Source organism: Telopea speciosissima, chromosome 5 (assembly GCF_018873765.1).
Source record: "Telopea speciosissima isolate NSW1024214 ecotype Mountain lineage chromosome 5, Tspe_v1, whole genome shotgun sequence".
Lineage (NCBI taxonomy): Eukaryota > Viridiplantae > Streptophyta > Magnoliopsida > Proteales > Proteaceae > Telopea > Telopea speciosissima.
In genome coordinates, this window is record NC_057920.1 from 17,453,154 (window position 1) to 17,523,534 (window position 70,381).

Genomic DNA, 70,381 nt, shown 5'->3' on the forward strand with positions numbered 1-70,381 from the left:
CTTCATTTGAAGACTTTCTTTATCTAAATCTTCTTCTGCTTTATCTTTATTAGAAGCATTTGACGACTTTGTAAGAGTTAACAAGAACAAGACAATGACAGAAAACACTCTTCGCTGCAAACTTCAAGGTTTGAGCTGAATTGAAGACGATGATGAGAATGGTGCTTGTATTTGGGATTTTAACCTTAAGGGTATTATGGGAACTTCATCCTATGGCAAGGGTAATTTTGCATTATAAAAGAGTAACAACGACTTAACTGCACAGACCTACGGAGTGGACTAACTAATTAAAGTCATAAAATAAGGGGTGTCTGTGATTTTTTGACAAGGTTTGGAGTGTCCGTGATATATTATATACTTATAGGGGGTGTCCATGAAATCTTCCGTATTATTTTTTAATTTGATTATTGGAAGATGGTTCCCTCCAACGCAAGGGTGTCGCTTCAGGCGAAGGAGGGGGTATCTTGGGAAAACTCATCACATAGGGAGTATGTTGGGGATTTCCATGGAGAGGGGGAATAGTAATATTATGGAGATGTGCAATTTCAATTTTATGATAAAGTCGTGGGAATCTTTTCCCTTGGTTTTAATTTTGGGTAAATTATAAAATACCCCTTAAAACCGGATTGAATCTCAAGTCACCCCCTCCTATTGAAAAATACTCATCCGTCCCCCTTATAGTGACAGTGTTATCTTAAGTCAAACCAAAAGATGAAATGTCACATTTACCCCTTTAAATTACTCTAAATTAAAATATGGATAAAGGGGGAAAGAACTGCAAAATCACAACAATTGGTGATCCGCTAAAACTGAGCTCCACAGGTCAAAAAGAGTGTCCGTCGAAGATGATGATGATGACCGGAGATGAATTGAACATCATAAAAATCTCTACCAACATCATAGCACTGCCATGAGAGATGGAAACTTAAAGAAAAATTCACAAAATTTAATTCCTGAGATTTAAAATGGAAAACCCAAAATGGGAAGGTTCTAGGGTTTTGGTTCTGCTGGATTCGATTTCTGCAATTCTTGGATTGGGAGTTTCTTCTATTGGTTTTGGAAAGGGCTATGGGTTTTCTGATTTCTTATCTGATCGTCTTCATCATTTTAAGGGCTTCTAAAATTCTGGTTTGTGCGATCAGGGAGACGAAAGAAGAAAGGAGAGTTTTTGCAGGGCTTTGGCTTTTCTTGGTTTTCTCTGGTTGGAGTTGGTAGAAGAAAAGAGACAACAGAGAGAAATCGAACGAGAGAAAAAAAGATAGGAAGAGAAAAAGGGAGAGAAAGAGAGATTGGGAGAGGGCTGTTACCCTTTAAGCTCTGTAATCCTCCTCATTAAATCGTTTTAGTATTTGATATCTGCATTTTGTATTCCCAGAAAATAGAACTTACAAAGGATTTGAAATCCATTTCAATTTTTTCTGTTCATTGTCCTTCATGGGTTTTGAGAGGGTACAAAATAAACTTGATCAATTTAGGGTTGCAGCTCCGGTAGCGGTGGGTTGCAGGTGATGTGAGGAAAATGGTTGATCAATTTTGAGTTTTTTAGATTCAAGGGTAAAATTGTAACTATACACTGATCAAGGGTAGCTAAGGGTTTTAAATAAATTTAACTAGTTGGATCAATTAACAGTTTAAAATTAACGATAGGGACTAACCTGTAATATAGGGCACATAGGGTATTCTGAGTATTTTCAAATAAGAGGGAATGACTTGAGATTCGTTCCATTTTCAGGGAGTGTTTCATAATTTATCCCTTAGGCTTTGTTTGGTTGCAAGGAGAATTAAAATTTAAAGGGAAAGAAAGTGAAATTTTCATACTTAAAAAAGAATATTTTGTAATCATTATCCCATGTAACAATATCACTAAATCCAAATCATTCCATAGTTGGATATTAAATTTCACTTTACTTTGCATCCAATTCTCTTTGATTTAAAATGTAAAATAAATATTACATGTAAAATGTATCATTATTATATATGATAAGGAATTTAAATAATTTATATAATCACATGGGGTAATGAGGACAAAAGTTTTTTTTTTAAATTTGAAAATTTTCTTTTCCCTTCTCTTTGATTCCCCTCCCAATCAAACGAAGCCTTAATTTTTAATAGTCTCGAGCCGGAGGTGAGAATTTAGATTAAGATCTTCTCCGGTGCCAATGCGCCCAGCGCCCCTCGAAGTTTGGCGTTGTCTTTGGAGTGCGTGCTATCTGCCCAGCCGTCTTTCAATGGTTGGACAGTTGGACTATTTGATCCGATAATCCAGTGAAAATCTTCGTAGTATATTCCGATACAAGGCCGATCTGGAAAAAGGGTCAACAACCCGAATGGTCCGACCGTACTTGGGTCGTCCGGTCAGACGATCCTTCTAAAACGCTGCTCCGGCTCCCACTATCAAACCCAAAGGACATTGGCGTTTTGGCGGGAGAGGTTTAAGAATTTAGTGAGTGACGACGTTCTGGCGGGAAAAAAGTAAGAAGAAAGGGGGAAAGACGAGAGAGACGACAGAAGAGAGAGAGAGAGATGGGGGAAGAGGAAGAGATGGGAGAGGAGCAGCTGGCGGAGGAGTTCTCAGTGTGGAAGAAGAACACACCATTCTTATACGATCTTGTGATCTCCCACGCCCTCGAGTGGCCTTCCCTCACCGTCCAATGGCTCCCTACGCCGTCCACCGCCCAGACCACCTCATCCTCCAACAATACAGCATCATCTTTCGCAGGCCACAAACTCATCCTCGGGACCCATACCTCCGACGACGCCCCTAACTTCCTCATGATCGCCGACGTACACCTCCCTCTTTCTCTTACTTCCACCAGCATCAATTCCCAACACAACAGTATCGTCGAACCCTCTCCCTCGGATCCCTCCACCATTCCTAGGGTTAGTTTCTCCATCTCTTCTCTTTCGTGTCTTTTTAACTGTTACAGAAATTGAACACAACCTGTTCGAAGAAATTATCAGCTGACCGGTAAAAGAGAAATACATGGATACACTTCTTATTTGTTTCTTTATTGGTTTTTATACAGGTGGAAATAGCACAAGAGATACATGTTGATGGAGAAGTTAATCGTGTTCGTTACATGCCCCAAAATCCTTCTGTCATTGCCGCCAAGACTAATGGTCCTGAGGTCTATGTCTTTGATTCCTCCAAGCACCCTCTGAAACTTCAAGGCGGTTCTTGCTGTCCGGATTTGCGATTGAGGGGCCATGATAAAGAAGGGTACGGTCTATCATGGAGCCCTTTCAAGCAGGGTTACCTTCTCAGTGGTTCCAATGATTCCAAAATATGCTTGTGGGATACATCTGCGTTGCCCCAAGATAAAATGCTCGAGCCCATGCTTGTATTCGAGGTGATTTAGTGCTGTTCGGATTCTACCGCTTCTCTATGTTGTATTTAATACAAGTCATTGACAGATTTTGCTGCATTACATTGCATTTGTGAATGTTTTGTTCAGGCTCATGAGGATGTTGTGGAACATGTGTCGTGGCATTCTAAGAGTGAAAATTTATTTGGATCAGTTGGGGATGACAGGCGATTGATGATTTGGGACATGCGCTCGTCAGTGTCAAATAAGCCACACCACTCAATTATCGCTCATGAGAAAGAGGTGAATTAATCATGAATTGATTTGATTAATTTGCATAGTGTCACTTCATTAGATTAACCATTATTAGAAAACATAATATAGGGATATTAGCTTTCACTGGGGAATGGGGTAAGTTATGTGCTAAAGTGATGTTGATAGGAAGGTTTGAGGGTAGTGTGGAAGATGAAGCACAGAGTAGGTGCCATACAGAAGAATGCTAACAATTTAATGAAACCAGTCCAATGTGAGACCACCACCTATTCCATTCTTCATATTGAAATAACTGTAATTGTTTCCACTAAGGTTTGACCTAAAATTGTACCTTTGGTTGCCAAGGTACTAAAACTTAGAACTCGGTATCAACTTGGTCCCTTAAAAAATCGAGTCGAGTCGAGATCTCGCCGAGTTGGTGCATTTTTTTTTTCCAACTCGAAGCCTCAACTCGGTGGGTTTTAGACCTAGTTTGGGTTTGAAACTTGGTATTGAGTCTATTTTAGGCCATTTAAACACAATGACACTATCAGATTTTGCAAAAACAAAGTTCAAATAGGAGTTATGTACCAGTCAAACTTAATTTGGTGTGTACGAATGCTGTCAAAATCACTCTGAATGAAAATATTTAAATAAATGAATATTTTACCGTACTTTTGGTTTTTAGCAATGTTTTACCATATTAAGATTTATGGAATTTTTAGATTTGAGAAAAACCCCAGCATTAGAAAGTTGAAAATTGCACCTACCGCCAAAAATCCAATTTTTGTTCTTGAATTAGGGGGTTGACTTTTTTTTCTTTTGAAATTTGATTTTTTAACTATTTTTATTGAATTCAAATAGGGGGTATTTGCTTATTTATGAATAATATTTTAAGTAAATAAAATACAAATACAAAAACATTTACTTAAATGATATTAGGCATAAATAAGTGTCTGTCTTAGTTCCTGGCCTAAATAAGTGTTTGTATACCAAGGTTTGCATAGATAGGTGTCTGTATACCAAGATTTTCCACCAAGATCTCGAGATCTGGCACTCATATAAAGGAGTTTGGGTCGAGATTCTCGAGAACTCGGCGAGATCTCGAGATCTCGGTCGAGTTGTTGCACTTTTGCAACTCGTATGCCAACTCGTCTCGGTTTCTCAAAAAACCGAGAAACTCGCCGAGATCCGAACTATGTTGGTTGCCAGAGATGATCCTGTTGAACCTTTTCTAGTTATTGCATATGCAATACACTTAATTTTGTTCTATATTTATTTGAGTTACTCTAATTTTCCTACTTTAAGACAGAATTTTCTGCGCTTTTTATTCTTTAGCTCCTCTTCTACTGATCATCCTTTTCGATAAATGATTCCTTTATTTGTGTCGACTGGCTGTACCTTAAAAGCTACAAATATAAAATATATGATAAAGTTCTTGTATGGGGCAGTTTGATAATGGATGGATTGTGTGTTACAATTATCTAAATAATAGTCTTAATACCTTCTAAGAAAAGATAAAATTGTGGCATTACTTTATATATTTTGAACTGTCTTTTGCTTAATGTAATTTCTTCACTTAACACTTTGTTCTAAATGGGTTGTGTTCTTAGCGCCCCCCCCCCCCCGGCTTAAAAATGATCCTATATTTCTTTGTTTGCTTACAAAAGCACCTCATCTAAGAGGTTCTTCTCTTGTCCCAGGTGAATTATCTATCGTTCAATCCATTTAATGAGTGGATTCTGGCTACTGCATCTTCAGATACAACTGTTAATCTGTTCGATCTACGGAAGCTAACAACTGCATTGCATAGTTTTTCCAGCCACACGTATGCCTTTTATCTGTTATGTCTTTTTTAATATCATCTTCAACACATATGATCAGCTAATCACTATTTCTGAATGGAACCTACTATCTTAGTGAAAGTCTTTGCTACTTTAGGGTTTTCTTCAATATCTTATTTTCTTTGGGGTGCCTTAAACTGCTTGAGATCATTATCTTTGCATGCTTTGTAAGATATCATGTTTCAAGTTTTCCTGCGAGTGTGCTGCAGCGTGCGCACACTCATGTGTGATTTAACAGGTGATCATGAAGAGACCTCGTGTGTGTGTGTGTGTTTGTTTGTTCTACAAAAGGCTGTGTTCTGTGAGCAAAGCTTATAATCAGTTGCAGAGCTGTCTTGAATGATAGAAACAGGGAATCCATTTCAACTTTGGAGCGATTGAAAATCCAGAATCGTTGAATGGATTGAACTTTATAAGGAGAACAAAGGATGGGATTGAGCATGGGATTTTGAATGCTTTGAGGAAGGCTTTGATACAATCAACTTCAGCCCCACATTGGTTGCTTAGCTTATGGCAACGGTGGACTCTTTATAAGCCTCAATATCATTTAACCAAGTAAAAGATAGTCAAGAAATGAGGTATATGCCACTGTATGACATGGATTTGGTGTTTGGAGGTGTCAATTTCTTGGGCATGTAGGTAGTTCGTCACTTCATCCTACTTGTGTGGTAGTCAGATCTGTTGTTTGGCGAGTCTAACATGAGTTTACTTGTGGACACATCGACTCTATACTTCATGATAACATAATGGTCTACACTACACTTAGTGTTTAAGTGACAAACCAAATTGGACTGGAGCTCTTCCATCTATTGCTACAAAGAATAGTTTGCATGTTTAGAAGTGATTCATGAATTCGTGATAGTTGTCTTTGTCAATTCACATATTTTGATTTGTTTGGTGGGTTTCTTAATGTTTATGAGGTCTTTCTTACAAGAGGTGAACAGGTTCCCCATGGTTTGCGTACACCTACGTTTTATTGATTTGATTTTTTGCATTTGTTTTATTGATGTGACTTTTTTGCCTTTCTAGATTTGAGATTTCAGATGCCTTTGAGCTCATTTTTATTTTTATTTTTCCTGGTTTTGCAGTCACTGATTAGAATATTATGGCTTATAATTTACTTCTAATTTTCATGGCCTTACTTTTAATATATAAAAGTTAAGAAGTTTTTTCCCTTAAATGTTGCAATCGTCGTCAGTTTTTAGGTATTGATATAGAAGAAATCTTTTCAGGGGAAGAGCCAACTCTTACCTCTTTTTGATCTCCTTCACTAGGATTTTTTTGCCTAATCATACTGAATCACTTAAATATGAGAGTAAGTATATCCAAAAGCATGAGAAGCTACAGATGTCCATGTTTCATTGAATAAATGGTGTGGGGATCAGATTCCTGGAGATGGAGTTTGTCCAATACTGATTTTTTCCGAAGTATAGTGTCCTTTCTAAATTTGTTATCTTCAATGCTTCGTTAAGTCAGTTGTTTTTTTCTGGTGTTCTAGTAATGATGCTAATCTTAACTATTTTTGTTTGTACTTATGCACTCACTGTGCTGTGTTTCTTAAACAGAGAGGAGGTATTCCAGGTAGAATGGAGCCCTAATCATGAAACGGTATTGGCATCTTCTGCTAGTGATAGAAGGATAATGATTTGGGACCTTAGTAGGTATGTCTCACTAACAAATATCTATTGGGAATGCAGCCAACCTTTATTATCTTTGAGGTGCCCACCCCACTTATTCATTAAAAAAAAAAAAAAAAACAACAAAAGTTTCCATCTTGTTAATGCAAAAGTCGACCTCAAACCAGTGAGAGATCGATTGCAGCCAGTATCAACACGATAAGGATCTATTAATCATAGTTGTCACGGCGTTTAGGCGATCCAAGATGGTGGAGAAGGGCAAAATTCAAGGCGACATCAAGTAGGTGACCAAGGAGCCCAAGTCGACCAAAGGGCCTGGACGCCTAGGCGTCGCGTAAGTGCCTCTTAGGTGACGCCTTGACAACTATGCTATTAATGGTGTGCAACAGCAGCAATCCTTGAAGATGATAGGGAATTGAATTTGGTCTTCAAAAGAGTATCTTCACAATAGTTTATTGCAGTCACAGAAACAGCACAGCAGCATATATCGAACAGGAAAAGGAGAAGACAAGGATGAGAAGATAGAAGAGAAAAAGAGGGGGGGGGGGGGGTAGGGGAATGGCTATCTCAGCCTGGGTCTCTCACCCACAACTATCCCAACTGTTGAAACATGGAATTCTCCTATAATCGATGGCAACAAGGCTTGGAAATTCTTTTCTCCAAATTTGATGCTTCCTTACAATAGGGGGCCTATTAATAGCTTAGGCAAGCTTACAAAATAGAAGGTAAGAAATAGAAACTTCTTAAAACCAAAATAGAAGGTAGGAAAATAGCTACTAATGGAAAATAGAAACTAGATGAAAATAGAAACTACGAAGGCTTTATAGATCCAGCCTTCTAAACAAGCAAGGAAACAACAATAGAAACAAACTGAAATTAGAAGCTACCTAATATACTTTCTAAAACTGAAAATAGAAACTAAACTATGGCAGCATTAGGAGAGAATCTTTCTCCATTTGATGGGCCCACAAGAACTTCTAAAAAGCATCCCACACAAGGCAAACAAGGGGCTGTGACAGTTCATGTGAACAGTGCCGTGAACAGTGTTTTTGGTCTTTTATCTTCTTAATGCTTCACTCTGGGCTTGGGCTGAGGCTGCCTTAGGTGATGCTCCATCGAACCAACAAAAACTCGCCACATCATCAGACCAGGCTGCCTCTCACAGCAGTCGAATCGACAACCTTGTTGGGCTGGTTTTGGGGCTTGTTTCTTGTGGGTACATATGGACTTGTGATCTACATCACTTATGCTACAAGATGCATTTATAACACTAGAAATTTGATTGAGAAACACAATTAATGCAGACAGTGACATGATCACCACTGCCAACCTAGGCAACAGCTTCACTGAATTGAAACCCTAACACCTGTACCGGGATCTGGTTGAGTGGTGGTTAAAAAGTGACTACATGAGTTCTGTTAGCATTATCTGAAAATGTCCTGAGCTTCTCCAGTTCTCAAATTCTTATTTTTCTTTTTTAATATAGTATAGTATGTCTCATTCAATGGTGATACCTTCAGGATTGGTGATGAGCAGTCAGAAGAAGATGCCGAGGATGGGCCTCCAGAGCTTCTCTTTTCTCATGGGGGACACACTGCCAAGATATCAGATTTTTCATGGAATGAAAATGAACCATGGGTCATTGCAAGTGTGGCTGAGGACAATATCCTTCAGGTCTGGCAGATGGCACAGAGCATTTATCGTGATGACATACAAACTGATGAATAGGTTGCAATTCATTGTGGGATTATATACATCATGAAATTAGGGGCTATTCTTCCCCATTAGAGGGGTAAGTATGAAGTGGGGTCTTGACAAAAATATTCCTGATACTCCACTGCAGCAGTCATTTGACCTTTAACAGAAATGGATGCCCTAATATGTTCAAGTTTTAGATATCTTTTTCTTTGTGGTATGATCACAGGGTTCCAGATTCATAATTTGTCCTGTTTTGTTACCTTAAGCTTATCAGGATTTTGAAAGTGACGAGTAGGTGTGGTTGGTTGAAGCTGTGATATAGTTATTTTGTCTCATTTTTACTGTTACAGCCACCTAAAGAGGAGGATTAAAATCACAAATAGTTTATTGCATGTCAGAACCAATGGGTTATTCTCACATGTTTGGGGATACCATTCCCTTTAATCAAGGACAAACACTCATTATTTATGAACAAACCCTGTAATCCCCCTCTGTATACATCTCATTGCTGCCTGGGTACCTAAGAACTGTGGTTCTCTCTAGTCTGGTTTTGTCGGTCCTGATTGTGTGCACAGTTGAGTGCAGAACTACTTAACCATGAGAAATTTTACAACCTAAAGACTGCTCTATACACGTAACTATGCTTTCAAATACAATCAATAAAGAAATCACTCTCTCAGACTGGTAAAGACTAAAGAGTACTCTCCCTTGAAAGATTAACATTTAGGCCTTTGCATGACATGGGACCCTGAAAAATATATCCTATAACTGCATTTTGAAGTCTAATATAAACATGGGGAAGGTTTCTCTGAGCCTACACCATTTCTTAGACTTTCACAATGTAATTTTATATTCATTTGTTATTTGTTATTTGTTATGGGGAAAAAATAATAAAAAACTCTTGTAAGAGCACATAGGAAACGCCTTAGGCTCAAACACTTTATTCTCAAACTTGCTAACTTCAATCATTGCTTAATTGCTTAGGCTTTTGATGCTGTTGCTTCACCAAAGCATCTATAGTGTGAACATGCCAAGATAAAAGCACCATTGTAATCACGAATGACCCGAGCCATGTACCGTTTAGGATATTTGCTATGATTGGATAAGTCAACTTATCATAGTGTTTGCCAATATATTAAAAAAAACAGAAAAAAAAGGCTGCGTTTTGCGCTGGGGGTCTGAGTTTAGCCCGACTTCGGGTGTGTTGAGTGTGTGGGTTTAGTCCCACATCGAGGGTATGAGTGTGGTGTATATTGTGTATATCTACCATTCCGTGGCCATAAAAATCAAATAACCTTTTGAGTATTGACGTGTGGTTTGTGTGTTTACCGATATTAAAACAAAAACAGCTTATCATAGATATTATACCTGGCTGGGCTTCCTCTACTAGGACAGAACAAGATACGCTAGGGATGTCAAACAGCTGGTTGAGTCCATTTTTAGTTGGTCCGAATCGATATTATACATGTATTGGCCCAAACTGGAAATATAATCCTCTCCAATTCCCTAAAAGTGTGCAGTGTGGCAGTGAAGATGTCAACACCTCATTGACTTTTGTTGTGCTCGGACTGTTGGATGTCCGAGCTGCTAGGTTTCGACATCTCCACCTAGCACTGCCGCACTGCACACTTTTAGGGAATTGGAGAGGATTATTTTCCCAGTTGAAACTGAACCGTTAAGGTGAGATTCAACATCAGTTTTGGTCCGGTCAATTTCGGGTTTTTATTGGATTGTCTTAACGAACTTATCAGTTTGTTATTGTTCCGTTTTTGTTTTTCATATATAAAAGAAACTAATGCAAAATAGAAAGACGAATTATTATTGTCACAAGGATCTATTATTTTTCTAAATGTCGCAAAGCATTTGTTCCACCACGAGAACAGATGATGTGTCGATTCCGACCATTGGATAGAGAAGACATGATCTAGATTAGCCACGTGTCAAATTTCTGAATCTAATCGATCAAATACCCTTTTGAATTGGCATGCATCCTGTATGGCAATGCATGTATATCAGTACCTTAGACACTTCTATGCACTCTTCCAACTCTGAGTGGGAACAGATGGTTTAAATTAAGAAACCATACAAATAGATGGTTCAGATTTGTATTGTGCTTACCAGGCACATCACATTCTTACATAGATAACTAACCCCCAAAAAAGTATAAATTTTTCTCTTCGGTTTTTTCTAGGTCAGGGGTTCGATCAAAGGTGTCTCTGATCTGATTGTGGATCTAAAGCCCAAACGCCCATCTTCTTGTTTGTTCCATTCCATTTCATTGCCCATTTGCAGGGAGAACAATACGGCTCCATGGAGAAAACCTGTGGGCGTGTTATAATCTCCCTTGCATAACATTCATGGCCAAATCATGTAGACTATCTGTCAAGGTATAGGCAAAATAGTAGCCAAATCATGTGAACTCTCTGTCAAGCTATAGCCAATAGGCAAATAGCACACTTTATGGGCTTTCAGTGCCCATGCCAAGCTTAGTCAGACTCTCTTTAAGAAGTCCCAAAATTGTGTACAGTAAAAGCATAGCCCCTCTGTTTTACTTGCAGGTTACAAGCATCATTGTACGATTGAACTGAAACGTGTTGGAAGTTAAAAGTGGGTTCGACCAATGACCGCATCAGGGTTGGGGGTTTGGTGAAGCTTTTGCAGTTTTGCATGGCATGAGAAAACATCAATTAAAGAAACAAATTACTGCTGAACCTGATTGCAATGTGTACAGAAAGGCTGTATTCCATCCCACATTGAAACACAAATGGATTGAGAGTTATTTCAGGAATCATACCTGAACTTCCTCTCTTTGATAAAGTTTTAGTTGAACATGCATGCAAAAGGTGATATGGAAATTTCAACACGTAACTTAGGTTTAATGGAACTCTACAACCACATCACGATCATCTTTTATTAACATCCAAAACTCAAGTTTAATAGAACATCCAAACCTCAAGTTGACACCAAATAGTGATTAACATTCTATGAGAGAAAATTTCAAGTATAAACAGTTGAGTCGATAAAAAATGAGACCATATATGCTTCTAAAATTGTTTCCCTTTTTGTCCTTGGCTTACTTGATGCAGAAAGAAAACCTGTTACCTCAAGGTTAAAGTAGAGGGCACCACCATGGACTTGACCAAAAAAAAAAAGCTCCATCCTAGGCCTTGATCCTAGAAGACTCACCTATAGCTCTTTCCATTCTTGTGTACCAATCACCAATTTGTGTGTTCTCCACCATGTCTCCACCCGATTTCAGGTATCTGATGGGTCTTAAAACACCAAAGACTGCAAGATCAGCCAAATTAGGCTTGGATCCTCCTGTCAAAATGAGCAATGCACAACAAAAATAAGTCAGCAGTAGCACAAGGAGGTATCTCATCATCCTTCGTTTAACAAAAAGATGAGATGTACATACCTAGATAATCCCGACCATTTAGAGCATCCACCCAAGTCTCTGCAGCTTTGTACAGTGCTGCACGTTCATCAGTAATGTTATGTTTCTTCTTCAGATTCTTAGAGACAAAATACATAGCTGCAGCTCCTGCATATTTCACTGTTATTTTCTCTGTGAAGCTGAAATTACCTGCAGTATGGGAGACAATTAGATGAGTTTGATATTAAGCTTTTCCTCTTTCCTCTTTTTTTTTTTTGGGGGGGGGGGGTGTTTAGGATTGAAGACTCTGGAGCATGGATAATGACCCCAATGCAATGTCAGTTAAAATGCATTTAGTATATCATTTAACAATGTTCAAAGTCCCATTTCTTTTAAATTTGATGACAATAGTTTAATGACGGATACAAAATAAATTTCCTTTGAAAAATAGCTTATAGATGGACGAGACAGAAATAAATAAAATAAGAATGCAATACTGGACTGGTTTGTTATTGAAGTCACAAAGCACGAATCAATAGTACATAGTACCAAATTGAAACATATCTTCAAGAATGTAACTGCGCGCTAGAGCTAAGAAGTTATTCATATATATACCCCCACCAAGGCCTATTGGAGGAGGTCAGAATCATATCTTTCTTTACATAGACCAAAAGAATCCCCAACCTTCAACATTATTCTTAGAAATGTTTGCAATGAATTAACAAAAGGTTCCATAGACATCAAATCATGCAACCCCCCCCCCCCCCCCCCTAAACTCAATCTGCAACATATCTCTCCCTCATCTCTTGTTCTCTCTTAACCCCATTTCTCTAATTATCAGTATCTTAGTGAACTGATCTCCCAAAGGATCTCTGCTTCCAATACAAATGTTATAATTTAGCAGCTAGAAAATAATTATCAGGGATCACTATGCAATAAGAGGTGGCAGGTAACAGTATTAAAAGAATCATACTATTTCTATTTGAAACTCGAAACATAAATAAAAAATTGGCTAATAAAGATAAAGAAATATGGCGACCAGATAGTTTGGCAACTCCCTCTAACAACAAACATGGCTGCATTGAATAGAGAAACAGAATTCAAGTTGCCAATCCTATTTAATTAAGGTAAGGCTTAGTTGAGTCGAAGTTGTAAATCTAGCAACTCCCTTGTTGTTCATCCATAGATGATAAGGTTTAATCGAAGACACAAGTGTGAGGAGGATACATTGAAAGAGATAAGATTTTTTCCCGAAATTTTCAATACGGAACACCTATAGCTACAAAACTTTATATGGAATTCTCTGAACAGTTTCTCACAAACTCTTCCCTGAGGAAACAGGACTTTAAAATCGCACATATCCATATGTTAGATTTATCTCACACTCTTCATCAACTGTATCTGGCGCACTCCCTTAGACAAGTCAAATGAAATTGACACTTCTATCGTACATGTCAACTTCTGGAAGTGCATTAGTTTTTATGAGGATCACAATTTATAATAATAAAGAAAGCACACATCATATTTCTGGCCATTTAGAATTTTAAAAACAATTTGAGAAATAATCACTTTATTGTAAAATGGATCAAAGAAAAGAGGGCAGAGAAGAAGGGAAAGAAGTGAAAGGAAGATGAGAAAGATACAACCCCAGTGTAGGATCACAATTTATAATAATAAAGAAAGCACACATCATATTTCTGGCCATTTAAAATTTTTAAAACAATTTGAGAAATAAGGACTTTATTGTAAAATGGATCAAAGAAAAGAGGGCAAAGAAGAAGGGAAAGAAGTGAAAGGAAGATGAGAAAGATACAATCCCAACAAAACTGTGGGTCTCCTACAGAATGGTCATCCCTGATCATACTCCTCCAACCCAAGAACAATGCAGTCCCACTTTCCATAATATAAACCAAGTACCAAAAGCAGTATCAAAGGAAGAAGAGGTTGAAATAAGCCTGCAGTTCAAGATTCCTAGTCTTACTAGGAATCTTAGTCCTGCCCTACATGCGGTGTTGTTATCAAGGTTTAAAGTATTGGTACCGGGTATCATATCAGAAAGGTGATTTTAAGAGACAGCGTCTCATATCGTATCGTATCGGAGAGACGCAAGATACACTAAAGATATACATGGAAATGTTCAGGATACATGCGAAATACAATTTTGAAGCATAAAACACTATTAATAAGTAATATGTAAATATATCATGTATAAAGAGGAGAACAAAGTACAACAAGACAAGTGCATTCAATTGATTCTGTATAAAGGATGAAGTTTCTTACTTGTACTAACACAAAAAAAAAAAAGTCATTTTCAGTTTGGGGAAGATTTAGGGTTTAGATACACACACCATTGGAAAGAAAAAAAAAACACAAAAAACCAGTTTGATGCAATCATTCAGGTTGTTTTTCACTAACCTAGTGATCCATTGCAAAAATACGACACTGAAAATCAATATTAGAGCAAAAAATTCAAAGTTTTGACAGAAAACTGTACTTGCGCAAAGCTGGTTTTGATCCTTGATTGCAGGCTGTTTAATTATCAAATAATGATGAAATCAACACTACTAGAGTCACTTTTGCCAGTAGAAACAAGGAATCAAGTTGATTTTGCCAAAACAAAATTGGTTACAATGCCTTACAAGAGCTCTGGCTAAGTATTTTGAGTCATTGATCGAGGACCGAGGTATATAGTTTATAAGAGATTGTATCAAGTGTAACGATAAGAGTATCATTTATATCGGGCCACATGGCCCATGTATCAACCCTTACAATTGATACTTTTTTTAGGTATCGTATAGGTACCCTCAAATAAGATATGTATCGGTTAGTAACAGCGGATAAGTTAAGATACTTAAAAGCTTGGTTGTTATCAGTCCTACTTTGATTTTTTTGCTTGTTAGTTGTTAGTATTATTCAGACAGGATTAGGTTCTAATAATTCCAGTTCTGTTTTGTTTGTTATTTCAGAGTCCTGTTAGTTTAGGACACTCCAATTAGTTGGTCAATTGGAGTAATTTAAATCAGTTCTGTTTATGTTTTATAGGCTTTCAGATCAGGTTTGATTCCAGCAAGTCCTTGTTCATTCCTGATTGGGTTTGTTTAATAATATAAATAGACGTACTGGCCTTCAGGCCCCCACAAGGTTTGAAACAATATTCAGTTCAGTTATCTCAGTAACTTTGACTGCTGTGGATGCTGTAGTGTGCTTGGTGGATTCCAATTCTATTGAGATTGTTGAAGTATATCGGGTCCAGGGGGGAGAAGAGGATATCTCGATTCTCGAGATTCCTCTTCTCCTCCTGTGACTCCTATTTTGAGTATGAGTCAGTCCTAGTTCTACTTTGAGTTGTTAGTCTTAGTTTCAGTTTGAGTTGTTAGTCCTAGTTCTAGTTTTTATTTCATTGCTCTTTTCCTATTGTAACTTGGAATCCTATCATGATTAGGAATTCCTAACATGATTAGGAGTTTCCCTCTCTATTGTAATTTGAGATTATAAATACAAGCAGTATGAGGGAGACTGTCATATTCGATAGTTCTCTCCTCTTCCTCTCTTCTTCTCATCTTCTCGGTTCTGGTTTTTCTTCAGTTATACTCAGTTACATGGTATCAGAGCATCACCTTTAGACTGGAAGTGACTTGTGATTCTGGTTTGAGGGTCTTCTAAAGCCTTTTCTCTTGAAGGGGTGCAGCACCCACTGATGCATATTGCTATGGATTAAACCCTAGATGAAGTTTTCAATTGAAAACTATGGTTTTTACTACTACTATCTACCTGAGTTTTTAGATCGATTGGAGATCCTTATGTTGAAGCTGCTGATTGTTATTTGAAGATTCCTTCTCATATAATCCTGATCCAATCTGTGGATCCACTCTACTATTGAAGACTGCAGATTCAACTTTTCAAAGTTTCTCTCCACTACTTCCTGCGGTAACCTATTGAAGGTTTCATATCAGGTGCTATCTTATCTCCAATTGATCCATTAATCTGGGAAATCTGATGTCTCTTCCAGGTTCACCCTGCGGTTCATCTTCTCTATCATTGCTGCTATTTTTGGGTTTACAAACCCTATTTCTGCTGATTGGTTCCTGCTACTGATGCAGATTCATCATCAAATAGGGCTTGTTTCATTGGGAATAAGTGTAGGGTTGGGATATATATATGTTGAGCCTTTGTTCTCAAGGGTTTTCTATGTATTAGGCCACTTTAGTGGGCCTGAAATAGAGGTATATAGGTTGCATACGGGATTAGCCCAATACTTAGTTTTTATTTTGTGTTTTTAATTGAACCGGTTTAAATTGGTTGCATCCAATTGGTTCAATTGGTCTAATTAAAGTGAAGTGATCCTATTGGCTACTAGGGAATCTTCTTTATTTTAAGTAGTTTAAGTTGTTTTAAGTCATTAGGACTCTATTTTGAGTCTATTTGAGTTTCCTAGCCAGTTTAAGTTGCCTAATAGGTTAGGGATAAGGTTAGGCCATTCCTTTTTAGTGTCTAAGTCTATTTTTGAATCTTCTATATAAGTTTGTAAGGGAGGCCAGCATTGGATACGAATTTAATTAATGAAAACACTTTTGTTTGCTGCCATAGTTGCTGCTCTACTCTGTTGAGTGAACCTTGTGAGTAATATCAAGGCTACCTTGTGGGTAATATCAAGGTGAAGGGATTGGTGGACTCCGATCGACTCCTTGCATCTTGTAGATCGTGAGGTCCTTCTTCCAGTTCTTTAAAGCTGCTACCATTGAAGATTTAATCTTTCAAGTAAGTAGTTTATTAATTCAGCATTTAACTAATTCAGCATTTAACCTTCTTCTTCTAATCCTCTAACCTAAGCTCCATCTACTCCTATTATCACCCCTTCCATTAATCCATAGATCCATTAGAACCCTAAAGCCCTAAATCCAATTCTGCCCTAAATTGCAGAATTTTGTAACTCATCCAAACCCTAACTTCTTTATACCAAAATAACCCCCTAGACCTGCCCATTAATACCCTATAAACCTCTTTCCTAAAATCTGCCCCTAAACCCTAGATCTTGCAAACAGTCCATTTTCATAAGGCATCCTACCCAAAACCCTAGAATTCCAACCTCAACCAAATTTGATCCAACTTATACCATTAGACTCATAAAATTCCGCACATCATTACCAAAAAAAACCCTAAGTCGAAACCCTAATTCTGCCCTAATTAGCCTAAGCTGTCCCAATCGGCCAGCCTTGTTAAGAGATCCTATTACCCTGGTTCCTAGTGGGATTACTCCTACCTAGGACTACATTAAATTCTTCTCAGATTTTCAAACATTAATCAGGTTCTGAGTAAGAGCTATTTGTGATTACTGCTACTGCTAGTGTCGATTGGATTATTACTACTGTTTTTGGGTTTCTCTGTTAGACCTAACCAGGTTCTGTTCAAAGAGCCGACTGCTTTGCTGCTGCTATTATTTTTAAGACTTGATAAGTTACTCGTATGGCTGATCCTAAACCACTATCAGACAATGTCCTAGTACAGATTACCACTATTAAACTATCTGGAGTTTCAAATTATTTATTATAGGCCCAGACAGTATAAGCTTACATACATGCCAAGGGCAAACTGAAATACATTACAGATGATCCTCCTGATCGTGATCCTAAGGATCCTACCGCATTCATAGCTCATGAGGAGTGGATGTGTGAAAATTCAATTATAAAAATATGGCTATGGAATAATGTTGAACCTGCTATTGGTTCTAATGTGATGTTTCACACTCTTGCTAAGGATGCTTGGAATGACTTATGTGAAAGCTTCTCTCAAGAAAGGAATATCTCCCATATGTATGATCTTAATGAAAAACTTTTTACCTTCCAACAAGGACATAAAACCTTAAATGAGTATTTTGCCAGTTATAAGGGCATGGTTGAAGAACTGTAGATATGCCAGCCCTTGACTACTAATCTGGATTAGTTAAAGCAACAAAGAGTTGAGTTTCATGTTGCAAAATGTCTTGTTGGACTACATCCTGACTACCAATCTGTGAAGAGTCAACTACTTACAGGAGAGAAGGAATGAAGTTTTTTCTACTATTAACCGTCTGGCTAATCAGTCCAAGCTTGACAATACTCCCAAAGACAACTTAGCATTTGTTGCCAATCATGGACGGGGACGTGGTCGTGGCTAATTTAGAGGTCGTGGCCGTGGATTTGGTGGACGAGGTACAAGACATCAATATGTTGACATTTGACAAATCTGCCCGCCAGTGCACTTATGTGGCAAACCAAATCATACAGTAGACATTTGTTGGGCCAAGCATGGAAAACTTGAGTGGGCGAATGAACTAGCCAATGCTGCCACCACTGACACTGCTACTGAGAAAACTACCAGTGACATGAACCAGAGTTCAACTACTTCATCTTCTGTGTTTCATGATGTTTACAACCAGCTAGTCAAACGCCTCCAACAACTTGAAGCTACATCTACCTCCTCCTCTACCGCCACTCTAGCCTATAAAGGTAATGTTGCATTTTTTTCCTTCTTCTACTTCATGGCTTATCGATTCAGGTGCTTCATGTCACATGACTGTTAAGTCAAGTTTATTTTCTTCCATAAATTCCGTTCAAACCTCTTCCAATGTTATCCTTGCTGATGGATCCTTTACTAAGATAACTGGTCATGGAACTGTTTCTCCAACATCCTCCATGACTTTCTCTCATGTTTTTTATGTTCCTAAATTTGCTTTAAACCTTGTATCTGTTAGTCAACTTACTAAGTCCCTTAAATGTTCTGTAACTTTTTATCCTTCTCATAGTGTTTTTCAGGACCTTCAAACAAGGAAGAAGATTGGTGGAGGGCTTGAGCACGATGGACTATATTACCTGGATAACACCGGACCTTCCACTGCTGCTACATCTACTACCATACCATCTCCCATGCAATGACATCTACGCCTTGATCATCCATCCTTACCTAAACTTCAATGAAGGATCTCTAGTTGCAAGTCCGCATCTCATCTTGAATGTGAGGCTTATGAACTAGGCAAACATCATCGTTCGTCCTTTCCTGCCCGCACTTCACCTAGAAGTTCTTCATTGTTTTCTTTAGTTCATTCTGACATTTGGGGTTCGTGTTGAGTTTGCAATAGGTTAGGATTTTTTTTGTTAGTTTTGCGGACGATTATTTTCGCTCCACCTGGGTTTATTTATTAAAGGACCGGACTAAATTTCTTACTGTATTTAAAATTTTTTATCAAAAAATAAAGACTCAATTTGTTACATCCATTCAAATTTTTTGTTCAAATAATGCTTTGGAGTACACTCAAACTACGATTTCTGATTTTTTCCTAACCCATGGTATTATTCACCAAACTAGCTGCACGTACACTCCACAACAAAATGGGGTGACCGAACGCAAAAATTGGCACTTACTCGAAGTTGTCCGCTCTATTATGTTCCACATGAATGTCCCCAAACGTTTTTTGTGTGATGTCATTCTTACTGCCTGTTATCTTATTAATCGTATGCCTTTTTCCATTTTACAAAATAAAATTCCTTTTTCTATTCTTCATCCTGATAGGCCTTTATTTTCCTCTCCACCACGTGTTTTTTGTTGTGTATGTTTCGTTCACATTCTTCATCCTGCCGTTAATAAACTATCTTCACGGTCTATTAAATGTCTTTTTCTTGGTTATTCTCGTACTCATAAAGGGTATAAATGTGTTTATCCCATTTCCAACAAGCGATTTATTAGTGTAGATGTCACATTTTTTTTAAATACTCCTTATTTTTCTTCTACTGTACCATCCATAGTGAACAATGAACACCTTCTAGGTCCATCCATACCTGTCACTATTCTTATTCCTTCACCAATTCAAGTCTGTCACCATCGTCGACGTCAACCACCGACCTTACCTTCCACCACTATTCCTATACCAGAAGCCACGGTTCTACCACCTGTACCCGCTCCTGATGCATTACCCACAGCTCCTGCTACATTAACCACAACTCCTATTGTTCCAGTCTAACCTAGTGATACAGCGGACACTGCTTAGCCCAACACTCAATCTGACTCTGATGCTGAAGGCTCCATCGACATACGCATTGCTATTCGTAAAGGTACTCGCTCTTGTACTCCCAAGCCCCACAAATCCTTAACTGTTTATCATATTGAGCACTATGTATCCATTTCTATCTTCCTTCCCACTATCACCCACTTGCTTCTGCATTATCTACTAACTTTATACCCCACACCCACCATGAGGCATTCTCTCACCCTGGTTGGAAGTTTGCCATGGACACCGAGATGGATGCATTGTTATCTTGCAATATCTGGACTCTGGTTTCGTTACCTGCTGGGAAGGATCTTGTTAAGAGTCAGTGGGTTTATACTATCAGATACCCTACTGGGAAGGATCTTAATTGCTAAAGGCTATACTCAAACATATGGTGTGGATTACTTTTGAGACTTTTTCTCCAGTTGCTCGTCTGAACTCCGTTCGGTTCCTTATTTCTTTGGCTGTTAATTTTGATTGGCCCTTATATCAAATAGATATCAAAAATACTTTTCTCTATGGTGATCTTCAAGAGGAGGTTTATATAGAACAACCTCCAAGGTATGTTGCTCAGGGGAAGTCTTCTACCAAAGTTTGCAAGCTTCGTAAGGTAATTTATGGGTTGAAACAATCTCCAAGATCATGGTTTGATCAGTTCAACTCCACTGTTACTCAGGTAGGATTCTCACAGTGTTATTTTGACCATTCTGCTTTTATTCGCCGTCAAAATTTAAAAGTAGTGGTGATGGTAGTCTATGTGGATGACATTATTATATCTGGTAATGATGCTTTTGGCATTGCCCAGGTTAAAACATATCTTCATCAGCATTTTGAGATGAAGGACTTGGGTGTTCTCAAGTATTTTCTTGGTATTGAGGTTTTGCAAAGCAAGAAAGGTATTTTTTTATTAGCTTGTCTCAAAGGAAATATGTTCTTAACCTTCTGACTGACACTGGAATGCTTGCTTCCAAACTAGCAGAAACTCCCATGGATCCCCATCAGAAACTTGGGTCCGTTGAGGATAAGGATTTTTCAGATGTTCATTGATATAGAAGATTAGTTGGCAAACTTATTTATCTTACAGTCACTCACCCGGATATATCCTTTGTTGTTTGGGTTATTAGTCAATTTATCCAAAGAAAATTCATTGGGATGCTATTTGTCGTGTGCTGCGCTATCTGAAGAGTGCTCCTGATAAAGGTTTTATTTATAAATAATCGGAATGCTAATCTGGTTGGGTTCTCTAATGTTGATTGGGCTGGTGCTGATGGTGATAGACGTTCTACTTCTAGTTATTGTACCTTTGTGGGTGGAAACTAGGTCACCTAGAAAAGCAAGAAACAAACCACTGTACCTGAAGCCGAATATCGAGCGATGGCACATACTACAACTGAGTGGATGTGGGTAAAATCCTTACTCTAGGAATTAGGGTTTCCCATCAACCAGCCTATGCAAATGTTTTGTGATAATCAAGCCACTATCTATATTGCAAGTAACCCTGTTTTTCATGAGAGGACAAAGCACATTGAGGTTGATTGTCCCTTTGTTCGGGATGCTGTTATGAAGAAATTGGTTGTTACTCCATTTGTCTCTACTACCAATCAACTTAGTGATATGTGTACAAAGGCACTGTTTGGACCTACTTTTTGTCAAAATTGTTCCAAGCTGGGTCTAGGTCATTTATACGCTCCAGCTTGAGGGGGAGTGTTGAAGTATATCGGGTCCAGGGGAGAAGAGGATATCTTGATTCTCGAGATTCCTCTCCTCCTCCTATGACTCCTATTTTGAGCATGAGTCAGTCCTAGTTCTATCAATTTCTATACCATGTGCTTGGTGGATCCATTTCTATGGAGATCATAGGTCATATCCTCTCAATTTCTATACCCTGAGGCATCTCTGTTTGTTCAATCGATTCTGTTTTGTTGCTGTTGCAAATTCAAGATATTACTTGGCTTGTGCTCAGATTTCATACAGTGGTCTCTGATATTCAACCCTCTGAGATTCTGTTATTGATTTCTGAATTTTCTGATCGCACTAGGAGTTCTAGATCTGCTATCTGAAAACCCAGCAGCACTATTCTGAATCTGCTGATAGATTGGAATTTGGGACCATTAAGAGATTATTGTGTTCTGTTATAAAGCTTCTCCTAATTCTGGTTTACTCTTCTGCATTGTGTTCCTGCAGTAATAACCTAGGGAAGACTTTCTCTATTTTCTGAGATACTCTGCAGAATTGTTCCACAGGTTCTAATCAGTACTCGACCAGAATTTTGAGCAGTTCTGACAATCCTAGCCTGTTATTTAATATTTTTCTTTTTGGCTACTTTGTTCTACCCTATTATGTGATCTCAGTTATATCCTATTCTCTGATCCTGTTCAAGATAATTTCCTACTGGATTTTTTTCAGGTTCACTACGATATCCACAGATACGACGTGTCTTGTCTGGAAGTTCTTCGAGGAGAACAGCACCCCACTGGGTGTCACTAGCATCAGTCTGGAGGATGCGAAGACCTGTAGAAGGGATCCGCAGAGTAGGAAGAGTCTGAGCCAGGGCCTTGAGATCCTTGATTGCCTTGGTATGAATAGCGGACCATGGAGGTGCATCTTTCTTCAAGAGACGATGAAGATGACTAGTCATACGGATCTGATGAGGGAGAAATTCTGCCATATAATTGATGATGCCAAGGAACTGCTGTAACTCTTGACGGGTAAGAGGGCCGTCTGAGAAATCTAGAAGAGATCTTCCAATGTGAGGTTGTAGCTGGAATTGTCCATTGGAGATGGTCACGCCAAGGAAGTCAATAGCGTCGACTGCAACTACCATCTTGGTAGGAGAGAGCATGATGCCATGGGCTACAGTGATGTCCAAGAATGTTTGAAGAAGAAGAGCATGATTGTCCTCTGTGTCAGAGAATAAGAGGATGTCGTCAATATAGATGAGAGCATGTTCCTGGATGGGGGCATAAATCTGCAACATAGCTTGCTGGAACAAGGACGGAGCCACCTTGAGTCCAAAAGGGAGGACCTTCCATTGGTAATGGCCTCCAGGGATACAGAAACCTGTTTTGGGGCGATCATCAGGGTGAATACCCAACTGCCAAAATCCTGCTTTGAGATCGAACTTGCTGAAAACCTTGGCCTTAGATAGCTGGAGAAGAAGAGCTGGCCTGGTTGGCAAAGGGAACTTGTCATCAAGCAAGAACGTGTTCAGGGGCTGATAATTGATCACAAGACGAAGCTTGCCACGTTTCTGTTCTGCTCGTTTGTTAACATAAAATGCCTCACAGGCCCAAGGGGAAGATGTTTTCTCGATGAGTCCTTGGGCTTCCAAGAGGGCAATTTCTTCACGGGCATTGATGAGATGATCAGGGTGCATGCCTGAATGGCTGGCCTTGGTAGGATTGATATCCTCATTCTTCTTGAAAGGAAGTTTGATGAAGAACCTGTCATTGTGCCAGAGAGGATTGGAACACTTGCTGAGGAAATCAGCATGGTTATCAGCACTGCACCTGAGGATCAACTGTGTCTTGATCTCCGCAATAGGAGTCATTAGAAATAACTTGGGCAGAGTGGTCCAGGGGGTAAAATGCTTCTTGTAGCTAAGACCATGAATACTCCATCGGAGATGGGGTAACTTGCATAGAACATCGAAGCCTATAAGAGCATCTCGACCAGGGAGAGAGGATCCTAACACTGTGTGGGAGATGGTTAGATTGGGGAACAACCTAAGCTTAATAGGATGTTTGGAAATGAGGTCAATGGAGAATGTTTGACCATCTCTCGATAAGAAAGAACGGCCGTGGGGTTTCCAAAATTCCGAGGGAAGGACCTTGGGGGCTAGGATTGTGGAAGCACATCCGGTGTCAAAGTATCCAATGATCTTAATCGGACGATCCCAAGATGTAGGAAGGATGGAAAGAGGAGCTTGTGGTAGAGGGGTTTTGGTGATAGCCAAAGCTGGTGACTTAGGCGGGTCAAGAGAGTTGATCGGGTAGACGGGGTTAAAACCATCGGATTCGGGTTCGGGTGAAGAAGAGTCTGGATCATCGTTCCAGTTTTCAAGAACAAACAGGAGATCCGGCGTGAAATCATCATCCACCGAGTAGAGGGATTCAACGTCTGCCTCAAGATCATCCGAAATGGAAAAGGGGGCAAGCATGTGCATGAGTTTGGCTTGCTTAGCTTTGTCAGGACAATTCTTTGCAAAGTGACCAATTTTTCCGCAGGCATAGCACTTCGTAGAGGTCTTGTTTCTGAATTTCTTTCGTTTAAAGAACTTGTAAGGCCTCTGTTGCTGAGATGTCCGTTTGAACCGATGAGGTCGGTTTTGCTTAGAACGGAATTTGCCTGGATGAACTTTGGAGAAATGAGATTTCTTCTTCGAAGGACATGAGCAGTCTTTGTCCTTACACTTGATCTTGAGATAAGAGGTTTCACACGCATCTGTGAGCTTATGGGTAGTCTTCTCCCATTGCTTGAAGAAAAGCTGTTGATCACAAAGCTTTTGCAGAGCATTAAGGATCTCTTGGTAAAGACGTCCAATAGGGGCTTGGTCAATACGAAGACCTAACTGCTGTAAAGCCTTAGCAGCCTCTTTTCCCAGAGGATCAGGGAAAGAGTTGAGGAAGACCTGCTTCATATTAGGATCATCCATGCCACCGAGGATGTAGAAGCGATCCAGCATACGGGTGTAATGCTTAGCAAGGTCTGCCTTTTGGAAGGAGCAGCACTTCATCTGGAAGTATTCTTCGCGAGCTTTGATGCGATTGTTCTCAATAGGGCCAATCATTTCATTGTATAATTGGGCTATGAAAACATCAATGGGGATCTGTGTCCACTAAGGACGATAACCACCAAGGGCCATAAACCATTCTCCGAGAGTACCATGGGAACGGGCAAGAACTCGTGAGGGACGGTATTGTCAGATAGCACTGCAACTAACATCTCTCGCAGTGAGCGGCATGGAATTCGAGATGCGGTCGGCCATTTGTGGAAAGGAAGACCGTCAAAGGTAAACAACTGTTTAGGGTCTTGATTGCCAAAAGGATTTGGAACATGGGCCTGAGGAGGCATCGTGGGATTCTGGGCCTGGGGTTGTTGTCGTTGCTGTGGTGGTGCCTGTGGAGCCGTGTCCACTTCACTGTCGCTGCTATAGATGATAGGTTCAGTTGCCTGAGGATCATCTGGTGCCTTAGTCTGATAGACTGGCAAAGGACTCGAGGAAGCCTGTGAAGCTGAGTCCGAGAAGGTAGTGACTGAGGGAACCCTAGAGATGGATAAAACTGGGATAGAAGGAGGTTCCAAGGTTAACTGAGTCAAATAATTGCTAAGGGTGTTTGGATGTGCAGGTGTTGGAACAACCGTATAGGCAGAGTCAGGAGGTGTTGGTTTAGATCTGGGAGGAACCCAGGGGACAAAACCAGGAGGTCCTGTAGGTTGCTCAGCTAGAGGTTGAAAAGTAGGTTGCACCATGGGCTTAGCAATATTGATAGGAGAAGGTTGGAAAACTGGTTGAGGCACTGATGGATATGGTGCCTCGTGAGATCGCTTGGGTTTAGCGGATCTTGCCTTATGTGCAGCTAGATGGCGCTGCTGATCTTGGAGCTCTTTAAACATGGCCGTAGGAAAACTGTGCGGGGCCTGATAGTCATGGTAAACAGGTGTCATAACCGACTCAGGGAACAGTGGTTGGACTAGCCGGATAGTTATGAGATTGGGCTACATTAAGCTGCTTCTTCTGGAGACGCTTCTCCTTTTCTGGCCGTAAATCGATAAGAGGCCTGCATCAATCCTTCACCGTCACAAGCTATGGTCATAAGCTCTGGTGGAGGGATTCAATCCGTGTTTTGAGATAACGGATGTCGCCTTCGCTCGCCGTAGAGCAAGAGTGTGATGTTCTTGGTATGAGAGAAGCTGGTCGACATCGATTCGGACGACCGTAGCGTTCTCGACTTGCCAATCGTACGGGCTTCAACAGAAGAATTATGGGCCATCGGCCATTGATGTCAAGAACATTAGGAGGAGTAATCTTCCACTTGTGATAACGGCGTCGCGTCCTCATAATCAACCGTAGGAGGAAAATTCTGCACGATGCCTTGAATCGAAGCCATATAACATGGAATGCTTGCCGCCGCCATAACATGAGCGAGGTTCCCAGGTGGAGATGGAGGAGCGGTGGAAGATCGGCTATGATGGGGAGTGGATGGCGGAGGAGTCATCGGAGGATCGAGAGGCGAACAACAACCCCAACGAGCGAGGGTTTGCTTTGTTTCCATACTCGGACGATGAGCCGATATCGTCCACGATCTTCGCCAGGGGCCAACGTTAGGGCATCCAGCCTGATAACGAAGCCATAGGGAATCCGGGCCGCGCTTCTTCTTTTTAGGTTTCGCGGGCGGCGTAGAGGAGGCGGATCATCGAGATCGCCCACCGCAGAGGCTGGGGTGGCTAATCACCGAAAATGGGAGAATCATACCCGTACGCGCTTGGTCTCTGGAGCAGTTGACTATGGTACGTCCATCATCCGTGTGATTTGTAGATCGATTAGCGCCAACGGAGGTAAAGCCGCAGCAGGATGTTGCGGGTAGATTCTATGCCGTGATCCAGGACTCGGTATAAGCTCGAGTAGTCTCTCGATCTATCCGTCGGGCACGTGAGCGATCGTTGGGATCCGATCTTCGCCGATCCGGACGAAGAGAGCCGCATCATTCACCGGGAGAATCCAAGGATTAAGGTTCATAGCATGGTTCTCGCACTTCGTAATAAATCTGGTAATGCAGATGCGCAATAGCCGATTCCTTTGGGAGCACCGTAAGTCAGACAAGAACTGCCAGGCATCCGTAAGATTAGGATCTCGAAGAGAGATATCGTAGTTCGGGTATACAGCAGAAGACCGTGCCATCGCTCGCAGTTGTTCAACATCTCGTGATAGTGGTATGAGGGAACTTCGGAATCTAGTGTCCAGGAAATTAAGACGACGCCACCTGGAAGACCTTTGCGACCATGGAAGGTTGTTGCACCTCGATCGCACTCCAAATGAAGATGAGCGTAGCGCTATGGATCGGCGGATCGGTCAGTGACCGAGATATTGACCCGGAAAATATTGTTCCTGCCACTTGCAGATAATTTCTCGAGAGAACGGGAGCTCGAACATACTCCTTAAGACCCTGGGTCTTTGGGAGCTATGATAGTTCGAAGCTTCCTTGTGACGGAAGAGGATGTCCGGGGAAGACATCATAAGGATTGAGGATCGGAAAGTTCGTCGGATGGATTTCGCCGCACCGAGTGTAGCCGAGTTCATACAAATAGTCGACCTTGACGCATGGACTGCTTTTGAGAGTAACCTGAGCCGGAGAAGGCGGTTGGAGAGCCATGTAAGATGTATGATAAGGGACCACCGCTCTGGTAGAGATGCACTGGACTCGTCGAAGAACTGTTTGATATCTGTTTGAATATAACCGGAGAATTATGAATAGTAAACCTCTTAGACCCTGGTTGGAGGTAACCCGATTGTCTGGGATTTTACAGCCTCGCCGCTTACCCACACCTACCTCAAGGGACGCACAACCGTGAGTTTGGGAAGAACACTATGCATAATGCACACCCATTTCTCGATGCAGCGAGGATCCGTCGAGACGGCAATCGCAGAGCATACCGAGGCAACATAAAGGGAACCATAACAAAACAAGACAGAGACAGAAGAAGAACAGGAGCGAGCTCCATCGACAGAGTCGAAGGAACTACTCACAAGGCTCGGCTCGGACTCTTCCTACTCTGCGGATCCCTTCTACAGTCTTCGCATCCTCCGATCGATGCTAGCGACACCCGGTGGGTGTTTTCTCCTCGAAGAACTTCCGCATAAGACACACGTCGATCTGCGGATATCAGTGACGGGTTCAAGCCGCCCGAACAACATTACCATTCGACTTTCAAGGAGATTCTAGCATTGTCGCGGCATTGAAAAGTTCCAGCTTCTTCCTCCTCGGCCATACCTTCCGATAGAAATGGACATGACAACCTTTCCCGAAGATGTAGCTCAAGCAAAAGCAACTTCCTCGAATCTCGCCTCCTTCACTGGCTCAATGGTTCTCCCAATGGTCGCCATCGCTCGCCATATCAAAGGCAAGGACAACGTACTGCAGATTTCCTCTCTCGCACCAAGCGGAAGTTACCATTATCTTCTTCCATCCCCGCCCTTTGCATGCCCCTTACACCAGTGCTTCTTCCTGCATCTCCACCACCGACCCTCGCTTTCGCTTTCTACCAAGGCTTCGCCTCTCTGCTTAGTCATCTCTCTCTTCGTGCCCCGAAAGCTTATAGCATCTCAACCTACAAGTCCGTCCCCGCTCTCCATTGTTCATACCAGTGACTCCAGTTGACTGGGTTATTACCCCGACTATCCTTTCTTAATGCCCTTCGCCATTAATCCAAAGATTGTTTGATAAAGAATGCGTGGTCTTCTTTGGCATCTTCGCGGTTCATAAGGTGGCTCTCACCTTTAATCGCCTTACTCTGGCATTATCTCAAGACAGCTCTCCACCATCTTCTCCAACCCAATAGGCTCACCTATTTTCGCCTCCAGAGACCCAGGTGCTTAGCTCGCTTTCTCCGTCTCTTTCGCTCCTATTCCCACTTGGCTTCATCAACTCTCACCTCGATGATCATCCCTTGTCACTTACATCTTCCATCGACCACCGGATTTCATACACCATCATCTGGTTACACCACCCATCCTGGATCATAACCTTATTGCATGACCCTACCTTCACCTTCCTCGAATCCACCGCAGGATCTTTTCATCCATCGTGATCGGCGATGAGCATAAGGCTCGCTGGTTCTCTTTCGCGACGATTATGTGCACCCATAATAACGTTGATCCCCATCTTGCCCTCTTGCCTTCTCGCAAAGCACCAACACGGCGGGAGGTCAACAATGTCTTCGCACCATCCGTTCATCCATCGTATCATGCGTGAGCATACAGAGTTCGAAGTCGATCATGCTCTGGATTTCTACATCCCCTACGATGATGATGATACCGACCTCGCATACGGACTAGAATGTATTGTATAGGTTTATTTTTGAAAGTATGTCCGATGCTCAGTGTGTGTATGTATTACGTCTATTGTATGTGTGTCCAGACGCATGCAGTATGTGTGCGTATGTATCAGACGTCTTCTACCCGGCAAGAGCCCGGCGTGATCAACATCGATTTGGTCTCTCTTTCGGCTACTATGGTTAGATGAAGACTTTGAAGGCTCAACCACAGTTTGTTGAAGACTTTGTATCAACCATGGTTAGGTGGGTTACCAACTATGGTTTGGTTAGATAAAGACTTTTTACTTACTCTGGTTAAGTTTCTTTTAGACTTTTGTTCCCGTGGTTAGTTAACCCGGATTAGTTTGTAAGTCTATATAAGCAGTTCATCTGCTCCTTTGTAATTAGAAAAAAAAGAAAAACATAATAGAAACTCTGAAATATGGTATCAACGCCATCCACTTCACCTTACTTTCCATCACCTAACTTTACTTTACTTTGACTTTATCTGAAAGGGGATGATTGCACCACACATTAGCGGCTCCATGTCCACTGGAATCATCCACTCAATTTCGAAGACTGACAGCAATGCCAGCCCCATAGTATATCATCAAAAGTACGGTACAGAAGCAAATGATTCATAAACACTTCACCCACATCAATCAGAATCTTGCAACCACTACCGACCATTTTACCCAGATTCCAAAATCAGCAGCATATCCAGAGAGGCCACCCAGATAAAGAAGCATATCTACAAGGACTCCAGGAAATTCCAGACCTGCCTTCCTGGAATAACTACACTCTATAAGCCTTAAGATCCTTAAAAGGATCTGATGGTAAATCTGCCTTAATCATTTCTACATGACACCCGTCTGTCAACTACCCAGCATCCCTTTCAACCTTATATAATCTGATCAATAGTTGTTCCACCTACTCCACTTCCCAGTTATCTAAGGATTACCTTGAAACAAGGGACCATGCTGATAGGATCCCTTAAGAAGTCCTTGGATTTGATCCTCTTCGTTCACTTATCCTTCCTAGACTTCCCTATTTTGACCTAGTGACACAAGAAGGAAAGTGCTTCGTAAATCGTAAGGTGATAGAGAGAAACTACAGTGAGATTATAAGCAAGATAATGGTTATGGTTATTTTTAAGGAATAACCAGCCTCCAAATTAAGACGAGAGTCTTCGATTGAACTAAACTTCATGAGAACTTTATTCCAACTCAATTTTTTAAATGTGTGAGTGGTTACAACGTTCACACTATCTCAACATTAACATGCCAAATTAGAAAACTACCTCCAACATTAAGATGTTAAATTGTAGGAAATTAACTATTCCAACGTTAACAAGCTCCTAAGGACTTGGTAAAACTCAATCTGAAACTACAACAAACCTTTACTCTTACTCCCCATGGACTCTTAATGAACTGACACATGGGCAACGCACTAACACACCATAGCATACCGTGACTCCTTTAACACCTTATTTTCATTACTAAAAACCCAACTCAGTCAACACTAAAAATACATGGACATGTGGACATTTCATCACCGACGCATATCACTCCCCTACCCTAAGAACACCCTTGTCCTCAAGGGAGAGATTCGGATGCAGCTTCATTTCCTCAAGATGCTCCCATGTGGCCTCAGCTGGTGGTAATCCTCTCCAATGAACAAAAACCTCTTGACACCCCTTTCTTGTACGTTGATCGAACATCACCTGAGGCTCCGGCATAATTGTGTCATCCTATGAGAGAGTTGGAGGTGAAGGCTGCACTTGGATATATTCACCCAATTCCTTCTTAAAAAGGAAATATGGAAAACTGGGTGAGTGCAGGATCCACTTGGCAATTCCAGCTTGTACGCAACTGGCCCTACTCGTTGCAGGATTTTGAGCAATCCATACAAACAGGGAGCGAATTTGAGATCCCTCCTTAAGGATAATGATGTTTGGCGATAAGGTTGAAGCTTGAGATACACCCGATTACCAATGTTAAATTCCCAATCAATTCTATGCCAATCCGCATACTTTTCATGCGTTCTTTGGCCTCATGAAAAATTTCTTTTAATTGAATGAGAATTAAATCTTTGGATCTCAATTCCTTTTCTACGGCTTCAACTTTAGCTAGCACCCATATATAATAGAGAAGTGAGGGTAGTGTCCGTCCATACACATCAAATGGAGTAATTTCAATTGATGAATGTCAGATGGTATTATAACAAAATTCAGGCCATGACAACTATTTAACCCACTTCTTGAGTTGCGCATTGGTGAAGCATCTTAGATATATCTGAAGAGTGTGGTTAACTACTTCCATTTGACTGTCAGTTTAAGGATAATAGGATGAACAAAAGTTAAAATTTGTGCCTTGCAATTGGAATAATTCTTACTAGAAGCTGCTAACAAACGTTGGATCCTCTGTTACACATGATAGAAAATCTGAACGACCTTAATGATGGTATATGAATGAGATGTAGCCATAAAGCAGGTATATTTAGTTAACCGATCTATCACAACAAATATAGTAGATGTAACAATACCAAAGACTATGAACCAGCAACCAAACAAGAAGAAGAAACCGAGACTGCTAGAGGAACTGCAGAATCGTTGCTCTGGCAGTCTCCCTCCAATACTTTTTGTATAATATCAACCACTTACAAATACACAAGGAAAGTAATTCCTTGTCCAACGAGAATAATAAAAATAGAAGTCTAATGTAACTAGGAAATAGGAATGTAGCCTAGTTAGGAAAGAGATTAACCAAAAAAGAGAAAGGCCTCCCCCCCCCCCCCTCTCCAATCGTGGTATAGATACCTTTGTACCTCCAAAGTACAAAGGTCCAATCTTAACACTCCCCCCCTCAAGATGGAGCATACAAGTCACCCATGCCCAGTTTGGAACAGCCTTTCCTGTAAGCAGGACCAAACAGAGGCTTGGTAAACACACATCACCAAGCTGATCAACAGAAGAGAACGGAGTAACAATTAATTTCTTCATGACTGCATCTCTCTCAAAATCACAATCAACATCAATATACTTGGTTCTTTCATGAAACATTGGATTGCAGACAATATAGATAGCAACTTGATTTTCACAAAATATCATCATGGGCTAAGTGACCGGAAAACCCAACTCTTGAAGTAATGATTTCAGCCACATCAACTTGGCTGTAGTATGGGCCATAGCTCGATACTCAGCCTCACATTGGTTCTAGCCATAGTTGTTTGTTTCTTCTCCAAGTGACTAGATTACCCCAAACAAATGTGCATTATCCTATGGTTGATATTCTGTCACCATCAGCATCAAAAAAATCCCACTAGATCAACACCTTGATGAGGACGATAAATGAAACCTTCCCTAGAGCCCCCTTCAGATACTTTAAGATACGACAGGTTGCTTCCCAATGGATCTTTGGAGATTGCATAAACTGACCGATGACGCCAACAACAAAGGATATATCCAGTCTAGTAACAATTAGGTAAATAAGTTTCCCTACTAGGCTCCTATACCGGTGCTTGTCTTCAACGTCTTCACCATCACTGGTCCAAACTTCTGATAAGGATCCATGGGAATATCAACAGGTTTAGAGGCAAACATATCACCTCTGATAAAAGGTCTAACATTTACTTTGTGATAGACTAATTCTTTTCTTACTGCGTAGGACTTCAATGCCAAAAAAAAAACCTAAGGAGACCCAAGTCTTTGATCTGAAAATGTTGATGAGGATATAACGATGTCATCCACATAGAAAACTAACACAACCACCTTAGGGCCCTGGTGTCGTACAAACACAAAATGGTTAGAGTAGCATTGTAAAAACCCATAGCGAGTAACAATTGAGCTGAACCTGTCGAACCAAGCTCTTGGTGATTGTTTCAAACTATAGATGGCCTTGTGTAGTTTGCATACTCTGGCAGAATTTTCCCCTAAGCAAGATAATCAAGAGGTAACTCCATATAGACCTCCTTTTGAAGATCACTATATAGGAAGGCATTTTTTATATCTATTTGGTACAAAGGCCAATCTAAATTCGTAGCCAAAGAGATCAGTACACGACATAATTAAACGAGCAACAGGTGAGAAAGTTTCAAAATAATCCACACCATACGTCTGAGTAGACCCCTTAGCTACCAATCGTGCCTTAAAGACGTTCAACTAAGTCATCTGGATTGTACTTGATGGTGTACAACGAACGACATCGCACGAGAACTATACCTGGAGACAAATCCACAAGAGTTCATATCTATCGAGATAATAAAGCATTTTTTCCCGTTTCCATGGCCACTTTCCACCTAGGATGAGATAAAGCCTCATGATGGTTTTTCGGAATATAATTAATAGACAATAAAAAAGCAAGGTTATGGAAAGGAGACGGAAGATGAGAGATAAACACATAATGCTTTAGTGCAAGAACAAATACCTTTCCGAAAAGCAACCGATAAGTTAGTGGAAACATTAGTACTAGGATCAGACTGTATGGTGGGCTGAGCAAAAACAAGATCGGATTTGTTGGGGGGGGGGGGGGGGCACAGTCTTTTTGCACCGTTGATACACTTTTAGTGGAGGAGTAGCTACCTATAGGGGAGAAGCATCATCAAGGGACACAAGAACCAAAATAGGTGGTGCCTTATCAATATATGCAGGATATGTCAGTGGAAATGCAGGAGAATATTAAGATGTATTCTCAAAAAATGTGATCGACATTGACAAACTGCCGATGATTAATAGGATCATAGCACCTGTACCCCTTCGGAGTTCTAAAGTAACGAAGAAAAATATATTTGACAGCCCGAGGAGATAATTTATCAATGTGAGGTTGCAAAATATGAACCAAACATACACAACCAAATACCAGTAGCAGAAGATTAAATAGGGAAACATTAAGATATAAAACAGAAAATGAGGTTTGGTTATCTATAGCAAAAAAAGGGCATCCTATAAATAAGAAAATAAGCAGTAAAAATAACATCACACCAAAAATGCTTGGGAACATGCATATGAATCATAAGTGACTGAGCAATGTCCAACAAGTATCTATTTTTCAGTTCAGCCACCACATTTTGTTGAGGGGTATACAAGCAACTCGTTTGATGAATCATCCCATGAGCAAAGAAAAAATCAGAGATCTCACGCTGAGTATATATTAAAGAGCATTATCAAATTGGAAAAATTTAGTAGAAGCACCAAGCTAAGTTTTTGTTTCTTGAAAAAAATAATTTTAACTGCAAGAATTTGAGAAGTATCCTTCAACAAATAAACCCAAGTCAAGTAGGAATGAACATTATCAAATCGGAAAAATTTAGTAGAAGCATCAAACTAAGTTTTTATTTCTTGAAAAAAAAAATTAAAAATAGTAAGAATTTGAGAACTATCCTTCAACAAATAAACCCAAGTCAAGCAGGAATGATCATCCACAAAACTGAGAGCATAAGAAAAACCTAATCTATTACTGATGCGACAAGGACCCCAAATATCATAATGAATTAAAGACGAACTCCTAGACACACTACAGAAGGGAAAGATGATCAATGAGGTTTCCTGAGTTCACTGGCTTCACACTTAAGACGGGAAACAAATCTGCAACTTGGAACCATCAACTAAAGTTTGGATAAAGAGAGATGCCCAAGACAAAGATGCCATTGATGGTCCAATGCCATCCAAATAATATTGGCCAGCCTTCTCAAGCCCTCCACCAATCGTCCTCCTTGTCTGAAGGTCTTGAAAACACAGTAAGAAGGGTAGAAAGTAACAGAACAGTTAAGTAACTTAGTAAGCTCACTAACAGATAAAAGACTTAATGGTAATCGTGAAACATTAAGAACAGAGGACAAGGTCATGGATGAAGTGAGTGAGACCGTACCATGACCTGTTACCTTGGTGAAGGACCCATCATCAAGAATGACAGAAGAAGAATTTAGAACTTTTGACATGGAAGAAAATAAGTCCGACTCTCTCCAATCATATGGGAAGATGCACCAGAATCAATAATCCACGAAGGAAATGACGTGGTGGTAAGGAGAGCTGAGTTACTTGTGTGTGCTAAAGTAGTTGTAAAATTGGAGGCAGTTTACTCGAATTGTTGAATATGCTTAAGTATCTGTTTATAATCATCTCGAGGCACAGAGACAATGGAAGTAGCTCCAGATGCAAAAGCAAGTGTGGTGTCACCAAAAGTTACTCTCTCAGTAGAATTATCAATCATGGCAGTACAGGCTAACTCATTTGCTCAATCGAGTCGAATATGTTTAGCCCAACATGTATTAATAGTATGATTGGACTTGACACAATAGGTGCACTGGCGAGAAGACCTATCAGTTTGGGATGATTTACAATGTCATGTTCCACACCACTGCAAAGGGTGCTTGGAATGATTTACGAGAAAGCTTCTCTCAAGAGAAGAATATTTCCCAGATTTATGAACTATATAAGATGTTCAATTTTAAACAGGGGACAAATCATTGAATGAGTACTTCAGTAGTTATAAGGGTATAATTGAAGAACTCCATATTCATCACCCCCTTACTACTAATCTGGTGCAGTTGAAGCTTTAAAGGGCTGAATTCCACGAGGAAAAGTTTCTGGCTGATCTCCATTCTGACTACCAATCTGTCAAAAGCCAACTTTTTACTGGGGAAAAGGTACCATCACTCAATGCGATATTCTCTCATCTTCATCGTCTGGTTACTCCTAGAATTAACCGCTCCCCTTCTCCTAAGGATAGTTCGGCCTTCATTGCTGACTGAGGACAAGGTTCCACATTTTCAGGGAGAGGTTATGGCCAATGGAGAGGTCGTGATACAGGTGAATAGCAAACTGACAGGTCTTCTCGCTAGTGCACCTATTGTGACAAGTCCAATCATACTATTGACACATGTTGGGCTAAACATGGTTGACCCGACTGAGAAAATGAGTTAGTCAATACTGCCATGACTGATAACTCTACTAAGAGAGTAACTTCTAGTGAAACCATACTTGCTTTATCATCTGGAGCTACTTCCACTATCTCTGTGCCTCGAGATGATTATGGTCAGATACTATAGCGTCTTCAACAACTTAAGTCATCTACCTCCACTTCTACAACCACTTTAGCACACACAGATTACTCAGGTCTCCTTACCACCACCTCATCTACTCCGTGGATTATTGATTTTGGTGCATCCTACCATATGAATGGTAAGTCAAACTTATTTTCTTCCATGTCAAAAGTTCTAGATTCTGCTCCTATCGTTCTTACTGATGGGTCCTCCACCAAGGTAACAATTCATGGTACGGTCTCATCCCTTTCATCCATGACCTTGTCCTCTGTTCTTCATGTTCCAATATTACCATTAAGTCTTTTATCTATTAGTTAGCTAACTAAGTCATTTAACTGTTCTGTTAGTTTCTACCCTTCTTACTATGTTTTCAAGACCTTCAGACAAGGAGGACAATTAGTGGAGGGCTTGAGTAGGCTGGCCACTATTATCTGGATCATTAGACCGTCTTCCGTTGATGATACAACTACTCGTGGATCTTCTCCTCTTCAATGGCATCTTCGTCTTGCGCATCTCTCTTTATCCAAACTTCAACTGATAATTTAAAGTTGCATATCCGTTCCTCGTCTTGAGTGTGAAGCCTGTGAACTCGAGAAACATCATGAATCATCTTTCCTTACTCGTAGTGTGTCTAGAAGTTTGTCTATATTTTCTTTAATTCATTTTGATATTTGGGGTCTTTGTCACGTCAATAATAGATTATGTTTTTCTTATTTTATTAGCTTTATAGATGATCATTCTCGTTTGACGTGAATTTTTTTTGTTGAAGGATCATTCTCAAATTCTTACGGTTTTGAAAAAAAAAATTCATCAAAAAATAAAAACTCAATTTGATGCTTCTATTGAATTTTTCCAATTTGATAATGCTTTTGAATATATTTAGCGTGAGATCTCTAATTTTTGCTTGGCTCATGGGACGATTCATCAACCAAGTTGCTCATATACCCCTCAACAAAATGGGGTGGTTGATTGGAAAATAGACACTTGGTGGACATTGCTCGGTCACTTATGATTCATATGTATAATCCCAAGCATTTTTTGTGTGATGTTGTTCTTACTATTTTTTTCTTCTTAACAGAATGCCCTCTTTTGTTCTAGATAATCAAACCCCGTTTTTTGTTTTATTTCCCAATGTTTCCCTATTTAATCTTCTGCCATGGGTTTTTGGTTGTGTACGTTTTGTTTATATTTTGCAACCTCACATTGATAAATTATCTCCTCGGACTATCAAGTTTTTTTTTCTTGGTTACTCGAAAACTCGAAAGGGGTACAGGTGCTATGATCCAATTACTCATCGACAGCTTATCAATGCCGCTGTCACATTTTTCAAGAGCATATCTTATTATTCTCCTTCTGCTTCTCCACTGACATCTCCTACAGATACTGATAATGCACCACCTATTCCGGTTCTTATGCCCCTTGATGATGCTTCTCCCCTACAGATAGCTACTCCTCCACTACAAGTGTATCAACAACGCAAGAAGACCGTGCCCCCCACATCCGATCTAGTTTCTGCTCAGTCCACCATACAGTTTCTACTGACTTATTAGTTACTCTTCGGAAAAGTATTCGTTCTTGCACTCAAAAATCCATGACTACTTATCCTATAGAATATTATGCATGTATCTCTCATCTTCCATCTCCTTTCCATTACCTTGCTTTTTCTGTCTACTAATTATGTTCCGAAAAATCATCATGAAGCCTTATCTCATCCTGGGTAGAAAGTGGCTATAGAAACAGAGATGCTGTATTATCTCGACAGACATGGACTTTTGTGGATTTGCCTTCAAATAAAGATCTCATGCGATGTCGTTGGGTGTACACCATCAAGTACAATCCAGATGGCTCAATTGAAAGTCTTAAGGCAAAGTTGGTAGTGAAGAGGTATACTCAAACATATGGTGTGGATTATTTGAAACCTTCTCTCCTGTTGCTCGTTTAAATTTTGTTCGTCTATTGATCTCTTGGGCTATGAATTTAGACTAGCCTCTGAACCAGATAGATATAAAAACTGCCTTCCTATACAGTGATCTTTAGGAGGAGGTCTTTATGGAGCAACCTCCCCAGTATGTTGCTCAGGGGAGAATTCTGGCAGAGTATGCAAACTACACAAGGCCATCTATGGTTTGAAACAGTCACCGAGAGCTTGGTTCGGCAAGTTCAGATCCATTGCTACTCGCTATGGGTTTTCACAATGCTACTCTGACCATTTTGTGTTTGTTCGATGCAGGGCTCTAAGGTTGTTGTGTTAGTTGTCTACGTGGATGACATCATTAAATCTGGAAATGAAGCATCTGGTATTACAGAGGTAAAACCTTATCCTCATCAACATTTTCAGATGAAAGACTTGGGTCCCCTTAAGAATTTTAATGGCAATGAAGTCCTATGGAGTAAGAAAGGAATTAGTCTATCACAAAGGAAATGTTAGACCTTTTATCTGAGGTTGGTATGCTTGCCTCTAAACTTATTGATACTCTCATGGATCTTGATTAGAAGTTTGGGACTAGTGATGGTGAAGTCTTTGCCCCTAAATTTATTGATACTCTCATTGTTACTCGCTATGGGATTTCACAATGCTACTCTGACCATTTTGTGTTTGAATGACGCAGGGCTCTAAGGTTGTTGTGTTAGTTGTCTACATGTATGACATCATTACATCTGGAAATGAAGCATCCAGGATTACAAAGGTGAAATCTTATCCTCATCAACATTTTCAAATGAAAGTTTTGGGTCTTCTTAGGAATTTTAATGGCAGTGAAGTCCTATGGAGTAAGAAAGGAATTAGTCTGTCACCATAGAAATGTTAGACCTTTTATCTGATGTTGGATTGCTTGCCTCTAAACTTATTGATACTCTCATGAATCTTGATTAGAAGTTTGGGACTAGTGATGGTGAAGTCTTTGAAGACAAGCACTAGTATAGGAGACTAGTAGGAAAACTTTTTCACCTAACTGTTACTAGACCGAACATATCCTTTGTTGTTAGTGTCATCAATCAATTTATGCAGTCTCCAAAGAAGATTCACTGAGAGGCAATCTGTCGTATCCGAAGGGGGGCACCAAGGAAGGGGCTCACTTATCTGTCTCATCAGAGTGTTGATCTGGTGGAATTTTCTTAGGCTTATTGGGCTGATGCTGATGGTGACAGAAGATCGACCACAGGATATTGCACATTTGTTGGTGGTAATCTAGTCACTTGGAGAAGCAAGAAGCAAACACCTATGGCTAGATCCAATGTTGAGGCTGAGTATCGAGCTATGGCCTATACTGTAGCCGAGTTGATGTGGCTTAAATCAATATTTTCATGAGTTGGGCTTTCCGGTCACTCAACCCATGAAGATGTTTTGGGATAATCAAGCAACTATCTATATTGAAACCAATCTAATGTTTCATGAGAGAACCAAGCACATTGAGTTTCATTGTCATTTTGTGAGAGATGCATGAAGAAATTGATTGTTATCATTTGTCTCTTCTGTTGATCAGCTTAGTGATGTGTTTACCAAGTCTCTATTTGGTCCTATTTTCAGGAAAGGTTGTTCCAAGCTGGGCATGGGTGACCTGTATGCTCCAGCTTGAGGGGGAGTGCTAAGATTAGACCTTTGTACCGTGGGGGAACAAAGGTATGTGTACCATGATAGGGGGGAATGTCCCCATTTTGGCTAGGTGGCTTTCTCCTTTTTTATTTCTTTCCTAATTAGGCTATATTCTTATTTCCTAATTAGATTAGACTTCTATTTTTATTTTTCTCGCTGGGCAAGGAATTACTTTCCTTGTGTATTTGTAAATGGTTGATATTATATAGGTGTATTGGAGGGAGACTGCTAGAGCAATCATTCTGCAGTTCCTCTATCGATCTCGGTTTCTTCTTCTTCTTCTTTGGAATTACTTTCCTTGTGTATTTGTAATTGGTTGATATTATATAGGTGTATTGGAGGGAGACTGCTAGAGCAACAATTCTGCAGTTCCTCTATCTTCTTCTTGTTTGGTTTTTGGTTCATAGCCTTTGGTATTACATCTACTATATTTGTTGGGATAGATCGGTTAACTACATATACCCACTTTATGGCTATATCTCATCCTTATACAGCCATTAAGATCGTTCAGATTTTCTTTGATCATATTTTTAAGTTGCATGGGATGCCAAGATCAATCATGTGTGACAGAGATCCAACGTTTTTTAGCAGCTTATACAGTAGGTAACTTTGTGGTCTTTCTTCTGATCACTAAAATACAGTGGCATATTTTATTACCATTTAAAGACTATATCAGTATTTTCAATAAAACTAAGCAATAGAATCTGTTGTTTTTTTTATTGTTCTTTTTTCATTTTATCTCGTGTGTGTGTGTGTGTGAGAGAGAGAGATCCCAGCCTCCCTTCTCCCTTTTTTAATTTTCCCTCCAGAGGAAGTGCTTTGTTAGAAGGAATCTGTTAGACCACTTATTCAGATACATGTGGCATATCTCATTACCATTTAAAGACTATATCAGTACTTTCAATAAAATCTAAGCAATAGAATCTATTGTTATTTTTACTGTTTTTTTTTCCATTTTATCTCATATGTGTGAGAGAGAGAGAAAGAGAGATGAGTCTAATTTTTCTTCCCAGCCTCCCTTCTCCCTTTTTTTTTTGTAATTGTCCCTCCAGAGGAAGTGCTTGTAAGAAGGAATCTGTTAGAGCACTTATTCAGATTCATGAATACTGATCAATTCATGTAAGCCACAATCTGACTGTTGATAAATAATTGATCTGTCTAACTGAAGTTTTAATGAAAATCCGGTGAAAGTTAATTATGCCAGCTTCTCTTCAGAAATACAAGAAATCAAGAAGAACAATACCAAGAGCTATCATTTTGCAGCTTTCTATACTTGGAAAGGATGGGAGAGTTGAATAAAATTTTCCTAAAACTAGACTTGTTGAAAAGGACCTGTTTTATAGAAAGTATAACTGTATAAGAAACCTAACCAGAAATTAGAAATCTCTAGACTAGCTCAGATGTGAAAACCATATTTGGTGGAATGTTTTGAAATAGAACAGCTTACCATTGCTTGTGATATAGTCGAACGACTCAAGAGCCTCTGAAACACTTCGGTATATGTTTGGGGATAGGACATGCACCAAATCACTATCAACCCACCTACAAGGTGAAGAGAAGGATTATAGCCTAGTGAGTTTCTTAAAATATAAATTATTGTTCAAAGGCTGAGATGCATTCAGGAACAAAATTTTGATGCTATTATTTTAAATAAACACAGCCAGATATATACAGGAAACATAAGTGCAACTATAGTCAGAAAATTCAAGTATAAGAGAACTTTTATGAACTCTGAAAATTCTAAAGAGGCAAATAGTCAGACCTGTCAGCCTGGAAAGACCAGAGAAACCATACCTACGCCACTTTTTCTCTTCATCATCATCTGGAATAGAATCATCTGATTTTTCAGGATGAATCTTGAGACTTAGCTTGTCAATTATATCTACACAATCACCACATGCTAGCCTCAGATAAATAATACAAATATTAAAGACTCAAGAATCGGCTCGGCACACACGTTTCACAAAAACTTAATTGATGTCTTGGACATCCAGAAGAGGGAAACTAACCTGATGAATCAACCAGCTGTTCACCATCCACAGTCAATATAGGAACCTTCTTATAATCAGACCACTTGATCTCCTTTTTATTGAGAGGATTCACCTCAACGACTTTGTATGGTATATCATAATAATCTAAGAATGCTGAAGAATAAAATAAAAACAGAAAGAAATAAAACCCAATGAATAAAACAAGTCAATTTAAAAAAAAAAACAAATTTTCAAAGATTAAAGGTTTTTTTTTTTTATTTCTATCTGGTTTACTTTTTCCCTTTTGATAATTCAAGTATTCTTTATTGAAGGGGAAAAGCAGGCCCAGTTTAATTAAACATGCCAATGATGAGAAATTTTACCAAAAAAAAAAAAAAAACAGGTAAGACAAATATTCAAAAGATATTTTCCAGTTTCTTCGAATTTCTGCTGAATTCCTTGGTTATCAAAGTCCAAGTTCTTTATTGATATATGCCTGAGCCTGACCTAGACAACTAACTGTACTTTAGGATCTAAAACGTATCATTAGTAGTGCTAACAGCAGCACTCGTACTGATCACAACAGCAATAACAATTGCATTCTATTTAAACTTCTCTTCATCTACCCGTATTAGTTGTTAACTGGTCAAACAAACCAATAACAAGATATCATCCAGAACGATTCTTCCTGTTACACATGATAAAGTAAGCACACAACCTGTCCCATGGTTGCAAAGCAACAAGCAAGCAGGAATGTGTCCACAAATGGCTGAACTGTGGAGTATTTGGGAATAGAAGAATGGCAGAGTTTCTTTCAGACACAACTCAATCCAATTCATTCAAGAAGTTAATGAACAAGCTGAAATTTGATTTGCTGATGGGGTCCCTATTAGATTTATCTAGAATTTCAATTTCCTACTCTCTCATACTGATAATAATTAGTTCTTCCTGGATTCCCCCACTTCAAGACACCACTAAAGTAAACCAAAATCTGATGGTTTCAGGGAAATCCAGAACCTCCTGTACTTGGAATTGTTATCGAGTATGGAAATTGAGTTACTATTTACACCTGTTTAGGTTCTGCAGGAGAGGAAATGCTGTTTGAGCTGAAGACTAAAAGGGTAAAAAAATCATCAAATCTTGGGATTTAGACACTTGTTGGTACAGAGTTAATAATAAATTTATCATTCGGAGGCTTCGGGCGGGTTGAACATCTTGCTCATCCGTAGCCATAAGTCGAGCAACCGGGATAGGCGATTCAACATCAGTAGGGTAGTTTATGGGGCAATCCAATTGCAGCAGTCACTACTGCTGTAATTTATTGAGAATTACCCCTTTTTCTTCTTTTGGACTCTTGATATCTGATCCTCCGTATTTCAATTCCCCAATTCTCTTTGCTTTCCAGTATTAAAAAAAAAAACTGTTCTGTTATTAAACAGAAGATGTAGGTAGTGTTTGCCAATCATTGCCACTCATTAATACATAATAATCCATGATTTCGAGCGGCAACACACTCCAACTCCATAAAATTCCCCATCCACATGCATAGATACCCATTACAAAAGAGAATTAAAACGTGAAAATCAAATCAAAACTAATAGCCGATTCAATTTTTAGTGGTAATAGTAGTAGTAGTAGTAGTAGTAAATAATGGGGCATAAAAGCAGCACCTTTAACCTTGTTGCAGAAAGGGCAAGCTTCGTACTGGTAAAGTACAACATCTTTAGGTAGGAACTCTGAAGCGAGAGGCTCCTTTGCGTATACATTAGGAACAACTGAAGAAGCGGCGATGGAGAAGGAAACGGCTCCGGCGACACCGAGAGATACGGCTCGACCAGGTCGCCCACCGTAATCAGAGAACAACCGGGGCCGACCAGACGAGCCGCTACAACTGTTGTATAACGCCACCTGCAGAAGCCTAGTCTGAACACGGGTGGTAATTGCAGAAGAGGAGGAGGAGCCCTCAAGGGCTGGAAGCAGAGCTCGTCCCAGGATAGAAGAGGCCAGACTCTGAACCCTCCTCATTGCGTCCAAATCAACCTCTCAATTCGTCAGCAGAAAACGAGAAACGTCGCTCGCTGTCTTCTCCCTTCTCTGCTGGTCTGTTTGGTGTCAACTGTTAAGCTAACCCTTTTTAAGACGATGTCGGTTGACTCGGTTCCGAGCTTTGTGTCTTTATAACCTCCAACTCTAATGAAGATCGACGCTCCACAATGACGTTTGTAAGCTTCGTATACAATACTCTCAATTGGAATATCTTGTAACCACTGCCAATAATATGTAAGTTATTTTTAAATTTTGTTTTGTTAAGATTTTATTTTTTTGGGGGGGAGGGGGGTTGTTTTTGGTAGGCATTCTTAATGGGAGTGTTAACAAGAAGCTCTAATAATTATAGAAACATAAAGCTAATGAATCACACTATGAAACTTTGGGAGAAGGTTATTGAAATTATTTTTGTGAAGAGAAATTCATATCTTAGTGATCTAATTTGGCTTTATGTCAAGTAGATCAATGACATAAGCTATCTACTTATTGATGAGGCTTATGAAAAGATATATAGATAGCAAAAAAGATTTTCATATGATCTTTATGGACCTTGAAAAAGCCTATGACCAAGTTCTTAGAAATTTAATCTTGCATGTTTTAGTGCAGAAAGGGATGTCGAATAAATATGTTGATATAATTAAAGATATGTATGAGGGTATAGTGACTAGTGTGATATGTGGGAGCTCAGGGCAAGGAATTTTCAATTACGATTGGATTAAATCGGAGATTAGCCTCAAGGCCTTATGTATTTGCACTCATCATTGATGACCTAACCAAGAGCATTCAAGACGAGGTCTTATGGTGTACGTTATTCATTGATGATATCGTTTTGGTGGATGAGACAAAAGCATGGATTAACGTTAAACTATAAGCGACGAAGATCAACCTTCGAAACAAGAGGCTTTCAGATTAGTAAAATAAAGGCGGAGTATTTGATGTATAATTTTAGTTATACTAGGATGATACTGATATGGTGCAAATTGAGGAAAGAGAGATACCACGAAATGAGTATTTTAGATGTCTGGGGTCAATTATAAATAAAGAATGTGACATAGAGGATGATGTTTCACAGAGGATAAAAGTGGGATGGATGAAGTGGAGATGTGCGTCTGGAGTGCTGTGTAATCGATGTATTCCTTTAAAACTTAAATAAAAGTTTTATAGGATTGTTGTATGACCGACATTGATGTATGGGACAGTATGTTGGGCAGTTAAGAAGTCATATTGAGAAGCTATATGTAGCAGAGATGAGGATGTTAAGATGGATGTGCAGAAAAACTATGAAGGATAAAGTTAGGAATGATCGTATTAAAGTTGACTTGAGAGTTGCCCGATCAATGATAAGCTCTGAGAGAATCGTTTGAGGCGGTATGGTCATGTTCAATGGAGGCCTAGGGACACCACAGTAAGGAGGAGTGATATAATCTCAATTGAAGGAGCTAAAAGAGCTAGGGACAGATCTAAAATGATCGTCGGAGAAGTTGTGAGGAAGGGCATGCATAGGCTAGGTCTTGTACCAAGTATGATCTCGGACAGAGCTTATTAGAGGGCAAGGATTCATGTAACATACCCCATTTAGCTTAGACTCTCCTGACTTGCTAGGTTGTGCTTATTTCCTCGTACCTTCATCTTTTTTTTTATTTTTCTTCTTTCATTTTGCATTATTTTTTCATCCCTCTTTTCCCATCTCTTTATTCCCCATTTTTTTTAGGCCTCAGTTTTCTCTACTTTATTTTGTTTGGATCTATGTAACTGACCACATTAAGTTGAGATAAAGTTCAGTTTGTAATTACTGTTGTTGTTGTTTTAGGAAGTGTCAATAAGAAAATCTCTAATTTAATATATATTTTTTTAAGTAAAAACTCTCTAAATGACACCACTCCGTATTTAGAACTTTTGATTGTCTTATATCTTAATCCTAAAAGTTCTTTAGGTAAGGAAAAAAAGTTTTTAAAGTAGTTTGAAAATGATTTATCACTATCAAAAGTTGTTATTGTCTTTGCATATTTTCTTGTATGTGTAAATTCACAGAATTTATCCTTAGGAAGTAGTGTGGGAAGGAATCCACACGCTACCACCACTTAGTGGTTTGAAAAAAGTATCAATCTAAACGGATCCAAGTTTTAGTAATCGGTATTGGTCTCAGCCGATATCGATGCGAGATCGATCCAGAGTGGATAATTTTAGCCCTAAATTTCAATTAAAAATGATTTTTTATTTCCATTTTAACCCTTGGTCTGGATCGATAACGCATTAGTCAGGAATCGGTATCCATCTGATCTGATACCGATTCCTCAAACCATGATATGGATCCCACATTATCAAAAGAAATAAAATAAAAATATATGTAAGGCCCTCACTTTTGCGAGAGCGCATGGAAAATAATCTGATATTGTATGGCTCTACAGATCTTTTCCCTTATCCTTATTTAAAAAAGGGGAAGTAGTTTTCTGTCTAGAAGTGTGGCCTACGCCAGTACTCTCATGTGTCTATCTCTCTCCTCCTCAAAACAACATAAATAAATATTATCAGTATTCGAGTCACTGTCGTATAATAGAACAAGGACCTTTGATCGCAACTTGGTTCTTTTTTTTTTTTTTCATCGAGATTGATGTTCAGTCCGCTCTCTTTTTTTGTGAAGAAGGGTGGCTAATACAGAGAAGAAGATTCTGCATCTCCATCCGAATCGGAAGGAATGACAAATAAATTACGTCAACATAGAAGTCTTTTCATATGGGGAGGAGAGAGATAGACTCATGAGAGTGCTTGCGTAGACCACACTATCGGACAAAGTTCTTTTTCCCTAAAAAAGGACGGGAGAGGGTTCCCTAGAAGGTAGTGTGAATCATGAGCTAGCACAAGGGCCAATTGGGAGCGTGCACGAAAGCATCAAATGGGTGGGACTTCTGCGCTTCATGGGGGTAGGGCAATCATTGTTTGCTCCTTTGTGTCTGAGCGTAGGAGTCATGCTGCCTTTTTGGTTTCTTTTCCCGCACCCTATCATTACTCAAATTCCTCAATCCATAACGTCTTATTAATTCCTAAGAAAAGTAAATTTTCACCTCTATTTTCACAGGTAATTTGAATCCTTAAGTTACCCCTTTGTTGAGCAATGCAACTTATAGGCCCATTTCCAAATGAAATGGGTGAGACCACTATGCACAAGTGTACAATCTCAACAAGGGTGTCAATTTAGAATTAGAACCAAAACCAACCGTTTAAAACCGAAAAAAATCGAATGACTCGATTTTGGTTTTGAAGAGTAAAATTTTATTTGCTTGAATTTTAGATTGGAACTTTTAGGCCCAGTCTGATTTGGTTCATTGCCGTTCAAGTATCAATGCCGAGCTTGTTAATTTCTTTTCATTTAAATTGCACAGGTAAACTGAGCCGAATAACAAAAGGTAGCTTTGATTTGGGTTTTGTTGGCAGGGTTCGATCCTACCATGAATTATATCTTCATGCCACCGTAGTTGCCCCGTGGAACTTCAGCAATTAATATATTATCCACATGACTCAGTTTCAGATTTATATGATGCATCCCCTTATCATTGTGGGGCCTTAAGAATTGTTTTCTTGGAAAACAAAGACACTTTTTTTTTTTGGGTTTTTTACAATTACCATTCCAAAAATTTTATTATTTACTATTACCCTCCCCCCAAAAACTTTCAAACAACTGTTACCCCCCATGTTGCAAACTAATTACTAAATGGACCCCATCGTTACAGACCCATAACGGTGGGGGTTAGTAGTGATACAAAACCGTTGTCACAAATTTTTTAAGACGAAAATACCCTTGGTCAAAAGTGAAATAAACCTGTGGAGTTTATCCCTTCCGGCAGAGGTTGCAGGCTTGCAGAGGCGAGTTTGACGAGTCTCCACTCTCCATCTAAAGGTATTTGATTGCAGCATGTCTTCTCCCTTCTCAGTTGATTGGAAGGCTCATTCAAGTCTTTGTGGAACCATCTTCTCCAGGTTTGCTATTTTTTCCTTTTCTGGATCGATCCATTAACTTGGGTTTTTTATGATTCTTATTGAATGGGTAGTTCAGATTTTTATAGTAACAGAGCTTGATCAAAGAGGGTATCTCATGTTCATATTAACATTAATGGAGATCTGTGAAATGGCCGACAAAGTAATGAATCTCTTTTACATCCCTTTTGATTTTTTTTTTCTTCTACTTCATTGAAGACCTACTGTACTACACAACCCACAGTCCGCATGTAGATATTCCTCTACTCCCACACTTCTAAAGGGAAGGAGAAATGAACAAGCCATGATAGAATAGAAGAGCAAACCTGATTATCGATTCTCAAAGTTCCAGGTTGCAGATCTTGTGATTCTCGTCTGCAATTACTACGTTACTTCCGAAATAAAACAGATCTGCTTGTGAAGATCGATCATCAAGGGTTTACACCAGATCTAAACCTTCAATCCTCTACCATATTTGAAGTTTTATTTAGAACAATAGGGCATTGCGAGTCACGGTGACTGAAAATCAAGTTTGGGATTTCGGAGTTGGGAGAATGGAGTCACGGGGACTGAAAATCAGGTTTGGGATTTGGGCGTTGGGAGAGTGGAGAAGAAGAGTCACGGAGAATGGAGAAAATCGTGTGAAAAGGTTTCACTGAAACCCTATTTAGCCATATATGCCCTTTTTACCCATTATTTATTATTTATTTATTACCTGTGGATTTGATCCCTTCCGGCAACGGATGCAGGCTTGCAGCGGCGAGTCTTGCGAGTCTCCACTCTCCAATGGATGCAGGCTTGCAAAGGCATTTAGGGTTCGAGCTTGGTTTGGGAGAAGAGGAGGGCTGAGACGAAGTTCTTCTTCTTCCTTCGGTTTGCTGCAATAGGTGAGGTGGAGAGGATGAAGTGAAGAGGGCTGAGACGAAGCTGAAAATCAAAGGGTTTATTTCACTTTTGACCAAGGGTATTTTCGTCTTAAAAAATTTGTGACAACGGTTTTGTATCACTACTAACCCCCACCGTTATGGGTCTGTAACGGTGGGGTCCATTTAATAATTAGTTTGCAACATGGGGGGTAACAGTTGTTTGAAAGTTTTTGAGGGGGTAATAGTAAATAGTAAAATTTTTGGGATGGTAATTGTAAAAAACCCTTTTTTTTTTTTGTAAAACAAGGATGCTAGTGGAAGAAATTATTGAAAGGGTCTAAGTAATGACATAGGTATATTCTCTTTTCATTTGTGCGTTATTCTTCATTTTTGTTGATTTGTTAAATCAAGACCACGTGCAATTCGTCATGCACACATATATGTTCCTGGTCGGGAGTGTGTCACATATGTACGCAGGGAGTCAATGGGAGCGTGTGCAGAAGCATCAGGTGGGCGATCATTTCAACCTTTCATGGGGGTGGGGCAGTCATTTTGTCCTCTCTGTGTTAGGGCATGGGCGATATAGTCCCCCCCCCCACAATAAACATTTATCTCTCTCTCTAGATATAGGGAGAAGACTAGGCACTCCGCCTGTGTGTAGTAAGCTAGTGGGGGCACCAATGGAGGCATGGGACGGAGCATTATAAAGGAGGGGCATATGAGTTATTTCAAAGAGGGAACCCTTTTGTGAGAGATAGACACAAAGGGTGCTAACTTACGATTAACCTTTTGAGATTAGCGTGTGGTTTAGAGATTAGCGTGTGGTTTATGTGATTGCCCCCCTGCCCCACCCCAACCCCCCCCCCCCCCACCAAGAAAAAATGTGCTACTTTATGGTACACTGGATGTGTGCCCAACCTTTTCCCATATATATATATATAGAGAGAGAGAGAGAGATGGTTATTTGAATAAACATAATAAGGATCCAGATCCTCTCCAACAACTTGGCAAATGTTAGAATACGTGTCTAAATCCTCCTCATCATTGGATGGGTGGTTGAAAAACCTTTTATAATTAAAAAAGATCTTTTTCCAACATAATAGAATAGAGGAACGCACAACAATGCACACATAGACATCCAAGGGAGGGACAAGATGATAATTTCTTTGCCCCTTGTGAGAGGACACGGGGCACTGCTAGGCGACATTCTGGTTCCCCAAAAATATATACTCGACCTAATATGAAATTTAAGCTAGGATTTGTTGTCCAACCAAATCATAACATTAGTTTGCCTAAGATCGTAACCATAAATGTACTCAAGTATTTGAATTCCAAGAGTGAACCAGCTCTTAATCTTTTGAGTGTGCAACTTCAAAGACCACAACCTTCAACAGTGGGGGCGCAGGGTGACCTAGACTCATGGGTTGGGCAAAATGATCGACCCATTCCCGCGGATGACCCAAACCCCACCCATGTCCCATCCCATGTGTCTGAGCCTTGGACGCCGTAGGAAGAGAATGTACGGCATTATAATAATAATAATATTATTATTATTATTATTATTTTATGATGGAGGGGGTTGTTGGGGAAGAAGGCAAGGATCAGAAGTATTAGGCCACTAGACAACCAAACAGTCAAATCAAAATCGTGTAGAATCAGATCGAAGTATAAAATATTGGTGAGGCAAAAAGGAGGAAAAGAAGCCATATTATCTCTTTGAAGGAGCAACTGATTCAAGATTTATTATCTAGAAAGCTATCAGTGTCATGCACTCATGCGTGGATTACAGTACATGAAAAAGAATCTATTATTATTTTAGAAATTGACAACTTAAGATAAGGTATTCACATAACCAGTCTTTTCGTTTTTCTACCATATGATTTTCTAGTGAGTCAACAATGGATGATGGAATCACTGCCCTTTTTTTTGTCATCGTCAATTTCAATCCCCCTTTTGCCTTTCTTATTGAGTGGGGACTTCGCGAGATTGGGCCTGAAGGTTAAGGAGGAACCCCGGTCCTACTTACTGCGCATAAAGAACTTTAAAAAATGTCAAATAACAGAACTAAGAGATTAGAGCAAAGATCACCCTACATAATGCAAGACAAATTCTCTCCCCTTCACCGCATATGGAATTATATTCCAATCTGCTAATAGTACAATGAAATAGACCACACCAATACAACATATCTATAAAGTTCAATTTCCAATTTCAAGCTACTGTCGTCTCCCCAAAAGCATGCCATTCCAGTATATTAAATACTCAAAATAATGTTCATTTTTAACCACTCAATGGATCTTCCCAACGTTGCTGCAGGTTTTGATGATTCTTCACCCCCTTGTGGTTGCATGCTACATATAGTGAACTTCCAATTGCGTCACATCTCATAAAGATACATGATCAGAGCTTGCCCCCTCCTCTGGATAGACTTCCAGCATCCTTAGATAAAGAAGAAATGAATGATGGCTTCATTTCTTTTCTTTCTTTGTTGGAAGCCAAAAGGAGGATTATGCAAACTTCTCTATATATTATGTATTACTGTCTTAAGGCTTCAATCTCTCATGGCATGCCTGCAAGTTCAGAATGAATGTTGCTCACATTTCCATAAAATTCAAGAGGTAACGGAAATAGGAAAGACATCACATGCTCTTTCAATCTGTAAATACAGCATTCAATCCGTAAATACAGCAAGCAATCCAGAATTTGTGTAGCTTAGGAGAAGGAAATAAATCAAAGGAGTTTAAAAGAGGAAGAGCATAATACTTCCATCAGCAATATATCAACACAAAATAACTACATTCAATACTTCAAAAGATACCAATCCTCGTACACAACTGAAGAAGTCAGCCTCTCTGTTCACTAGCATTGCAAAAGGCTGGTTTTATTAGAGAATACACCCTGTCAATTTCCAGCTTCATATGACAAAAGTAAAACTAGGAACCTATGTGGGTGGGGAAATAATAGGATGTCACTGATATGGATATACTGGATTGAATTAGATCAAGTGACAGAACCAACTAGTATGGGCAGCAACTAAAGGTAGCTAAAGATGACCTTAAGATGATAAAATAAGCAATCTCTACCACCAAGAAGTTAAAATTACAGAATAGAAAATAAAAAAATGTCTAAAAGTTAAAGGGAAGAAAAGGCGGCAACTACACTAAACTACTTATTAGAAGATAGTATGTACCCTCAAGCCAAACACATCAGATTAGCTCTTCAACTTCCTGTTGCTGCACGAGCTCCTCCTGATGAAGAAACATAACGACCAAATTATGAATAGAGAATTTAGAATAAAGTTTTTGACATAAAATTGGGAGAAATTTTTTACAATTGCCTCACTAACTGCTCTATGCATGACATTGTACATTTGTACGAGGAAGAGAAAAACTTAAAATTTTCTACCAGTAAGTATTAACACACAGAGAAAATCCTTTTGTTCTCTCTTTCATTAAGGAATAGCAAAGGACAAAATCTTTAAGTGTAGGAAGTGTAACAGACAAAAATGTGAAACGAATTTCTGAATGGCAATTAACTATACCAGTTATCAATCAAATCATTAAGTCAATCTATAGCAAAATGTCCCTGAGCAGGAAAAAACAAAATTTTCAGAATTTCTTTGAGAACCGCATTAGTAAAAACAGCACAATAACTTAAATAACACATCCAAAGGCATTCCTAGTAAAGATAGAGAGCATTTATACACCATTGCAAGCAAAAATACAATGGTTAGAAGTTGATGTCAACGGATCAAGTGGAAAATCCTAAACTATTATTACTACTACCACCACTATAGACGTACTAAACAAGCACAATATTAGACCAAAAGTCCCAAGAACATCTATTTTGATATTTCAAAAAAGATATTTAAAAAAAAAGGTTAATAGATTAACAAATGTCAAATCAGTATAGAAACATCACTCTAAAAAAACAGTTTTTTTTTTTTTGGATGGGGGGATTAGTGAGAAACGAAACAAGTTCATAGTCGTCAGAAATACTCATATTGCATGACTACAGCAAGATGGGATCAAGCAATAAAATATGGAAGGAACTTTCATAAGAGTTATGCAATGAATGATCACCAAATTGCAATTACCACAAGTTATGGAAGATATTATCCCCTGTATGCTACTCAGACAAACGCTGCAATCACCTAACTAAACCCTAAGAATCATTCACTAGAACATTGTAAAGAATAAATTGAGATTAAAGGAACACCTCTTCTCTTATTTCCATTCGAGGAATTTTCAACAGCCCCTATGTTCCCATTTCCACAACCAGGAAGCTCCTTCAACCCCAAGTTAGGATTCCCCATACACTGATCCATTCCAGCTTCACAAGCATTAAATCCTTGGCCATTCAATCCTACACCATCCCCACCCTTGCCTTCCATTCCAGGATGTAGACAATAAACCTGATCATCACATCGCAAATCACATGGGTTCATAACATAAGCGCTAGACAAGTTCGGGTGGGACAGGTTCTGGATCCTATCACCATTCTTCGCTACTTTTTGGTAAGGAAAAGATCCAATCTCCCCCTCAATCCTCCCCCTGATGTCCACAAGCAAGCATTTGAGTCTGGCTACCTCTGCCTCCAGTGCAGCTTGACCTTGCAATCTCTTTACCAACTGCTGATTCAGAGTCCTCAACCGGACAACTTCATCTTCTAATGAAGCAGCTCGTGCTTTCTTCTTCTCACGGTACTTTCTAACGGCTTCGCGATTACCTAAAGGACGTTTCTTTGATTTCTTCTCTTCGGACTCAGCCGTGTCATCGCTAGCCACCTTATCTTCAGAAGAGGCAGGTAGAATTTTGGTGTGGACATGAAAACAAGTGTGTGTATGGGAGTAGTCAGGTCCAGGCGGATTGCAAGTGTGCGTATGGGTACACGCATGGGTATCGTTGAAGAATTCATCGAATAAGCCATCCATAGAGCAACTGCTCGGAAACGGATCACCCATGTTAGGGCTTGATGAGAAGACATCTTGGTTTGAGTAATCGAGCTCTCCGTCGTCCATGACCAAAAACCGATGAACCACAGAACCAAAGATACGAGGAGAAGCCTAGTCAATGAGAGCGTAAGATTTAAACCACTACGCAATTACCCGAATAATATACTGCTACTCCATTGAGAGCTCTGTTAAGAAAATTGATATATGAGTTAGAATTAGAAAGCCTGACAGAATTTCGAAATGGGAAAAGAAGAAAGAGGAAAGAACAAATCCAGAGATATTGAGAGACTTAATATTCTGAACAAAACCAAAAACCAGATAAGAATGTAAGAATCAAATCAGAAAAGCGGTCATACAAATAAATTCACCAACCAAATTGCGCACCAAGAGAAAATGAATCAAACAGAAGCCCTAGAACGAACTTAAGAAATGCCACCGATAAGATTAAATTTTGATGAAAACTCACATTAGATTTCAATGGCGACTATAAAAAATCAATAAATACAACATCACTTGATTCCTGTAATGGTTTCTCACCTGGAACGAAAGTCCTATTCAATCCCGAAACAGGATTCTGCACAACAATAGCCAAAGGAAATTTAGAAAACAGAATAAAACAATGGAGGATCAGCGATCTGACTTCGAGTTCCGACTTCCGCACAAAAAATTCAATCTAAAGATGAAACCCTAGAAACCTTGGAAGAGTAACATCGATTGTGAAAAAACTGAAGCGGAGAAGCAAAGAGTGATTGGTTCAGATTCCGAACCTTTTGAAAATTTCCATTCTTTTTCAGTCGCAGAAGTTATATACAATATGATGTGCATGAAGGACGGTAGAAACGTAAATTCACGTTTAGAGGAGGGGACCTGTGGACCGTGGGAAGAAACCCACGGTGAGGATAGTGGGTTCCACTTTCTTCAAAGACGTGGATCCCATTCTAACGGAAGATAGATCTCCATCTAGTGCAAGGTGTCCTTTACGAGCGCACCGAGATGAATTATTCTAATCTCAGGGTGGATTGGGCGCCCATCTATTCTGACCACCAGCAAGGATCACCATCCTTCGCCATAATATCAAATTATCAAAGATGTGATGATGACCATTATTTTGAAACCAGGAAACCAATTTTTCACAGTTTGTCCATACTTACACAGGATCTTTATCCCCTCAATTTACCTCCCCGTTAATTTTCTCAATTCCATCTAATAGAGGATGAAAATGACCACCCTACCCCCTCCCTGAACACACTTCCCAGTGTGGGTTCCACCTCCCTCTATTGGAGAGAATTGAGGAAATTGACGAGCAGACAAATTGAGGTGATAATTTTCCTACTTACAGATCATCTCACTATACTTTTTAGTGTCCCTCAACTTCAATTCCTTCTAACTATCTATTTAGATCCAAAAAATGGCGTTTAGTCTTCACCTTCACCTTTCTCCCTGCCCAATTCTTTCTCTCTCTCATTGAAGTCGTGAACGACTTTTCCTTACTCCCCTTTCGTCTTCCTTTTGTTCTTCACTTCCTTCTTACCTCGGGCCCCAGGCTAGATAAGTGGCGCTAATTACATTTTGGGGAATGAGGGATGGGACGTGCCTCATTTAATGCATTCTCCTTCCTTCCGGTTTACGTTTCTCTTTCTTTTCTTCCTTTGGAGTTATCCTTTCCCATTCTATTTCCTGTTCATTTTCCATTGCCTCTTTTGCTTCGCGCTTTCTGTGTCTTTCTTCTTTCGACTCCTCTCTTTTAGTTGGGACCTTCTTGTATGGGTTTTCTCTGACGTGTCTGGCTGCTTTCTTCAAAGAATGTCGCAAGTTTCTTCTTCTTCCCGCCGTCATGGTATGGGTTCTGTTGTTGCTGGAGGGGCTTCTTCTCGACTTGGATCTTCTCGGATGGTAACTCCCAGTCGTCGTTCACCTTCTGCTATCTGGAGAGTTTCCTCGACAGCCACCGTCGCTCAGTCTGGCAGTGTGAATGTGCGACCGTTACATGCTTCCAAAATCTTATATGGGTTTACTTTGGGGTACCCTCGACCTTCTCAGGACTCGTTATGTTCGAAGTTGGTGGACTTATGGGAATTGTTGGGGGCCATTTATCTTTGCTGTTTTGAACATAGAGGCTTTATGGTGGAGTTCAATACTGATCAGGATAGAGATAAAGTTTGGGCCCTGGGACCATGGTGGTGCGGTTGTTCTTTGATTAATCTTGTCGAGCATGCACTTGATGATGATCGCTACGCGTACAAGAGGAAATTCTTACCCATTTGGGTGCAACTCTGGGATGTTCCCTTTGATGTTTGTTCCTTCGACGCGATCAAACAGGCTGTGTCGTGTATTGGGAAGTTGCTTGACCTCCATCTCCATGTCAGTGGTGACGTTGCTTTACCTATGGTGATCCGTGCTAAAGTTCTTTTCCGTATCAAACAACAAGTCTGCTTGTCTTCTACCATCCGTCGAGCGTCGGGAGAATCTCTCCCGGTCTCTCTCAAGTATGAGGCCTTTAAAATTTGTTATCATTACGATCGATTTTTTCATGTTGCTCATTTTTGTTCGTTTCTCAAACCGCCGGTTGGACGTCGTACCCCATGGGGAAGCTTTGATAGGGCCCTTACTCAACCTCTTTTCACCAATGCATCCACGGGTCACTCTTTTTCTGTGATGGATGTGGCTATGCTGGACCCTGACATCACTTCCTCTGATGAGCTTGGCCTCCCTTTGAGCCCTGGTTTGTCTGTTTCTATGGAGGTGGATGAACCGGTGACCATACCTGCTTCTACTGCTGTATCGGTGTCCTGTACTTTGCTGGAGCCCTCTCTATCGTCGGATTCCCTTTCTACTGGAGTTGTGTGTAGTCTCTCCCTGTCTAAGCCTGCTGTCCTGCTGATGTTTGTGCCATCACTTCTCTCGCTGATGCCAGCCCCAACCTCAAGGACTCGAGCCCCCTCCAGTGAAGATACCTTTATTTCTTCGCTGTTTGTTGATTTTCAGCCACTCCCTTTATCTGGTGATTTTTTTGCGGATACTGTCTCTGTGGAAGCTCTGATTGCCTCCCCTTCTGCTGCTGCTGAGGGCGATCCTGTTCTGATTGGAGTGCCAAACCTTCCTGCGCCTTCTTGGGTGGCTTCTGACGGCGGGAAGCCTATTTTCTTTGGATCCTCGGTTGTTTCTCCTTCTTGCAAGAAACGAAAACTTCAGTCAGTGGATGTCCCCCCCCCCACTCCTCGGCGTTCTGTTCTATTAAGGATTTCTTTGAGTCGTCTCTTGCTGCTACGTCCGACCCTGATGCCTTACTCTCTCTTGTTAAGGAATGGATGAATGAACTCCCGTCCTATGTGTCCTCCAATGCTGATACTCTTTCTTTGGATGGCACGTCCCTGAGCTCCGACCCTAGAGTGTTACAGGAGCAGTGAATTCCTAGCTCAGTACAAGTCCTTCTTCTACACTCTGACTTTTTTAACTTCTGCTTAGTCCTGTTTACTTTGATGATTTGTGTTTCTGTTAGTTTATGTTTACTCAATAGTCATTTTCATTCTCATGCTTTTGTCCCTAGAAGCCCTTTTTAATTAGTTTTTGGTGTTTACTTTAGTTTATCACCTTTTGCATGCTTCATCTTTTTCTATCCCTTTTATTATTTGTTCTGATGATTATCTTTTCTTGGAACATTCGGGGTATCAACGACTCCTTTTCTCGGCGATGCACTGGCTTAAACGCCAAGATTTTTACCCCAGATCTTCTGTTTCTATGTGAGACTAAATGCCAGAACCACTCTGCACTTCGTATTCCGGGTCTCTCTCCCCTCTATAATTTAATTACTTATTCTAATAGCCCGGTCGAGGCTCGGGGAAAAGGGGGCCTTTGTCTCTTGGTGAAAAACATTGTTTCTGTTTTGGATTTAGTTACCGATTCTCGGTTTATTGGCATTAAAATTCTGGACAAACATCTCAGTGCCTTTTGGTGTGTCTTCATATATGCTCTCCCCCAACCCCAACTGCGTGTTGATTTTTGGAAAATTCTACAGAACTTTATTTGCTCTATCTCGGAACCATTTTATGTTCTTGGTGATTTTAATGAGATCTTGGGACAATTTGACAAGTTGGGTGGAAATCTGTTTCACTCTACCACAACATCGTACCTTCTTTCTGGCTTGATCAACACTTGTTCACTTGAGGAGATCAAGCTTTGTGGATCCCCTTTCACCTGGTCAAGTCACAATAAACCACCCAATCTGATAAAGGAATGTCTTGACAAGGCCTTTTGTTCCCCCACTTGGTTTGATTTTTTTCCTTTGACCTCCCTGAAAAAAGGTTCCTCTCTCTGCTCGGACCATCACCCTATCATTTTAAATACTTGTCCCTCTAGAACTTCTTTTAAAAAAATATTCTATTTTCAACTTGCTTGGACTCACCACCCTGATTTTGGTAACTTTGTTTCAACCTTTTGGAACAACCAATCATCTGACTGCTTCCCTTGCCAGTTATCCTCTTTTTCCAATCTTTTGAAATGCTGGAACCGAGATATTTTTGGCCACATTGATACACTTAAAAAACAACTTGTCTGTGAGATTACTAACCTGGAGGAGCTCTCCCCTTTACACAAGGATGATTTGCTTCTTTCCTCCAACAAGCTTAAATGGATTTTAGATGCCGAGGAGTGTTTTTGGTTGCAAAAATCCAGACAGAATTATATTATGTCTGGTGATAGAAATACTAGATTTTTTCATGCCATGGCTAAACAGAATACTCAACGTCGTAAAATTGATTTTCTTTGTTTAGAAAATGGAGAGAGGGTAACCAACACCAAAGAGATTTCCCTGGCTTTTGCTGATCATTTCTATAAAGTCTTCACTACTTCCTCTCCTCTAGATGCTAGCTTTGTTGAATGTCTTTTTTCCCCTTGTGTCTCTGTCTCTACTGCTACTTCCCTATGCTCCCCCCCCCTCTCTTGAGGAATTAAAGCATGTGGTCTTCTCTCTTGGGCATCTTAAAGCCCCAGGGATTGATGGGTTCCAAGCCTGCTTTTTCCAGAAGTTCTGGGAGGACATCAAGGATTCTCTTCTTTGCTTTGTCAGCAATTGCTTCTCTACCCATTCTATCCCTACTGAGATTAACCATAATCTACTCTGTCTCATTCCTAAATCTGATTCTGCCTCTTCTGTTAGTGAATTTAGGCCCATCAGTCTATGCTCTATTCTTTATAAAATAATAGCTAAATTGGTTGCTAATAGACTGAAAATTTTTCCTCCCATCCTTTATATCTCCTTTTCAGGGTGCCTTTGTTATGGGTCGACAAATTTCAGACAATGTAATCATCTCCCATGAGATTTTTCAGTACCTCAATCATAAGAAAGGCACGTTGGGGTGGGTTGCTATTAAAATTGATATGTCTAAGGCCTATGACCGAATGGAATGGTCTTTTATTACTGCCATTTTTAAATTCCTCGGTTTTGGGCAGCAGTGGTGTGATTTCCTATTGCATCTCCTCTCCTCCATGACCTTTTCTGTCAAGATTGATGGCACCCCTTTTGGTTTCTTTAAGGGATCAAGAGGGATGAGGCACAGATGCCCCTTATTAGAGATCATTCCATTTCATCATCGACTAAGCAAGGATTGATATCCAAAATTCAAAATAGATTCCAATCTCTTGTACACAGCTGTCAAGATCCATTACCTTATGAAGAAGATTTTCCAGCTCATCATCGACTAAGCAAGGATTGATATCCAAAATTCAAAATAGATTCCAATCTCTTGTACACAGCTGTCAAGATCCATTACCTTATGAAGAAGATTGCTATACTAATCACCGGCTCAGCAATAGCAATCAAATTGATACTCCAGCCAATATTGCTCCTCAGATTAGGAAAGTCTACAAAGAGCCATCTCACCTTTCTGTAAATAGAATAACAGAATTGTCCTTAAATAAGGACTGTACACAAGAAGGATGATATAGTTGAAAATCTTCTTACCGTGGACGTAGGTGACAACCACCGAACCACGTAACTCTTGAGTCTTCTTATCTCTCTCTCTATCTCTTCTCTCTTAACTTTAACACCCCTTGAGTCCCTATTTGTTTATTACTGGTATGGAGGTTCTCTCCCGTCTGATTGCTGCCTATAGAGATCTCAATCTCTTCAGAGGCATTCAAGTTGCCAGAGGTGCTCCTGAGATTACTCACCTTCTATTTACTGATGATGTTTTTATATTTTGCAGAGCTACTTCTAAGGATTTGCTTACTATTAAGGCTATTTTGGATCTTTTTTCTGATATTTCAGGCTAGGAAATTAATTTAACAAAAAGTGGTATGCATTTTAGCAGGAATGTCACCAGGTTTGAGAAAATACGTTTGAGTAAGATCTTGGGAATTCCTGAAATGCAGCTAGATTCTACATATTTAGGGACTAAACTTTTTCCTAAAAGATCTAAGGTTAAACATCTGATCCCTCTGGTACATAGAATCTCTTCCAGACTTTCTTCATGGAAATCTAACCATCTCTTTTTTGCATAACGTAGTGTACTCATAAAATCTGTTTTAAATTCAATACCTGCTTATCTCATGAGCTGTTTTTATTTTCCTAAAGCTATTTGTAAGCAAATTGATTCTGTTAGTTGGTCTGGTGGGACTGATTTGCATAGAAAAAGTTCTCTTGTTTCGTGGAAGGTTATGAGCTCCCCCATCCACCTGGGGGGTCTTGGCTTTCGTCCTGCCTGTACCTAGAACCAGGCTTTCCTTCTTAAATTGGGATGGCATTTGTTATCTAAGAATACTTCTATTTGGGTTAGGGTTTTGAAAGCTAAGTACTTTCCTCAAACCTCTCTTTTTGTCCCCGCAACTAAGTTGAAAAAAGGATCTTGGTGTTGGAATAGTATCTCTATGATCATTCGGCCCCTCCAATCTTTCTATTTTTGAAGGATTGGTAATGGTAGGGATACCTATTTTTGGACTGATCCCTGGGTACCTTCTATTCCGATCTTCACCATTAAACCTGGCTATTCTCAAAGGGTTTACCCTGAGAAGGTTATATTCCTCTCAAATTTGTCTTGGAAGGAGGATCTTATCAGAGATACAACCCCATCTCTGATGACAAACATCCTTAACATCCCCTGTTCTGATTCCCTAGACTCTTGGTGGTGCACGCTTGCTAGGGATGGTCGCTTTAAAACCAAATTAGCTGCTTCTTTTCTTTCAAGCACTTCTTTAACTGACTTTTCTTCTATCGCTTGGTGGAAATTTTTTTGGAAACTCAAACTTCATCCTAAGCTTATCTTCTGGCATGTATTAAATGCAGGGATTCCGGTTAAGGATTCTATTTCAAAATGGACTCAGATCGATCCCACTTGTGCTCTCTGTGGCACTTGTAATGAGACCCACTGGCATATTTCCTCTCTTGTGACTGGGTTAAGCACATCTGGGTAGCTGGTCCTTTAGGTCTAAGGACTGAATTCATTTCATACCAATCTCTTAGACATTTCTGCATCTCTGCTTTGCTAGACCGACAGCTTGACAAGCCTTCTCTGATTTGGTTTTTTTATGTTTTTATTATTACTTGCTATTTCATTTGACAAGCAAGAAACAATTATGTGTTTAATTCTGTGTGTCCTAACCCTGGCCAGGTTCTACGAAGAATAAACCAGTGGTTATCGGACTTGAATATTTCCCCACCCCTACTTTATAAATCAGATGTTGTGTCTTCTCCTCTTTTGGCTTATACTAACCTTGCATCTTCTTTTAGGATTGATTTACCTATATTAGATTTTCCTGTTTTGTTATGCGCAGGGTTTGATTGCAAAGATATAGGTAAGCCTGGATGGGTCTTTGGTTTTTTGGTAGATGGGAAACTTCTTTTTCTGACAGCTGGACAAAGTAAAAACAAGCATTTTTTGGAACCAGAGTTGACTGGAATCCTCACCGGACTAGATTTTGCTGCCCTGAGAGGTTTCAAGCTGAAAGAAGTTTGGTGCTCTAATGAGGTGCTACCAGGACTTCTTCCAACTCCATCCCTTTCTCCTTGGCCCCTTGAAGTTCTAGATTATTTTTTGAAGATTATGGCCCGAACTCCTGAAGTATCCTTTAAGGAGCTTACTAATCCTTCTCTTGTTAACTGGTTTAGGTGTTTTATTGCAACTGTTCCCCATATCCCTTACTGCATAGACTACTGTACAAATGTTCCTTTTTTCTAATCTTATAAATATTTTCTTTCCATCCAAAAAAAAAAAAAAACCTATCAAAGAGGTGTAATATCTTTTTTTGGTAAAAACGATTCTATTCAGCTAAAGCAGAAAAGCACGAGGCTAGAGAAATACAAGATTCCGATATCCACGGAGTGGAATTTGGTCAATCTGTCAAACACTGCATAGACAGGGGGACTTTTATCTACTCTATTTCCTAGGCAGGTCCGTTTCCCCAAGTTCCTCTAATAGAGGGGGCGGAAATGACCATCCTACCCCTGCACACACTGCCTCGGTGGAGTCCACCCCCTTTTATTAGAGGAACTTGGGGAATTGGAGCAGGCAGAAAATGGAACAGATAAAAATACATAGACATGGCCTTTCTAGCTATAAAATCAGTCAAAACATTGACTTGTCTAGGTAAAAAGGAGAAAAGAGGTGGTGTAATATCGAGTGCAAATTTCTTGACTCGGCGATCCTTATAATTTTTTTTTTTTGGGGCGGGGGGTTTTGGGACTTGGAAAGGTGAGAGTAAGGGTGTTAAACGGTTCGATTCGGTTCAATGCAAGGACTTTTAAGTGAAACCAGAATCGAATCGTTTATTAAACGGTTTTCAGCTATTGAAACCACAACCATTTACTAAATGGTTTCAGTTTCTCGATTTTTAAACGGTTTCGATTTATCGACCCTAAATGGCTTCGATCACTATTTTAGATACTTGGTTCCTAAACGGTTTGCCTGTTTTACACCGAATTTAATGCTTGTTGGATGTATTCAACAAGCCATATTGAAAATGACATGATTCTAATTCATAGAGAAGCCAAAAAATTTATAGAAACATTGAATACTATTATACTAATGCATTTGAATGAATTTAACCCAATTATTTTATTATAAATTTCACATATACAATTCTATCAATCAATGTTTGACTCTCATTGCTTTCAACTTTAGCAGCAACCTGTTGTATGAAGGCACTAATGGTTAATTATTGCAATTACATATTATTAATATTTGCTTTGGTTAAACGGTTTAAATGGTTCGGTTAGATCTAAATTGTTTAACAAACTGTCCCAAATTTAAAACCAAAATTGAACCATTTATTAAACTGTTTCACGGTTTCGATGTAAACGACTCGATTTGATTTCGGTAAACAATTTCAATGTGATTTTGACACCCTTAGGTGGGAGGGCAAGAGATCAATGTCTGGTCACGTAGGCACTGATTGTTAACAATTTCGCTCTCAATTCTTGGATTCTAGGTGTAAATACATATATATATATATTTTAATTCTATGGTCTTTGAAAGCAAAATCACCTTGTTGGTAAAAATTCATTCGAATTAATTTCGAAGTACATTCAAAACAGAAACATTGCTTGGTATGCAACTAATAGAATCACTCCAATCTACACACTAATTTACCAAAAAAAAAAAAAAAAAACCTACACACTAATAATTACATAAATGCCATTTTAATAATGCAAAAAAAAGGTAAATTACACGTCACCCCTGGTTTTCAAACGAAACTCAAATCACCCCTGGTTTTTGAAAATACTCAAATCAACCCTTGTATTAGACCCCAATATGATAAATTAGTCCCTATCGTTAATTTTATGTTATTAAGTGATGATGTCAGCCAGTTAAATAAATTTAAATCCCTAAACTACCCTTGACATCCAAACATAGATTTTGAAGGGTAGTATTGTAAATTTAATTCTAATGCTTTAGTACAAGGGTAAAATAGTCCTTTCACACCAATAACTAACAGTAGACAACATCATTACTGTAGAGGGGGATGGATGAGTATTTAAAAAACCAGGGGTGATTTGAGTTTCGTTTGAAAACCAGGGGTGACGTGTAATTTACCCAAAAAAAAAAAAACCCTGCATTCTATCGTTTCAACAACAATGCGTTTTCATTACACTATCAATATCCAATCCGGCAATAATTCGTGACAAAATGAAGAGGACAAAAAGAATAGCGTTGATCCAGAGCACAAATTTTCCAAGCTCAGAGAAATTACAGATTATTGTTAGCTAGAATATCAAGATAGGATATGTTTCCTTCACGGATTGAAATATCATTTGTTTGAATGCTTTTTTGACAATCTTGATCAAACACTTGGTATGTGTTGTATACAGTAAATTGCAGGAATCCTTTGACAACACTTAAAATCAAGGATCGAAGATCCAGAGATCTCAAGCAAATTAATTAGTTCGAATCAGAATTGGAATATACAAAGGTGAATGAAGAGAAAAAAGATCCAGACATTCATGGAGGTGTGAGAGTGAATGGGAGAGAGAAAACAGATGTGAATCCTTTGGAGGAGCTGGAGAATTTTTCATTCCAGTCCCTTTTCAATTCACTGTCCCCTTTCCTACCATTTATAGCCTTCTCCCTTATTCCAGTTTTCATAATGTCTTTCTAAGAATGCCCCTTCTAGAATCTTGATTCCCTATTCTTGGGCTTACCTACCCTTCATTGTAGTAGATCTTTTACCCCTTTCTTCTGTTTATCATTCCTTTCTTGATTCCTTCTTTCCACATGTCCTCACAGGATTGGATAATGAGAAATTGTTCATATCATTTGCCCCCCCACTCCTTATGTTTTGGAGGTTAAACATAAGGAAATATTATTATTATTTTTTCTTTGGATTTTAGCTATGCAAATCACGGCCTCGATGCTCAGGGCTGTTGTGTGCAACTTTGATGATCGATATAACTTCTTTAGTCGTTCTGCTTGGCCGTGTCACTAGGGAGGTATTTCCGAATACCTTCCCCCCAACGATGGTCTTGTTTTCGTTGGTATTTTTGGAAAGATGTGCCTTTCGACATAAAACAACGATCATACAGAACAAGCCGTCATCCACCTCCTTTATGCGTGGCTCCAAATATCTTTATGGGTTCCACACTTCTCGAGGGAAATCGAAAAGAGGGGTGAAGGTTCAGATTTGAGCTTCCTAACTCTGGGTATGGACTTGTCGTTCAAGCTTTTCCCGTCGGTTTGACATGTGTCCATCAGGTCTTGGATTTGGACTTTTGGCCCCATCTACACCGTTTATCTCGGTTCGATGGGCCTCTTCTCATTGTTTAACTCCTTGGAGCTATTTAAGATTGCCACTTTCTTGAATTCACCTTCTCCTCACTTGCTTCCAGATTTTGAAGTTTCTGCAATCTCTGACTTCCTATCTTTGTTTTGCCTCGCCATTCTCGCATTAATGTTCATTTCCTTTTCATTCGCCTGTCCTTTTTCTGTTATTTTATCACTTGTCTTGAACATACCCTTTCCTTGCGGTCAGTGGACCGCTATCTACCTACCGTAATGTGCTATTACGCCACTTGGCCGCCGAGCCGGTTGAATTCCTAGCCCGGTTTAGTTGAATTCTAAGCCCGGTTTAGACCTTTCTCCTATGCGATGATCGGGGAAATTCTTGCTTTTCATGGGCTTTCGGTTCAACATGACATCATTAATATTCTCTTTTCTTTGCATCAGATTCCCTGACTCTTCCCCTCCTCTGTGATGTATCGGTCCTATTGTATGACACCTTATTTAAGGTGCCATCAATGAGGTCTTAGTTTGAATTAATCCGAAGCGCCTTTTCGAATTCTTATTCCAGGCTTTGGAAATGTTGGGGCAAATAGCAGCTTATCACATGGCTTCTGGGAGTTACTTCCCCTGTTCCCCAGATTTCAAATTGATCACTGTATCTCGTAGGGTTAATGGAGGAGCAATGGGGAACTGCCAGGTGGTGATTAGTGATTTCCCAAGATCTTTTCTGGTTGTTCTCTTGAACTGTCGACATTGTGAGGTTCCTGTGAAGAATTCGCTGACAGTTATTTCTCTTTTATTTCAAGATACCATCTCGAGGAGTCATCTTTTAATCCAGTTCATCCTTTCTTTTATAAATATGGACTTGACCTTCATTCATTTTGTTGCGCTTTTACCTTTTTCCAGAGCCATAGATGAACTATTCTCCCATTTTTCCTTGTATGTTCTCTTGCTCTTCTGGTGTTGTGGCTGCCGCTGTTTCTATGGCCATAGCGGGTGCCTGGATGTTGATGTTAGCATGATCCTAATCTCCCTCTTTCAGAATTGACCAGTCTATACAATTTGGAGGTCTTCACCGTGGCACACAACAATTTATCTAGCAAGACACCAAAGATGAAGGGACAATTCTCAACGTTCGACAGCACTAGTTATGAGGGAAATCCCTACCTTTGTGGTCTGCCTTTACCATTAATAATGTCCTCCTCTTTCTGCTCTTCCAGTACTACTGGAGAATCATCAACCAACACATCTGAAACAGGAGCTTCAAATGATTATGGCATTGACATGAGCGTTTTTGCTACCAGTATTGCTGCTTCGTATGTGGTGTGTTTTTTTGGGAGTTGCCACTATTCTCTACATCAACCCTTATTGGCAAAGAATGTGGTTTGATTTCATTGGAGCATTTTTATACTCGTGTCATGATTTTCTCTCTGATATTTACTATAAGCTATACATCTATGTATGTAGATTTCGTTTGTTTCTTTGGAAAGCCTTAATTGAGTGAATGTTGTCAAATGTGCTTCATCTATGAGACCAGTCGAGGAGATCTAATTCAAATATAAGATAATGGATGCAGTGCTTGCTCATTTTATAAATTTTCTGTTTTTTTTTTGGAATTTTAAATAATTGGTTATTTTTCTTGTTTTTGAGTTGTACCTTCTAGCATAGAAAACCTTATAGGAATTATAGTGTGAAACCTTATAGAAAATTATAGCAATTGAGAGTTCATAAAACAGTTGCAGACCACTAAAAGATGGTGTAAGTAGGGGTGTCAACCGGTTGGGCCTAACCGGGTTTCACCAATTTCAAGACTTGCACTGTGATCGCCCATTTAACTAATCGGGCCAGGCCTGGATGAGCTCGGTCAACCTTGGGCTATAATCGGGCTACTATAAATGTTCCTTAACCAGACTATGGGCCTGTTTAATTTTAAACAGTCTTTAAATGGGCCTTAAACATGCCAATTCTTATATGTTCTTTAACTTTACCAATAAATGAGTTCCAATATTTTCATGATTAATCATTAATGTAATAAATCTTCATAAATTATTATGTTCTTTAATTTAATCTAAATAAAATAAATAAAAATAAAGATGTGTTCCTTAGATGGGAAAAGGGGAGGGACATGTTTATGGAATGAAATCAAATGCTTATAGCCCACAACAGAACCTATTAGTGGAAACGAACATACTTCAGAAGTAACCAATAAAGCCCATCCACCTCATAACTTAATGATCATATATTAAATAAAAACATATAAATTTGTATGTTTCAACAGGTCAAGAACCACTCCTACTTGTGCATGATTCAAGGACTCGCGGTATTGTATCTGTCACGCCCCCATCCCAACAAGGGATAAAATACATTATAAGGGGTGACTAGGACGACGCTTGTCATCCTACTAAGCTGCCAGGATCACTGACACAGTGTCCCAGCGCTACGATCATAACTAATATTAAAACAATATAATATCGAGTGCGGAAAGGAAATATTACATTCCAAATGATCGATAGTTTTGCGGAGCGTATAAAATCAATAGTTACAAGATGATCAAAGCCTAGATGATAAATCTTGTAGTTAATCCATTTTTCATTACCACCTAATAATGATTAACAAGGGTATAACGTAAATGTTTTTACATGGGCCTACGCCCTAAAATAAACAAAAGGGAACAAGTCCCTAGAATTCTCACGGCCCGTAGGCGCAATCGTCACAAGGACACCCGTTGCCATGTTCCTCTAACACGACTTAGGCTCCTCCGTACGCATCATAATCTAAAAATTGTGTACACGAGGGGTTAGCTCTCCTTGAGCCGGTGAGGGGATGGGGATGCACAAACACACAATTCACATAGTCCAATGATGCATGCATATGTTAAGTAATTTTTCCACCTAACATCACAACTAAGTCAATGGCATATGCTCTTGTGACAACTCGGGAGACACTGTGGGTCACTTAACTTATCGCCACAATGAAACCTCAATTGTCACCTGGGACCTACGCCGATCGAAGCCTCCAAGACCACTCGGTGGCGGACCCACGATAACCAATACTACCATGATGGCCTCTCCCACCTCCACAGAATCCGGTGTGCGATTACCCAACACCTAAACCCCTGTTGGTAAGGGTCGTAGCATAAGGGTGTAAAATCCTAGCCACGACTACATGCAAGTCCTATCGTCCCGAGAGGTAATCCGGGCGCATCAACTTTTCATCGGTTTAGTGCCCGGTTACCAGACGGCACAGCGCTCTGATTCAACATGACATTCAACATAATTTCTTCATAAATATATATATTATCGGGGTTTCGCACCGCACCGCGCACGAGACCCATCAAAGTAAAGCATCTCCAATTAACATCATAACATTCATATATAAAAGTATGCAATATGCGCAAGCATGCTTAATAATTTATAATGATGACATAATATACAATGCAATAATAATATCAAGCCCAAACAACCAAACCCACTCACAACGTATACGAAGCACCACGATTATCGAGTTGTCGCCTCGATCAAGCAATAAGCCACAAAAGTGAATATATTAACCTATACAAGGAGTGGAATAAGGTTACACGAGCGAAAGGACGGATCCCCAAAGGTCTCCCATAAACACTTAAGTATAAGGTTTCGAGACGAAGTGGTTGCGAGGAGTGGTTTCATGCCCAATTCTGCAACCACATGTAAATCCTAGGAAACCGGGGTTCGGGACGGTTTTAGTCAAGGTCGGATGCGAGATGTGGTTTGAGAAACGAATCCAGTGTAAATCCGAGCTTCACGGGGCTCGGGACAATTTTGTCAAGGTCGGATGCGGATGTGGTTTGAAAAGCGAATCAAGTGTAAATCCGACCTTCACAGAATCCTTCTCGGGAAGGTAATTTGGGTGGTTTCTTGCGTGTCGAAACCACATGTAAATCCTAGCTAACCAGGGGCTTAGGATAGTTTTAGTCAAGGTCGGATGCGGATGTGGTTTAGAACACTGAATCCGAGTGTAAAACCACATACCTGCAGAACCGAAAATTGAAGGGTTTCTCACTAGGGATTCATTTTCCAAGGGGTTTAAAGGTAGGGAGGCTTCAAAAAAACTTCCTCCTAGGTCCATTAGGGTTCTAAGACCTCATTAGGTCCATGTAATCCCATGGATTTAAGAGAAAACAAAGAGAACCTAAATTAGGACATAATATGGTAGAAACCTTAAATTTCTTAAATGGAAAGAGATTACTTAGGCTTAGGGCTTGTAATGGAGTGAAATAACTCCACCATAGTCTAGGTTTAGAGGTTCCATCGATTCCTTGGGTTCCAAGAGAACCCTAGGTTGAATTTCTCCCATTTCCCAAACCCCAAAACCCAAAATAGAAGAAAAGAGATGGGATTGAATGGCTTACCCACCCCCAATATAGAAGGCTCCATGTTGAGGCTCCAAGAAGTGCTCTTCCAACCTCCAACCAAGTTTCTCCACCCTTCTTCCTCCTTCTCTCCTTCCTTCTTCCTTCTTTCTTCTTTCTTCTTTCTCCTTTCTCCTTTCTCTCCTCTTTCTCTCCTCCACGATTTAGGTTAGATGGGAGAAGAAATGAAATGAATGCTTCTCCCCCCCCCCTTTGTCTTATTTAAAGAAAATGGACCTTGGATCCTCTAAGTTAAATGGGTCAAATAGCTAAATGGATAGTTTAAGTTAAATGGGTCAAGAGTTAAATGGGTGGATCCAAGTTAAATGGGTCATTAGGCTAAATGGGTAGTTTAAGTTAAATGGGTCACCCAAGTTAAATGGGTACTCTAAGTTAGATGGGTCAAATAGAGTCAAATGGACCTCTTAACTAAATGGGCCTGCCCATAGGTTTCAAATAGAAAAGAACCCACTTGGGGATGGGTCCATCCACCATGGGATTATAAGCCCATCACACGCTCCCTTAAATAAGTGGGACCCACAAATGGAATATTCCCAACTCAACTAAAATAGCCCGGGCTGTCCAAATCTTGACCCGCACTTCGAGGGCATCGAGGGAAAGGATAAATAAATAAACTTAAGGGCTAGAACTTACTATTTCCTTGTCATGGTTTGTCCCCATGTGAATAGTTTCTCCATGGTAAAGCGATCATGTGTCAATAATTTTGTAGGCGGGTTTGACCACCGGTGAGAACAGACTCAGCATACGTGGCGATGATAACCACACGTCACGGGAAGAAATAATAATTAATTATGATCCGGTGCGGGTGTAACATCCTCCCCACCTTACAAGAAATTTCGTCCCCGAAATTTGAGGCAACTAGGGTCTTAAGTGAGAAGGGCTGTTGGATAACAACATCCCAAGTCACCCACATCTTGAACTAAGTCAAGGTCGGGTCAAGATGAGGCGGTGCCTACGTGGCGACAAGTCGGAGTTCCACAATTCTCTTTTCCTTACGGTCACATTACCACGGGGTGTGGTTCACAATAACCCTAGAAAAACAGGGTTCCAACTACTAAGTTAAGTCTCAAGGAACAGAGTTCCCTAAATCTTCCAGATCAGGTGATACCATTCTAGCCTTCACTACTCTGGTCATTTTTGGGTTACAGGATTTAACCTGTCCA

The 70,381-nt window shown here is 39.8% G+C and overlaps 3 protein-coding genes and 1 long non-coding RNA gene across 4 annotated transcripts; 1 reads left to right on the forward strand and 3 right to left on the reverse strand.

The window, feature by feature from the left end:
• The first annotated feature begins 2,391 nt into the window (after positions 1 to 2,391).
• Positions 2,392 to 9,112, forward strand: LOC122661719 (WD-40 repeat-containing protein MSI2). The gene is made up of 6 exons (XM_043857214.1): positions 2,392 to 2,880; positions 3,027 to 3,350; positions 3,456 to 3,608; positions 5,261 to 5,385; positions 6,967 to 7,062; positions 8,559 to 9,112. The coding sequence occupies exons 1-6, from the start codon at positions 2,524 to 2,526 to the stop codon at positions 8,764 to 8,766; spliced, it is 1,263 nt and encodes a 420-aa protein (XP_043713149.1). The 5' UTR covers positions 2,392 to 2,523; the 3' UTR covers positions 8,767 to 9,112.
• Positions 9,113 to 11,693: 2,581 nt separating this feature from the next.
• On the reverse strand, positions 11,694 to 43,859 carry LOC122661720 (prostaglandin E synthase 2-like). Its single transcript, XM_043857215.1, has 6 exons — positions 43,436 to 43,859; positions 41,805 to 41,939; positions 41,590 to 41,677; positions 41,243 to 41,337; positions 12,155 to 12,322; positions 11,694 to 12,057 (listed from the first exon to the last, which is right to left on the reverse strand). Exons 1-6 carry the CDS (start codon positions 43,788 to 43,790, stop codon positions 11,897 to 11,899), a joined length of 1,002 nt encoding a protein of 333 aa, XP_043713150.1. The 5' UTR covers positions 43,791 to 43,859; the 3' UTR covers positions 11,694 to 11,896.
• Positions 43,860 to 51,617: 7,758 nt separating this feature from the next.
• Positions 51,618 to 53,799, reverse strand: LOC122662735 (basic leucine zipper 23-like). Its single transcript, XM_043858456.1, has 2 exons — positions 52,868 to 53,799; positions 51,618 to 51,897 (listed from the first exon to the last, which is right to left on the reverse strand). The coding sequence occupies exons 1-2, from the start codon at positions 53,667 to 53,669 to the stop codon at positions 51,869 to 51,871; spliced, it is 831 nt and encodes a 276-aa protein (XP_043714391.1). The 5' UTR covers positions 53,670 to 53,799; the 3' UTR covers positions 51,618 to 51,868.
• LOC122662736 lies at positions 51,618 to 53,993 on the reverse strand. The gene is made up of 2 exons (XR_006333085.1): positions 53,960 to 53,993; positions 51,618 to 51,703 (listed from the first exon to the last, which is right to left on the reverse strand). It is a non-coding gene; the product is annotated as an uncharacterized LOC122662736 (long non-coding RNA).
• Between the last annotated feature and the right edge of the window lie 16,388 nt (positions 53,994 to 70,381).

Excerpts from the sequence above, each read along its gene's own strand:
- LOC122661720 (XM_043857215.1), bottom strand. The coding sequence starts at position 43,790 with ATGAGGAGGGTTCAGAGTCTGGCCTCTTCTATCCTGGGACGAGCTCTG. Across the intron at positions 41,940-43,435 it reads TTTCTGCAACAAGGTTAAAG|CATTCTTAGATTATTATGAT; the intron begins GTGCTGCTTTTA and ends TTTATTCTTCAG. Across the intron at positions 12,058-12,154 it reads AAATGGTCGGGATTATCTAG|GAGGATCCAAGCCTAATTTG; the intron begins GTATGTACATCT and ends TCATTTTGACAG.
- LOC122662735 (XM_043858456.1), bottom strand. The coding sequence starts at position 53,669 with ATGGACGACGGAGAGCTCGATTACTCAAACCAAGATGTCTTCTCATCA. Across the intron at positions 51,898-52,867 it reads GAATGGAAATAAGAGAAGAG|GAGGAGCTCGTGCAGCAACA; the intron begins GTGTTCCTTTAA and ends TTTCTTCATCAG.
- LOC122661719 (XM_043857214.1), top strand. The coding sequence starts at position 2,524 with ATGGGGGAAGAGGAAGAGATGGGAGAGGAGCAGCTGGCGGAGGAGTTC. Across the intron at positions 3,609-5,260 it reads TTATCGCTCATGAGAAAGAG|GTGAATTATCTATCGTTCAA; the intron begins GTGAATTAATCA and ends CTCTTGTCCCAG. Across the intron at positions 7,063-8,558 it reads ATGATTTGGGACCTTAGTAG|GATTGGTGATGAGCAGTCAG; the intron begins GTATGTCTCACT and ends TGATACCTTCAG.